This window comes from Nelumbo lutea, chromosome 7 (genome assembly GCF_056320005.1).
Source record: "Nelumbo lutea isolate HS-2025 chromosome 7, American lotus-T2T, whole genome shotgun sequence".
Lineage (NCBI taxonomy): Eukaryota > Viridiplantae > Streptophyta > Magnoliopsida > Proteales > Nelumbonaceae > Nelumbo > Nelumbo lutea.
This window is the reverse complement of record NC_142690.1, coordinates 11,323,809-11,395,897: the sequence shown is the minus strand read 5'-3', so window position 1 is coordinate 11,395,897 and position 72,089 is coordinate 11,323,809. Positions and strand designations below refer to the sequence as shown.

At 36.4% G+C, this 72,089-nt stretch overlaps 2 protein-coding genes, 1 long non-coding RNA gene and 4 pseudogenes across 6 annotated transcripts; 4 read left to right on the top strand and 3 right to left on the bottom strand.

Annotated features, from left to right (window-relative positions):
- Window positions 1-108: 108 nt before the first annotated feature.
- Window positions 109-762, top strand: LOC148845091 (wall-associated receptor kinase-like 1 pseudogene; annotated as a pseudogene).
- Window positions 763-23,935: 23,173 nt separating this feature from the next.
- LOC148845090 (wall-associated receptor kinase 5 pseudogene) lies at window positions 23,936-25,573 on the bottom strand (annotated as a pseudogene).
- Window positions 25,574-28,767: 3,194 nt separating this feature from the next.
- Window positions 28,768-29,958, bottom strand: LOC148845089 (wall-associated receptor kinase 3 pseudogene; annotated as a pseudogene).
- Window positions 29,959-35,649: 5,691 nt separating this feature from the next.
- LOC148845088 (putative wall-associated receptor kinase-like 16) lies at window positions 35,650-41,316 on the top strand. Of its 2 annotated transcripts, XM_088953755.1 has the most exons (3): window positions 35,650-36,650; window positions 36,753-36,935; window positions 39,900-41,316. In XM_088953755.1, exons 1-3 carry the CDS (start codon window positions 35,738-35,740, stop codon window positions 41,075-41,077), a joined length of 2,274 nt encoding a protein of 757 aa, XP_088809881.1. In that variant the 5' UTR covers window positions 35,650-35,737; the 3' UTR covers window positions 41,078-41,316. The 2 variants fall into 2 exon arrangements, with proteins under 2 accessions (XP_088809881.1, XP_088809882.1); XM_088953756.1 differs by lacking the exon at window positions 36,753-36,935.
- Window positions 41,317-47,130: 5,814 nt separating this feature from the next.
- On the bottom strand, window positions 47,131-52,141 carry LOC148845087 (uncharacterized). Its single transcript, XR_016102009.1, has 4 exons — window positions 51,947-52,141; window positions 47,997-51,838; window positions 47,796-47,863; window positions 47,131-47,668 (listed from the first exon to the last, which is right to left on the bottom strand). It is a non-coding gene; the product is annotated as an uncharacterized LOC148845087 (long non-coding RNA).
- A 3,183-nt stretch (window positions 52,142-55,324) lies between these two features.
- Window positions 55,325-68,371, top strand: LOC148845085 (geranylgeranyl transferase type-2 subunit beta 1-like). 3 transcript variants are annotated; one of them, XM_088953752.1, is made up of 11 exons: window positions 55,327-55,460; window positions 57,417-57,514; window positions 60,283-60,348; window positions 60,449-60,599; window positions 61,108-61,224; window positions 61,449-61,515; window positions 62,444-62,592; window positions 66,599-66,732; window positions 66,807-66,905; window positions 67,058-67,133; window positions 67,854-68,371. In XM_088953752.1, the coding sequence occupies exons 2-11, from the start codon at window positions 57,455-57,457 to the stop codon at window positions 67,946-67,948; spliced, it is 1,014 nt and encodes a 337-aa protein (XP_088809878.1). In that variant the 5' UTR covers window positions 55,327-55,460; window positions 57,417-57,454; the 3' UTR covers window positions 67,949-68,371. The 3 variants fall into 3 exon arrangements, with proteins under 3 accessions (XP_088809880.1, XP_088809878.1, XP_088809879.1); XM_088953753.1 differs by lacking the exon at window positions 55,327-55,460 and adding an exon at window positions 57,169-57,306; XM_088953754.1 differs by lacking the exon at window positions 57,417-57,514 and having other exon boundaries at window positions 55,325-55,460.
- Window positions 55,780-57,241, top strand: LOC148845086 (pentatricopeptide repeat-containing protein At1g77405 pseudogene; annotated as a pseudogene).
- Window positions 68,372-72,089: the final 3,718 nt, after the last annotated feature.

The window sequence follows — 72,089 nt, the reverse complement described above, 5'->3', positions numbered from 1 at the left end:
TGGTGGTTAGTGGTTTGGGTCAAATGATATCATAGACAAAAAAAAAAAAATTAAGTGTAGTTAAGGATTAAAGTATCGGTATCGGGTATCGTATCGGACCACTCAGATATGGATATGGATATGAATACGCTTTTGAGACGCATGGATATGGATGAAAAATATACAGCTAAGGTTTCAGACTTCGGGATTTCAAGATTGGTTGAAAATGATAAAACTCACTTAACTACATCGGTACAAGGGACCTTTGGATACTTTGACCCAGAGTACTTTCAGTCATACCAATTTAGTGAGAAGAGTGATGTCTTCAGTTTTGGGGTAGTTCTTCTAGAGCTCTTAACAGGAGAAAAACCAATTTCTTCCAGTAGATCATCAGAAGATAGATGTTTAGTCACATATTTTGCTTCGTCAGTGAGGGAAGACCGCTTCTTTGAGATTCTTGATCCCCAAATTAAGCAGGAGGGTAAAACAGAGGAGCTCCGGGCAGTTGCTAACCTTGCAATGAGATGCTTGAATACGAGGGGAAGGGAAAGGCCAACAATGATGGAAGTTGCATCAGAACTCGGAAGATTAAGAAGGTTGGATGAGCCTTCGGTAGTCCCCGATAATGGCCAAGAGGTGGAGATCTTCATCAATGAAACTTGGGGCTTATGGCCCACAAGTTCAACTACTTCAACTTCAACCAGCAAGTTTACAAATTTGGAGAATAGCATCATTTTGCAACAACAGGAACATCCACTAATGTTACCATCTCACACATTTTAACAAAGATGAATGTATTGCAGAGTGGTGTCTTCTTAATAGTAAAATAATGTTATCTGTACACAAGACGAGTAATTTTTCCACAAAATAAATTATTAAATTTATGGATCTCTCACGCGGCATGGAGTGAAGTTCAAGACTCTAATTAATACTGGTGTTTAATATATATATATATATATATATATATATATATATATATATATATATATATATAATTTTAAAAAACATGAATGGCCTCAATAATGTTTCTAGAATTTTTTGAGGACAAAATTTATCTCTCTATATTTAAAGTTATTGATGGAAAATAAGGGCAAACAAGGTAATCAGTTATTGATATTAAATGAGTTAAAAAGTGGTAATTTTAAGATATTAAAGCATTCAATTCCCTCTCATTAAATCCAACATTTAAGTTATTAACTTGCATTCATGTTCATTGAATCATATATTTAAGTCATTTTTGTTTCTTCTCATCATTTATGTTCAATTAATTAAATCCATAGTTAATAAATTAATAATTCCATTAACATAAAAGCTTATACTTTTAAAATCTACCTAAAAAATAGTGTTTTCATTTAGGTAGTGGTAAGAAATTAAACCATTTTGGGTCAAATGGGTCAATCCATGTTTAAAACCAATTAGAAATGTTTAACATACACATTAAACATTTTGTGTCAAATGGGTCAATCCATGTTTAAACAATAATAAGTATGATAAATAAGAAATGTTTTTATTAATGATGGAATTTGGTGAGAGCAGATTTGGCCCTCCAGTGAAATTGCAACATGTGGCACCTCGTGACAACTAGGCAAGCACCCAGGCAACAACTTACCAAGTTGGTGTTCCCCCCGGGCACCAGTCTGGCTGGCCTGGTGCGACCTGCGCGCGACCTGGCGCGGCCTGCGCACGACCTGCGCGCGACCTGGCGCGACCTGCACGTGGCCTGCGCGACTTGGCCGGATCAGCCTGCCACAGGCGCCGACCTGGCAAGCTGGCTCGGACACAGGCACCGACCTGGCAATCTGGCCCGGACACAGGCGCCGACCTGACAACCTGACCCGGACACAGGCGCCGACCTAGCAACCTGGCCCGGACACAGGCGCCGACCTGGCAACTTGGCCCGGACACAGGCGCTGACCTGGCAATCTGGCCTGGACACAGGCGCCGACCTGGCAACCTGGCCCGGACACATGCGCCGACCTGACAACCTGACCCGGACACAGGCGCCGACCTGACAACCTAACCCGGACACAGGCGCCGGCCTGGCAACCTGGCGTGGACACCAACCCGCTGACTGACACAGGCGCCGACCTGACAACCTGGCCCGGACACAGGCGCCGACCTGGCAACCTGGCCCGGACACTTACCCGCCGACAAACACAGGCGTCGGCCTGGCAACCTGGCCCGGACATTGACCCGCCGACTGACATAGGCGCCGACCTGAAAACCTGGCCCAAGCGCCGACCTGGTCGCCTGGCACAAGCGCCAGCCTGACAACCTCGAGGAGTTCATCACCGTACCCCGGTTCTGACAGGATATGACGTCTTACCATTTGAAGGCTTTTCACCCACCTAACCCGCGAGGGCACCACTATATAAGGACTCCGACGCCCAAAGCCAGAGGGGGGAAAAAAGGATGGTAACCCCCGCTCTCTAGCTCTCTCATTTCTCTCCAAGCCCTCTATAATCAGAATGCTAACTTAGGCATCGGAGAGTCCCCGTCGGGAAAATACCCCCGGGTCCTCTGATTCAGTTCTCGTAGATCCCTCAGCTCCCGCGGTCTACAAAGGAGAGAAAATCTCCTCACGCGGAGGGTAGTCGGGTTGCGCTGCACCAGGGAGCTCCACCATCCTCTGAGTTGTAGACCGCCTAGGAGTAAGTCAAATGACGAGTTCGCCACCAGGGAGTTCACCACCAGGCAGTTCGCCACTAGGCAGTTCACCACCAGGGAGCACTACCAGGCAGTTCACCACTAGGCAATTCACCCCCAGGCAGTTCGCCACCAGGTAGCTCACCACCAGGCAGTTCGCCACCAGGCAATTCGCCACCAGGGAGCACTACCAGGCAGTTCGCCATCAGGTAGTTCGCCACCAGGCAGTTCGGCCCTAGGCAGTTCGCCCCCAGGCAGTTCGCCACCAGGCAGTTCGCCATTAGGCAGTTCGCCACCAAGCAGTTCGCCACCATGCAGTTCGCCACCAAGCAGCTCGCCACCGGGCAGTTCGCCACCAGGGAGTTCACCACTAGGCAATTCGCCACCAGGCAGTTCGCCACCAGGCAGTTCGCCCCCAGGCAGTTCGCCACCAGGTAGCTCGCCACCAAGCAGTTCGTCACCAGGCAGTTCGCCACTAGGGAGCACTACCAGGCAGTTCACCACCTGGCAGTTCGTCCCCAGGCAGTTCGCCACCAGGGAGCACTACCAGGCAGTTCGCCACCAGGCAGTTTGCCACCAGGGAGCACTACTAGGCAGTTTGCCATCAGGTAGTTCGCCACCAGGCAGTTCGCCACCAGGGAGCACTACCAGGCAGTTCGCCACCAGGCAGCTCGCCACCGGGCAGTTCGCCATCAGGCAGTTCACCACTAGGCAGTTCGCCACTAGGCAGTTCGCCACGAGGGAGCACCACCAGGCAGTTCGCCCAAGGGAGTTCGCCACCAAGTAGCTCATCACCAAGGCACGTCACCACCGGGTCAAACAACGAGGTACTTAGTCAAAAATTTATACATCACAAAAAATGGTATGTGACCAAAAACGGTTACATCATAAATGAAATATAAAATTTAAAACCAATTAGAAATAAAAATATTTTCCTATTCTCTCTCATTAAATCCTATATTTATGATATATTATTCTCATCATTAAATTCTTGTAATTAAATCCACAATATTAATTTTAATAGTATAAAAAAATATTTTGAAAAGTAATTTGAAAATAAAAACATTTTCTTCCCTTCCGGTGATGGGCAAGCAATTTTATAATAAATAAGTATGAAATGTAAGAAGTATTTTTATTAATGATGAAAATGGAATGCCAAATTTAAAATCTACCTAGAAATGAAATAATGTCATAGTCAAATAATAAAATTTTTAAAAATAGAAAATGCAAAGATTCACAAAAATAAAAAAAGCAAGGAAAAATCCGGGTGCATATCTAATGTTATATACTTTTAAAAAATTAAATGTTAGGTACATCTCTAATATTATGCATTCATTATATTGAACAAAAATAAATATTATACATAAGAAATAATTTTATCAATGATGGAAATGTAATACAAAATTTAATGTCTACCGAGAAATCAAATTATTTTTCTTTTTAGGTGGTGGTTAGTGGTTTGGGTCAAATGATATCATAGACAAAAAAAAAAAAATTAAGTGTAGTTAAGGATTAAAGTATCGGTATCGGGTATCGTATCGGACCACTCAGATATGGATATGGATATGAATACGCTTTTGAGACGCATGGATATGGATGAAAAAATATGGATACGCCAAAAAATGCATATAAATTCCATAAACATATCAATAACAATATTTTTAAGATAAAAATAACCATAATTAGTGTATAGATACAGAGAAAATGTATATTCCAAAGGTATATGTGAAGAAATGATGCATAGAAATCATAAAATTTTATTGATATTGCATCAATATCAAAGTTGAGAGAGAGGGAGAGACAAAGGGCATGGATTGGTGTTTTCTGCGCGCGCGTTTATTATAAAAAAGGTGCACCTGGCATGATTCGAACACAAACCACCCGACGCCAAACCTTAAACGCACGCATAAACAATTAAGCCACTTTTAATCTTGTGTAATCCGATAGAAATAAAATAAATTCTTTATATTCTAGTGTCCAAATGTAATACAAAAAAATTACATTTATGTTTAACAATTCCAGAAAAATAAAAAAATAATATTCAAAATTACATTGATGAATTTAAATTCAATTTATTTTTATTGTAAAATAAAGGTAACATATTTTATAAATTACCCTCGTATTATCAATTATCTATTTATTATTAAATACTAAAAACGTTTAAGGAGATGAAGAGGGATCGAATGAGAAAGGCAGGTTCTCCATGTGCCAATGTTCTCATGCACTTTGTCACTAACTCATTGACTAGTCGACAAGAATAAATAAATAAATCTTTTTCTTCTTAAAGGGCTTCATGTGTTCCCTGGCAAGCAATTCTGGCCCATAGCAAGCTGGCTGAAATGCCATTAGAGCTAGGGGTCTATTTACCGTTTTCTATATATATATTGTCCATGTAGGTGTTGGCTTGGGCATCTTGTTTCTCGTCCACCCATCTGACTCGAATAACAGTTTTGACTGTTTTTTTCTTAAATATTTGTTTAATTTTTAAATTAGAATAGGCCATTCATTTACCATTGCAATAAAAAATAATGAATAGCAACAATGTTGAACTAAGGATTGACGTACACAAGACCCTAAAATTGTGCTATGAAGGTTTTGATAGAGATCGATTAAATTCCCACTCTATTTCATCATCCATGACGATGGCATGAAATTACAAGGTGAGAACGACTCACAAGAATGATCAAAATTCTTCTAATATCATGCCTTTCTCATCATAGATTTTCCCTTTTTCAACAATCTACAACCGGGTCCTGACTAACTGATCCATACCTAACGTAGGCCATAGCCCAGCCCTAACCTTAAGTTCCATTGAATAAGTAGAAAAAAAAAAAACAAATTAAAGTGTGACATAAACGTTAATTATTATTTATTTAAAAAATGAAATATTATGCAGTGCTCAGCAAGGCCATTGAACTTTCCCAAGTCCAGACTAGCATTATTCATAACTGAATAGTTCCTGCATGCTTAGTAAACTTTTTTTTTTATTCGTTTCAATGAAACACTTCTTATTTTTGAAAATCATAAAAATTTTGCTTGTTTTCAATGTTTAATTACTTTGAAAATAAATTCATCATTTTTAAATCAGATGATTTTGATTCATTTTTCGAATTCACGATAAGAAAAACAATTCTCACCTTCTTAGTATTCCATATTCACAATAGGGGCAATTGATTTGCAAGTATAATTGATATGAAAAAATATACACATGTATGCATGCATGTAAAAGCATGCGTCATGTGCACATAGAATCTGTTGACCCTGAATAATTTGGATTAGGTCCGATTTAAATACGAAGATCGAATTTGAATATATACCGATCTGATCCGCTATAACCTGATCGAATTTGGATTAGGGTTTGGGCCCATTAATATATTCCTAATCCAATTCGACGAAAGTTGAACCCTATAGTAGCCACTTCTTTGAGATGGTATGTTTTTTAATATGCAAGAGGAAATTTGGCATGGTGGATATTTAGGTTGTGTTTGAAAATAATGTAAATAGAGTGTAAATCCCGATTTAGGGTAAATATACACTTTGATTCACTTTTACTTGTGTTTAACAACATGACATTTATGTATTGATAAATGATAGAGTAATGCATATTTATATTAATACTAAGATGTAAAAGTACATCAATAAAAAAGAAGTAAATTTACATTCAAGTGGACTTTTGATAGAAAAAAGCATATACTTTATTAAAATTCATGTTTCCAATGCATGTTCAGATGTGTATATAGATGCATCGTGTGGGGTACAAATGTAAATTCCAACAAGATGCATCTAATTTCACTAATTGATGTAATGGCCTAGTGGGTGTTCTCCTAACAATCGAAACTAAAACAAAAGGAAGAGGAGAAGGTGCTTCTTCAATCTAATACGATGGTGCTAATTACATCATCGTGTGGCACAGAGGAATTGTCCAATAGAAGCTTTGCTTTGGTTGATTCATTGTCTGCTTCAACAACAATTGAAAACATCAAGTCTCGGATCTCCTACCCACAAGAACTCTGCCCGTGTTTATTGCAGTTATACAAGGAGAACATTTCATCCTTTGCATAGTATTGTGCAGGGGGAGATGTTCCCAATTCACCGGAGGTAGTGTATTGTGAATAGGCATGGTAAGAGTTCTTGTGGGCAGAAGATCCGGAGTTGAAAACATCTCTCCTTTATTTGCAGGTTATTATTAATGGAAAGATGCTCGCGATGTACAGCTGTAATTTCGTGGGTAGGAGATCTAGTTTGTGTAATAATGCATGGGCTTCAGCTTCCAGTCTTCCATCGGTTAGCATGAGAGTAGAGCCGTAGAGGCACATCATCATCAACATTTATTTCACCAAATTATGGTGCAGTTTTGATCAATGAGATTATTTATCCACCTAATACCCAAGAAAATAAATTTTCCCTTATCCCCACATAAATCTGAAAAAAAGAACATGAAATTTTTGATCAATGGGAATCAAAATCCTATTGACCAACTTTCCCTCCTCTCAAAATAAAAAAAAAGAACACCCCCATAATATAAGCTTAAAAAACAAACAAAACATAAATAAAAACATATAAGGAACAATAAGTGCCACTAGCCAGTAGCCACGGACCCATAGTAGAAAGATTTGAGCATTAGAAAGGTGCCACAGAGAGTCGAACTTCCAATTAACTAGACAATGGAACCTTGGGGATTGACACATAGACCAATACCAGTTGGAAGGAATGTCTTAGTAGTGGACAGAAAAAAAGGCGTCCTCTATACACACTTGGGGTTGCGCTTGGTTAATTAGTCAGGTTCATCAGCCCAATGTATTGAAAAATGCCCTAATAAACTTATTTATTTTTTCACAAAATGCTTGCTTTCGAACATAAACACTTTTATAGGAATTGCCATGTGTCTGATCAAAAGATTTTCAAATGTCCTAAAAAAAGTCAATTTTTTCAAATTTTAATATATCACATCCTCTTACCATTCAGTATCAACAAGTTTATTCAAGCAATTTAACATTTCAAAAAATCCCTCCGAATCCCAGAACTAATCAAATGTAATTTTGTTGCCAATTCCAATTAATTGCTGATATAATATGAATATCTCATCAATAGAAACTGGCCGTTTGTGAAACACTCGCGTGCCAAACACTCAAGTTAAAGTCAAATCGATCACCCTACACGGGAAACTAAAAAGGCTGGTCAATTGGACTTTAACTTATTTGTTAAATTATTTTGGCTTCATGCAAAGTGAATTCCGTTGGTACGCTCGGCAATCAATTTTCTTTCTTAATTGTTTTCTTTCACCGTGGAAAAGACTAGTTCAATTTATTGGTAGAATTAATGGTAGAAAACTAAGGTGGTATTTGGTAGTATGTTTATTTGTGGATGGATTGAAAACAGTTTACGCCACTGGTGAATTATCGTTCCATTGGTCGTGCATGGGGTTAATCCACAATGTATCATGCACCGAGTGGATGGGGTTGGTCCACAATGTATCATGGACCGTCCTCGTTTACCACCCAAAATCTTGGTCACATTTATATCTTGTGAATGTGGTTGATCCACAATATTTCTATATTGTATTTTGATACAATATAATTTTTTTTATATTTTTCTTTTTTTTAATTATTATATTTTAAAATAATATTTTTTTAATATTTTATCAATAAAATAATATTTTTAATGTTAATTCTAACACAGTCCCGATGGAGTTCCTTTTTCACTCTTTTTTTAATTTATTTTAAAGTTTTTATCAACAATATAATATTTTCAAATATTTAAATTATTTTTATGATTTTGCTATCATTTTATTAATATTAATATTTATTGATTAGTATTAATTTATCAATGCCTTTTTTTTAATATATTTATCATATAAAATGCAAAAATGAGACATTTTATGATTGACTGTGTAGATTATTCAAAAAAAGTGTACATGAAATACATAAAATTAAAAAGTGTGGTGTGGGCCACTCCACACCACACCTACAAAACGCTACTATGGACGTGGACTAGTCCAATTCACATAGTTTATTTTCAGTTCAGAACAACTGTGGATTATGGTGTGATGTGGATTGATCCTTACCATAGGGTGTGATGTAGATTAATCCTCTATACCCACCAATTTTTTATCCACACTACAAAACACTCTTAAAAGAGTGACTTATGCTCAATAGACAATATCGACTCTAACCATCAAAACAACATCTCAGTAATTTACATATGAGTCGCAACTTGTTGACCTCTATATAGGCCGTATCCCCAAGGTTACCTTATTTTGAAAAATGAGAGAAAAGAAAGGTGTAACTCGATTATTAATTATTTGATTTTGACATTTGAACAATAGAGCAATGCTTTGCAAGGCCATCAACCAGCTTCCCTGGACTTGCATTGTTTGAAAAGGTAGTGGTCCCTGCACGCTTTGTCTACTTTGTGAAGTTCCCTTTGTTTATAATTTTTACTCAAAAATAGTCTCATTATTCTTCTTGCCACCATTTTATTCATAAAAAAATAAAGAAAGAAAATTTCTCTCACAAAAAAATTATTTCTTTGGCTGATATTCAGAAGAAAGCCCTTTTCATAGGGCTTCAAACGTTATTCAATTGGATGATTTTTAATTTAGTTCCATAAGCCATAAGGGTGATTCATTCGATCCATTTAATATGGATCCACCCTTAATTACTTCATCCGGTTCATGATATGATGCTGGAAAGACATCATATCAGAAGAACTTATAGCAAATCAATTGGCATCATAAAAGTAGTAACTAATTAGGTGGATAGTTTTGATTAATTAAAGCCTTTCTGTTATTATGATTTGAATTTTATAGTTTTACTAAATTTTCACTGATTCAAGTTTCATCAATTAATTTTGTTCATAAAATATAATATTAAAATAATTTTTAGTTTGATTCATTAATATATTATATGATGTAGGGTGATTTGGCCCGACCTAGTAATAGGGGGACACGTGAAAATGACCCAATTGACAGGCCGACAGTTCATCTGCAACGGACCGAGCTTGGATAATCGAACCATCTCGGGGCTAGTCCGTCTCGAAACAAGTTCATTTCGGAATACGATCGCATCAGGATCACCCCGGTTCCAAGGCACTCTGACATTTTCCGAAAATGTAGGAAAAACTTTAGTTATTGTAGCAAGGGTGGTACGGGTCATTTGAGCAGACATTTGTTCACACATGAGCAAGAGGAAGATGAAGAGAGAGAAACAACCCAAACACATATTGGGAAGGGAATTAGTTTTAGTACTTTTAGATATTCACAAGAACAAATGAAACAAGAACTTGCTAAGTATATTGTACATGCAGAACAACCATTTATGTGAATTTAAGATCCGAAGCTAGAAAAATGGTTGCGTAGTTCTCTACACCCACAATATAAAAAAGTTTATAGGAATACTATAAGAACTGATGCTTTAAAAAATTTTTTTGTTCATATAAACAAAATTTAATTTATTTGTTAGCAAATCTTAATTCTAAAGTTGCAATTACTTTGGATGTTTAAACATCCAAAATTAATATTAGTTATATTTGTGTTATCGACCATTCCATTGATAAAAATTAGCTTTTGAATAAAATAATTTTAAGTTTTACTAGGATTGAATGGCCACATAGTGGCCCAACTATTGCTGCAAGTATTTTAAATACTTTTCATGCTTATGGAATAGAAAACAAATAATGATTCTGTAATAAATATTTTAAAATCTCAATTAAAACCATGCTTAAATGGTAAATTATTTCATATTAGTTGTGCATGTCACATCTTAAATTTATGTATTCAAGATGCCTTGAATATTATTTCAAATTATATTTCAAAAATTAGAAATTGTATTATATATATAAAAAGTTCAAGGGCAAGAAAACAAGAATTTAAAAATTTATGCCAAAATTATGATTTAAAATATAAGTATTTTATATTAGATGTAAAGCATAGGTGGAATTCTACCTATGCTATGTTAGAAAGTTGTATATCTCATAAACGAATTCTTTTCGATTTTTATAATTTAAAAATGCCTAATGATATGATATTTGAGGAAGACTGGGAAATGGCAATCTGTATAAGAGATTTTTTAAAACATTTTTATGATGCAACAAAAGAATTATCTAGAATTTTTTATCCAACTAGTTGTAATTTACCATATCAAGTGATGGTAATTAGTGATTATTTTTCCAAATATAGAAATAATCCACAATTTCAATGTATTGTTGAAATTATGAAAAATAAATTTAAAAAATATTAGGAGAACATTTCTCCCTTTATTATTTATCTACAATATTAGACCCTAGGATTAGGAAAGATGGTTTAGATATTTTACTTGAAACATATTATGAAAATATGAATATTGGTATAGGAAATAAAAAAGAAGAAATTAATAATTTATTATTTGAAATGTATAGTTTGTATGATTTTGAAGTTGTAGGAAATATTCTTACAACTTGTTCATCATCTTCTTCTTCTCCTTTTACTTTGAGCCCAGTAGTAGAAGAGAAAAGCTTTTTTATTTAATAAGTAGAGTGCTAAAATCTGCTAATTCTACAACAAGTTCATTTACTAAACTTAATTTTTATTTGCAAGTAAACTTTTTTAATTTAGGTGAAGTATCAAATAATTTTGATATTTTTTCCTAGTGAAGTGAATACTCAAAAACTTATCCGCTTCTTGATGCCATGGCATGTGATCTACTAATCTCTCTGGTGTCTATAGTTCCATCAGATTCTTGTTTTAGTGAAGGTACCAAGGTGCTGGATGACAAAAGAAGCTGCATGAACTATGAGAGTATGGAGATGTGCATCTGCTTCAAGGATTGACCAGATACAGAAGATATATTACAAGATAAGGGAGGGCATGATACAACACCGAACATTTCACTTGAAGCAGATGATGAAAGTCATGAATGATGATTCTTGAATTTGACTACTTGTAGAATTTTTCATTTTTCAAATTATTGTAAAATTTTTAAGTTTTATTTAATTTATTTAATATATATATTTTAATTTTTTAACAATGTAATTTTGTATTTTCAATTTGTAACCATATTTCATTCATCCAAGTATGCAATGATTCAATCATTGTATTTGTAATTCACTAATTTGTACCATCCAGATTTAAATGAAACAGAATTCCTATTTTTCTTCCAATTTGTTATTCCATCATTCTTATTTCAATTTGCTTAAGTATTTTTTTTATTTATGTATTAAATAACTTAGATTTCTCATTTCTTAATTTTTTAAATAGTTCAAAATTCCCAAAGTTCATAAGAAAGTTAAATATTTTAGTTTTACAATTTACTTAGAAAAGAAATCAAAATTTAAAAAAAAAATACAAAATAAAAAACGTGCAACCCGGTTTAGCCTTGGCCCAAGGCCTGCTCTGTGGCCCAGCCCAACAAGGTCCAAGCCCATGGCACAGCCTGTAGCCCTGCCTAGCCCAGGCCCGCATGCCGGCATGGCACAGCATGGGCCCACTTGGGCCTAGGCCATGCAGGCTAACCCCCAAATTTTCCACTTGGGAGGATGGCATGGCCCATGGCAGCCTGCGGGCCTCCCACAAGCCATGTCGTGCAGGCTCAGCATGGCCCACTTTAGACCTTCAAGTGCCAACTTGGAATTGATGTCAATTCATAGGCAGGTATTGGTGTATAGTATGGAGGTTTTTGACATTTTGAATATTTATAGCTTTGCAGTAAAAATAAAAAATCTACATTGGACCTGTCCGTACTTCTCCGTTGTTTCTACCATTTGTCAGCTCTTGGCAATATTGGGGAATCCAAAAGAAAAAGCATAACAAATGAAAAAAAAAAAGGTTCTTCCAGCAAAATGGAATTCTTCTGTTGAGACAACAACTCTCTTTACATGATGGGAATCCAGAAATAACAAAAAGATTTATCGAAGAAGAGCTCCAAAAAGGCAACCAACAATCATAATGAGAGTCGAGTCCTAACTCGTTGTGGCTATGGAATAGTATGCAGAGGAACTTTACCAAACGACAAGGTAATTGCCATTAAGAAGTCCAAAATAATGATGAAAATCAAGTTGATTAATTCATCATTGAGGTGGTTACTCTCTCTCAAATTAACTATAAAAATATAGTGAAGTTCTTGGGGAACCTGAATTTCTGTTGTTAGTATACGAGTTCATCAACAATGGAACTTTATTCCATCATATTCAGGATGAGGGGTATAACTCTTCAATTTATTGGGATGATTTAAGTTTGAACGAAAGCAGGTTTAGGTTTAATTTGTTTCAATCAGTTTGAGTGATTCTATAATTAGTTACATATGTACAAATGATGGAGTCTTTATGAAGAGGAACTCTCTCTTAGATAAGATACAGTAAATAATTAGGATAAGAAGAAATAAGGATAAATATAAATTGAAATTTAAACTTGAAGTGGATGCGGCCATGTATCATGTGATAGGATGCTCAACACCCCCTTTCAAGCTGATTGTGGGGGCGACCACTGGAAGCTTGGAATGAAGAGTAGAAAATTGAGGAGAGCTCAAGGCCTTGATGAAGATATCTGTTACTTGATTAGTGGTGGAAATATAATGAACATATAAGTTCTTTGAAGCAACAAGGTCATGCACAAAATGGAAGTCAATTTCAATGTGCTTGGTGCATGCATGAAAGACCGGGTTAGTAGCAAGATAAGTAACACCGATGTTGTCACACCATAATGTGCGTGGAGTGGCTTGAGGAATGCCAAGCTTGTGGAGGAGAGAGCGAAGCAAAATAACTTCAGAGGTAGCAATGGCTAAACTACAGTATTCCACCTCTGTGCTGGAGTGAGAGACGGTGGAATGCTTCTTAGAAAACCAAGAAACAATGTTGTCACCAAGGTAAACACAATAACCACCTTGGGAGCATCAGCCATCCGGGCAGCCAGCCCAATCTGAGTAAGAGAAAACATGTAAGTGAGTAGACTGTGAAGCGGTAATTGTGAGTCCAAAGTCAACTATGGCCTTAAGGAAGCGAAGAATACTCTTGACAAAGGCTCAATGAGAAGTGGTTGGTGCATGCATGAACTGACAGGCTTTGTTGACCACAAAGGATAGGTCGGGGTGTGTTATCAGTAAATATTGAAGAGCATTGACTACCTTTCTGTAAGATGAAGGATCAGGTAGTGCATCACCATCGGTTTTGGAGATAACAATTGTTGTGGACAATGGAGTCTTGATCAGTTTGGCACCATCAAGAGAAAGATCCCACAGCAGATTAGTAATGTACTTCCATTAGGATAAAAACAATCCAGAACTGGTGCGAATGACTTCAATACCAAGGAAGTAGTGGAGAGGCCCAAGTTCTTTGATAGCAAAGGGGGAATTTATGTTTTGTAAGAAATTAGAAATATGAGTTTCTGGATCTGGTGACAAGAATATCGTCAACATAAACAAAGATGTAAGTCACAAAGTCATCCTTAGTGTAGATAAAGAGTGACGAGTCTGATTTGGAGCTATGGAAACCCGTAGAGAGAAGAAATTGATGAAGTTTGGAGTACCAGGCCCCAGCCCATATAGGGATTTATATGGATGACAGACGTGAGTTGGGTGTAGAGAGTCAACAAACCCCGGGGGGCTGTGCCATGAATGAAAACAGGTTTAGGTTTAATTTGTTTCACACAGTTTGATTGATTCTTAGATTTGTATTTATAATTAGTTACATATGTACAAATGATGGAGAGTCTTCATGAAGAGGAAATCTCTCTTGGACAAGATACAGTAAATGATTAAGATATAAAGAGATAAGGATAAACATAAATTGAAATTTAAACTTGAAGTATATGTTGCCGTGTATCATGTGATAGGATGCTCAACAAAATTTAAGGATAGCAGCAGAAACTACATCTACATTAGCATACTTGCATTCTTCAGCCTCTCCTCCAATTATTCATAGCATGGTTTTTGAACCACCGTTGACTCGGATGGTCGGACTGTCGGAGCAGAAACCGGTGGCCAAAATGGTTCCATTTTTGGATCATTTTTCAAAACCATGATTCATAGAGATGTTAAATCTGCCAGCATACTTTTGGGTGATAACTAAATGGCAAAGGTGTCAGATTTTGGAGTTTCAAGATTGGTTCCTCTGGATCAAATTCAACTATGTATGTGTTTGGAGCCGTGGACATTATTGATTAAATGTTTTGTACTTTATTTGTTTGGAAAACCAAGAAAATCAATGATGGACCCATTTATTGGCATTTAGGTACCACATCAGCAAAACATTGATTAAATGCATATCCACCGGGGGAAGCACTGAAATGAAGCTTTCCTCAATGGTAGGCGTGCACATAAACTGAAGTCTACTTTTGCAAGTTCTTATGCGTACAGATTCATATAATAGGGAAAATGGTAAAATGGTGCCTATGTGGCATATAAACGCCCACAGATCCAAACACTCTATATTGTTATAGGGAACATTGGGTTATTTGGACCTAGAATATTTTCATACAAGTCAATTGACAGAGAAGAGTGATGTTTATAGCTTTGGTATTTTTCTTGTGGAACTACTGACGGGAAGAAAAGCACTTGAATTTGACAGGCCTGAAAAGGAGAAGAATCTAGCTATCCATTTTATTACTTCAATGAAAGAAGAAAATATTTTAGAGATTTTAGAGGATAAAGTGCTACAAGAAACTAGTAAGGATCATCTTCAAGAAGTCACTAAGCTTGCAAAGAAATGTCTAAGTGTGGAGGGAGAAGAGAGGCCCATAATGATGGAAGTGGCAATGGAGCTAGAGGGTTTAGGAGATACATCAAACACCCATGGGTAGAACATAATCATGAAGAAGCTAAGTATTTGCTTGGTGAGCCATGACATTTACAAAGTTGCAAAACTGGTGAATATGATAGTTTAAGGAATCATGTTTTGATACCATTAGGCAGTGGGCGCTGAATGCTTCACATGCATATCAACTTCATATAATCTTCTTTCTTGTTCAGCTTTCCCAAACAATTTCTGCTCTGTTGTATTGTGTATTCTAGTTATATATATGTTCTTCTCTGTTCAAATTTCTAAAATGTCAAATTGTTAATTTGAGAGAAAGAAGAGAAATGATGCTTCTAATTTAATAATGTATGCTCCATTTAATCACTATATCGAGTAGCACATATATTTGTATTAGTATTTCTTCATATACTGTATCAATGAGATGGAACAAGAAAGGGTAGTGAATACCAGACTAATAAAAGAAGTTTACCATGAACAATAAAAGAATCTCTGTCAATACTTTGTCAATTGGCTGATTCCAAGAGAAAGATTGATGAATGCCAAATTAAGAAAGGAAGCTCAATGTAAACAAGAAAAATAGTCCCCGTGAAACTGTGGATCCAGTTTCACGTTCATTTCTGCTCAAACCTTCATACAAGAATATTTCTTGCTCACGGTTAAATTTTTCTTTTAATTTAATGTAGACCACCCTTTGATGTAAAAGTGTTTTCGTAAAATTTAAAAGAAATGAAGGACAAAATAGTCACAAATGTTTATTTAAGTACCTATTAAAGAAAAAAAGATTATAAAAAATAAGCACTTAAAAATGTTGGATGCTAAATGTAAAGTACTTATTAATATAAGCACTTGTTTTTAAGTACTTGTTCAATAAAGACTTATTGAATGGCCTAAAAAACACACAAACAATGTTCTCAAACCTGGATGGTTTAACTAGAGAATCATTAGGCTTTTCAGAATTCAGATTATGGTTTATTTGACAATTCTCATAGGTTAACCAATCAAACTAACTAGTCATTTACATAGATATTAAATCTGCTCATATATTCTTGCTGGATAGTTGGATGAGACTTACGTGGAAAAAGTGGCAGATTATGGGGTCTTCAAGATTGGTTCCATTAAATCAGACTCGGTGAACTACATTAGTGCAGGGGGCATTGGGTTACATGGACTATAAATATTTTCGACAAGAAATTAAAAGTGATGTTTATATTGGTATAGTTCTATTAGAAGAATTAACTAGAAGAAAAGTACTGGAAATTCATAAACCCAAAAAAAAAAATGAAAAAGAAAAAGAAAAAAGAATGAGACAATGTCTCAGAAATTTTGGGGGATAGAGCTAAATGTAGCAAAGATCAACTCTATGGTAAGACATCAACTTTTCATTATTACAACACTATTGGCTATGATAATTTGGAACATGTTAACACAAACCTTTTAGGCAAGCCAAACCCAATCCCCAACACACGAAATATACAACCTTAACCTTAGGCACTAATGTAGTTCACCGAGTCTGATTTAATGGAACCAATAAATTCTACACCTTATAATCCACCCAACATCATCTTATAAAACGAAAACAGAGCACATCACCCTGCTACACAACTCCATTCCTTCCTTGGTTCCCCCTCGTCCGGCCTCTAGAGAGACCAATCTTCCCCTTGGTTTCCACATCAATACCGTATCTCATGTCTACCAAAAAATGAAAAAGTAAAGAAAAACAAACAAAATACTGTATAGTGCCGATAGTTTGCTTCTTGGGATTTCTTTGTCAGACTGGGCTGCAAGGGTCAGGTCCATGCCCACTAAGTTGTATATATATTGGTGTTATCTTTTATTTATAAATAAAATGAGGTAAGAGGATATGGGCTTCATTAAAATATTCTAAAGAGGCCAACTGAGTCTAAACCTTCCACACGTCATCACTCATCACATGTGGGTTTGTATCACTGTATCTATTATACTGGACACCGATTTTGTCCATTCGTGATTGGTTACAGAAGCTGTTATACACGTCTGTATTTGCAGATCAGATTTCCAGCCCACTATTCTCTGCTAACATAAAATACGCCTTGAATTGTAATCACACATTGCCATCTTGTATTATGAGATATATAATGTACTGTGGGTAAAGTGCAGATATAGAGAAAATGAGTAGCAAACTGTATTTGTAGTAAATTCCAACTTTTTTTTTTTTCATTTGAAAGAAGCCTGTAAGCAATACATTCAATGGCTCAGAAAGAATCAGCTACAGTATACAGAAGATTCAAGGAAATCAGGAACTTGGGACCATGTGTGAAGACGGTTTAATGTAATATCAGATTTGACAAGTGTATATGCCACAAAATTCGCTGATCATTCTCATTCCTGCGCATTCTCCAATTTGATGGAATGACCATTCCCTGCCCTTCCTTTGGAAATGATATCCCATTCCTACTTACTCCCATTTCTATTAATTCCTATTCCTGTTTGAACCAAACAGATTATGGGAATGGACCAATCCAATTCCGATTTCAAAAGATTTTAATCTCGATTCCATCTGTAAACCAAACGGGCCTTAAATATTTTCTAAATAACATGATGGGCAAGCTACTCTGGACAGGGGGTCTATCCACCGATTGCCAATTTTGCTAGAGGTGACTGGTTTAGTAGAAGCTCGTGCATATAGAGATGTTCAGGTGGCAGGGTCTTTGGGTTACATTTATGGGGCATGAAAGCTTTCATAAGAGAAGCTTTTCCAAGGATTGAAGCAGAAGCTGAAGGGGCGCGAGCCAAAGGAGGGGATGTTAGTGTCGTGCAAGATGATCTAGAAAGTAATGATTGGTTGAAGCCGATAAGGTCTTTAAATATGGGGGTGTCCCGGGGAGTATATATTTAGAAGACTCGTTGAATTTTATCTGGATGTTGTCGTTAAACTGATAGAGGAGGAAGAAAGGCAACTAGGGGTAGAGGAGGTAGAGCAAAATTGTCATTTGTCAGGGTGGTAGTGCTTCGGAGATTTTAGATTTTGGAATTGCTAGGAGCAAAGTTTTGGGTCCTAAGTTTTCTTCGAATTTGTTTTTTTCTTTTGTTTGTTGAGTTCTCCTTTTGGTGTGGTTATTTTTGTTGTGCTAGTGTGCCGTTTCTTGGAGTGCTTCTTTGGGTGCTTGTCTTAGCTTTAGCTAGCTTATATTTCTCTCTTCTCTTCTATTTCTCTTTTTTTCTTTTTTAATAACATTTTTCCCATTTACTCTTAAAAAAAAGTGGTCCTGACCCAAATAAGTACTTATTTTTAACATTTTCATTAAGCTATTAAGTTTATATTTGATGAATAAGTGGTTTGAGAATTAAGTACTTATTTCAATAAGTACTTATTGCTATTTGATGGGTCCTTTTCCTAATCATTTATTTTAAATATTTATTCAAATAAGTACAAGTGGTGAGACGACACAATAATTAACAAATAAGTACTTATTTATGTTTTGTAAACAAAAGTTAAGAATAAATACTTATTTTGAAAATAAATACTATGTCAAAGTACAACAAAATGATACTTTCATCACTTGTTACATCAGTTAATTAAGGTCGGCGTAATTTCATTTTCATTGACTTTTGGCTGATTTTGTCACATTTTGAGTGTGTCCAACGCATTCTTCCGTTGACTTTTTAGTTATGTTATCGGCCAATTACTTACACAGTTATTTATTCATTTTATTTATCTTATAAGCACTTTTCATATGAAGTTATACAACCTGCGAGTAAATTGGACTATACATTCAAAACGAGGCGGAGCCGAACATATCGGTGGGGTCACTGCACCCCCCCCCCCCCCCCCACTCTTTGGGGGCATTCTATTTTTAGATTTTGAGAGAGAGAAGTTGGTCAAGATTTTGGTTCTCATGACAAAAAATTTTATATTCTTTTTTTAGATTAATATGAGAATTAGGAAAATTTTATTTTTCTGGGTATCACATCTCCTAATCACCTAGATGAAAAATTGCCAACACTTGAATTAGACAAAAATGTCCATTTTAATAATGGATTTTTATGGATAAAATGATCATTGCCTTAATTACATTAGAAATAAAAGAACATGAATAATACACTTACCCAGATAAAAATCCTTGTCACATTCCCAAAATTCAATTTTAAAATTAGAATTGTTCGTATGGATATTGTAATGAGCAAAATCTCAACAACAGATGGGGCCTGGGGATATAAGGGTGATGTCAACTGCGAATGCAGACTAAGCAAATTGTTGATCTAAAGAGTCCATAGGTGGGTTCATATAATATAATTCAAGCTTTCTTGATCCAGTTTGAATATCGGTTCATATAATATAATTCAAGCTTTCTTGATCCAGTTTGAATATCGGTTCATATAATATAATTCAAGCTTTCTTGGTCCAGTTCGAATATCTTTCATCTTAATAATAATAACAACAATAAGATAACAAATTTGAAAACGGAAAGCAAATATATATAAATTTTATTTCTCAAACAACTAAAATACTGCAAATATTATTGATATTATAGTAAGTCCCAATTGAAATGTATATCTCAATTTGAGGTAATTAAGTTAAGTTTTTGTTGCAGTTATGGGCAGTGTTTTACTGATTTTATATATTTCTCTTATCCATTTACTTTTATATCCTGTTGACCCCGTATTGTTTATGTATCGATTACATTGAAGCTCCTATTGTTACAAGCAACTTAAAGCCGTTGTCTATTAAGTGATGACAAAACTGCCTTTTAACTCAGCTAAAATCTTAAAACAAACAAACTTTTTCTTTTATTTTAGTTTAAAATTTTTAATTTTCTTTTTTTCCAATTTAGATCACAAAGTGTGCTTCTTATATAGAAACAGATGAATGAAAAAAAAAAGGAAATTATATTATTAAATTTAAAGTAAAATTACAATAATTACCAAAAAATTAAATTTATAACGAATTTACTCCATATTAGATTTTAAGAAAGGGTTACTTTGTCACTTAATAGCTTGAACTAACAGCTTTTGTAGGAATAAGCATTCAGCTTATTTGGTTAAAAGTTGTACTGAATAAATCAATGGGTTAAACTATCCCAATGATTTAACAAATAAATAAGAACTTATCCGAATGTTTGCATAATAACTTAAAGTACTTACAGTTTTTGACAGTGGACACTATTCACCCCTTACTGTCTATTCTTTGTTTCTCTTTGAGGTGGAAAGAAGGAGAAGAAGAAAATAACGGGCTTTGGAGGAGCAAAGGCCTATTGTTGTTTTATTTATTTTTTATGAATTTATCCACTTCAGACACTGGTTTACCTCTTCAATCTCCATGAATTCTCAGATCTATGGTGTCCCTAAGCTCTTCTATGGGCTTCTTTTCCCCCTCTTCCTTACCAAAACTCGCCGAGCTCATGAAAGCCCTCCTCTTGCAAACCCTAGAGGATGCGGTTGGCAAGCACAATATCACCATTTTTGCACTGTTGAGAAAACTTTCCTTCATTTGGTACTCCAGGATGAGGTGGTAGTACATGATCTACTCCGGTGCACTCGGTTCATTCAATTGGTCCTGTTGGGTTTCCCTCTTATGTGGAGGATCGCCCAAGAAACCCATGTGGTATTTTTGAGCCCATGGATGAGGGGTTTTTTGTTCAAATGAAAATAATCAAAGGAAATTACTTTTTAGTGGTGTTGGCTACTAAAAGATTGGAAGAAGAAAAGAAAAAGAAGTGAATTCCGTGTAAAAACAGAGCGAAAAGGAGTAGCCTTTTCAAATTCCAGTCTACGCAGTTTTCATCTTGTGCTTCGATCAAAGGTCTTTTGTGGTCCGATTGAGCTGAAATTTTTCAAGTATGTTCGCGACTTAAGGCGTCTTTAATCTGAATGGTGAAGATCTAGTTTGGCTCACTGGTTTGTGAGATCTGAGTCCGTGAACAGTACCTCTGTTTTGGGTGAGATTTCTCTATTATCTTGAGATATTTGTTAGTTTCCAAGAAATGTATTTTCTTGATGATTTGTTGATTGTATGCCTCTAGTTTTATCTAGAGAGAACCCTTGTACAATTACTTTCTTGATAGTGGAAGTTTTTGGGTGATCGTGGTTTTTTTTCCTTCCCACACTAGGAAGGTTTTTCCACGTAAATTTGGTTGTGTTCTTGTATGCTTGTTCTTTGGTTTTAAGCTCCACTAAATTGTTTCCTAACAGAATCACACAAATAGGGAGAAAAGTTTTATTTCTTCTATTTTTGAAAATTGGTTAGAGTTTGCTTGATTTCATGATTCTCCCAACAGGTTCGTCATCAGTTTCGCCATGGCCTTGTCATTTGGGTCCAAAACGGTCAGTGCGTATCCCTCTAACATCAAGTCTCCCCATCTGATCAGTTGCTAACAAGCTGAGGTTCACGAAAATAGTAGTCATTTTGTTGCATCCACCATCAAGCAACAGAGTCTGGATGAAGTCCTTTACTTGGCTCTTACCATCGAACCAATGGTGTAGTCCTCCCTGCCCTAGAGTAGGCGCTGGTGCAATAGATGGACCTGGAGCCATGGCGTAACAAATTGATAGTGCGGGGGCGAACTGGCGGGGGACGGCGGTGTGGGTTTCTTCAATTGGTGGGCCATAGGATAGACCTCTAGTGTTCCCTCAAGTACCAAGGTCAAGATGGAGCAAAGGCTCCAACGATAGTTGAAGTCTAATCCAGATCTCCTGCATAGATCGTTGAACAAACAACTGTTCAATCCCATGGATCACACCGTCGAGGCGGACCATGGTGTCGGGGTGGATGATGGTTGCGAGATCAACAATTTTCTTTTGTCGGAATGCTTGCAAGTCAAATGGAGGTGATCATTGGAATGCGTCTAATGATAAATGATCTTAGGAGATACTTTAGGTGTTGGGTAAGTTACACTATAGCAAAAGAAATGAGTATAAAACCAATCTCAGGACAATAAGAACTTTTCCCCTAAGTTTGTGTGTGAAAAATAGGTAGCCAACAACAATGATAACAAGTAAACAATTCAGCCAAGTAATAGAAAAATATATAACAATCACTGTACAACATCACACCAGAATTTTTACGTGGAAAACCCTAAAATCGGGGAAAAAAACATAGAACCTCTGGTTCGTAAAAATCTTCCATTAATTCAGAAATTAATGGGTAGAATAGTCTTCTCTAGTTGCAACTAGAGGATTACAAACATCAAGGAAATAATCCTTGGCTCACAAGAACTGCATTAATATCACCAAATGCAAGGTCGATACAATACAAACAAAGGTTTAGATTTCACAAAGTTGCTATAAATCTAAACTGAGAAGTAGAGAAAGGAAAAATCACCAAATCTGAATTGGAGTGGGATTCTTAACTCCAACACTTAATATCATCAAGAACGGGCTTGAAAGACACCTCCAAACTTGATCTTGAATGGAATAAGAGCCAACTTTTCTTATCTTCTTCACAAAACTCAAAGAAACAGAAAAAACCCTCGGTTCTATGTTTTTTTCTTGTTTTTCTCAGGTTAGGTGGTTACGAACATGATGCCCAAAAAACTGAAAAGGTGGAAACCTTTTTCTTCCACTATATGACTCCTTTTAGGAGCAAACAAAGGTGGGGTGGGCCCCTCATATGGGCTGGACCCGCACCCAACATTAGGCCACTCCCCTGATCCGATTCGTTTTAGGTTACCAGGCTCCCGGAAGAGTTGCTTGAATTCAGGGTCAAGCGATCACCATCCTTCGGAGGGAAAAAAATGAAAATGCATTCTTCCCTACCTGTGGTCGGCTGGATTTGTAGTGGTCATCGGAGATCTCGCTGGGATTTATAACGGTCATTTTCTCCTGTGTGTTTTTCTCTTCCAATGTATTTATAATCTTTACCTCTTTCCTTAATTGAAGGGTAACGGGTAACATGACCACTTTTTTAATGGATTTTTCCATTGTCAAAAACTATTGAGATACTTCAATGCAAAAAACAAGTGATAGTGCAAACAATAAGACAAACAATAAGTGATAATGCAAAAATTATGAAAATCTATACAAAGTCTGTAAAGCTTCCCTTGCCTTTCCCTTCTTTTCCTTATTTTTTCCTTCAAACCAAATATAACACAAGTGATAAGACAAATTCTTGTCTATTTGCGAAACCATAAAGGTATTTTAAGTATTTAACCCTAAATCAAAACAATAGAACTGAATTTTATTATATAACCGAAATATCCTAAAACCAAAATAACCAAAATTTAAATATTTAATTCGGTTTTTGATTTCAACTGGAATACTGAAATATGCTCACCCGTAAGTATTAATTTTTTTTTAACAGTGGGAGCGCGGATTAAAAACGAATATTTTTATTAAAACGAAAGGAAATGGATTCGGATCGGATTGGATTTGTATAGTTTATATTAGATTCTTATTAGATCTGATCGGATTAAATTGATAGGCATATGTAATGGTGATAGGTAGCAAACATAGTTCAACTTCAAAGTTCTCTATTCACAAATAGGAAATTTACATCATATTATTATAATCTCTTATGCAACCTAGAACTTACAGTAAATAACGCAGCAAGAATTCTTCTGGAAATCTAAACAAAGAAAATGACCATGAAATTGAAATGTGAAATACTTATACATCATCGCCCACTGTCTAATGATATAACAACATGGTTCCTCAAACTATCGTATTCTGTGGTGTTGCAATTATGTGGATTTGATGGCTCAGCAAGCAAATACTCTGCATCTTCATGGTTGGGTTCTACCCATGGATGTTGAACAATGCTCCTGATCAGCCCCTCTAGTTCCATTGCTACTTCCTTCATTGTGGGTCTTTCCTCTCCCTTCACGCTTAGGCATCTCTTTACAAGGTTTGTGACTTCTTGGAGTTGACCCTTGCTGGCTTCATGCAACACTCTATCTTCCAAAAGCTCTAAAACGTTGTCTTCTTTCAGTGAAGTAATAAAATGGATAGCGAGGTTCCTCTCTTTTTCAGGTCTATCAAATTCGAGTGCTTTTCTTCCAGTTAGTAATTCCACAAGAACTATACCAAAGCTATAAACATCACTCTTCTCTGTCAATTGGCTTGTATGAAAATATTCTGGGTCTAGGTACCCCAATGTCCCCTGTACTAACGTTGTGAATTGAGTTTGGTCCAATGGTACTAACCTTGAAGCTCCAAAATCTGATATCTTTGCCATGTAATTATCATCCAAAAGTATATTAGCAGATTTAATATCTCTATGAATGATAGGAGGAGAGGCCGCAGAGTGCAGATAGGCAAGTGCTGTTGCAGTTTCTGTAGCTATCCTCAGACGATTGTCCCATGAAATTGAAGATTTGTGTTCCTCATCATGAATATGTTGGAATAAGGTTCCATTTGTAATAAATTCATAAACCAATAATGGAACTTCAGACTCTAAGCAACAACCCAAAAGCTTCACCACATTTTTATGGTTAATTTGAGAAAGGGTGATCACCTCATTGATGAATTGCTCAACTTGGCTTTCATCCATTATATTGGACTTCTTAATGGCAACTGTCTTATTACTGGGTAAAATTCCTTTGTAAACTGTACCGTAACCACCGCGTCCTAGGATTCGACTCTCATCAAAATTGTTGGTTTCCCTTTTGAGATCTTCCTCGCTAAATATCTTTGCAGCATCTACACCTCCATTACGTGAAGAAAGTTGTTGCCTCAGCAGAAAACCACCATTTTGCTCAAAGAATTTCTCTTTGCATTTGTTCTGCTTTCTCTTCTGGATTCCCCAGTATAACCAGGAGCTAAGAAATAATAGAAGCAAGATCCCAAAACCAGTTCCTACATGTAAAATGTCCACTTAGCTAATGTATGAGGATTCATTGTAATACATAATTCAAAAAATTATACATCCATGCCCCACGCTGAAGGACCTAGGCTATTATGGAATGGCCTAGAATCACAACACTAATGCTTACGAATCTATCCTAAATAAGGGATAATATCCACTTGCCTAATTCACATCAATTGACTTCAGAAACATTAATAACAACTAATTAGAAAAATGCAGGGAAAAGGCTTTATTTTGGTTATGTGATTGGGGCTACAGGATGAAAATTGTGACAGATAGCTAGAGGGTTATAAGCTGAGAATGCACAAATTTACATATTTCACAACTATATATTTATATTAATAAAACAGTGGATACTTGGTTTGGGCATTATGCCAGTCATAAAATTTAAATCCAAACACCATATCTCCTATATCTCCTATTTGGTTAATAGTTACTTGTGCCCATGTTGTTATAAATAAATTATTCCAGTGGATTGCAATTTGATATTAAATAGTATAAATAAATTAAACTAAAAAATGATAAAAAATATATACTATTAATAAAATGAATTAAAATTAACTTTGGTATTATATTTTATAGAATGAAATTAGTTAAAAATTACTTATATGAAACTTTAACCTGTGGAAACTAAGTAAAACTATAAAATTTATATCAACTTTACTAATATTTAGAGAAAGAAAAAAGAAATTATGATGCCAAGAAGTGGTGATACTAGAAGGGATTTAGCAAATAAAAAATCTATGAATTTGGATAAAAACCCAACTAACTGATTACCACTTTTATGATGTGACTATAAGTTTTTCCCGTATATATACATTATTTTTTTTGAGCATGCATCATAGTCAAACTCAACAGCTAGGTACAATATATTGGCAAATGTTTTCAAGTCCAGTTGAACCAAATTATATTGGATCAAGTAAAAATGGATTCATATTCGATCCAATTATCAACGGATAGATTTCAAAATTCGAATTCGGCCATTCAGATAGACTTAGTAGGAGCCCTACGATAAAGGGCTTTGCTCCTTTTGTATTTGCCGAAGAAATAGTTTCTTGTAAGAGAGCTTTTTCATATGAATAAAAAAGTGCGAAGAAGAACACAGAGACTGTTTTTGAGTAAAATTATAAGCAAAGCGAATTTCACAGAGTGGAGAAGATGGCTTTGCAAAGCATTGCTTGATTGTTCAAATTTGAAAAATCAGACAATTTAGTTATTGATGTTACACCTTTGTTATTCATTCATTTTTCAAAGGAACGTAACCTTGGGGCTACGGCCTACATAGAGGTCGGCAAGTTGGGACCCAGATGTAGATTATTGAGAGGGTAAGGGTAATAAATCCGCCATTGAGCACAAACCACTCCTTTTGCACCAGCTGCGTAGTAAAGTTGAACCAGTCTTTTCCATGATCAAAGAATTAAAAGATAATCAAGAAAGAAAATTGATAGCCGAGCATACCAATAGAATCACTTTGCATGAAGCTAGAATGGTTTAATCAGTGAAAGTCCGATTGAATCTTTTTGGCCTCATGCAAAGTGACCCCTGCTGGACGTCAACTGGACTCTAACATATATACGTATTAAATCATTTTGGTTTTGATTTAAAGTGACTGGAGTTCACTTTAAATCTGCGCCCCACAATGGACACCTCACGTATACATCTCCGTCATATATTAGGAATATCTCTCAATAATGTATCATAAATAATGATATTATAATTGAGAAATATTTTTAATGTGGGACGTTGTGGCTCAAGTGACCCCTGTTAGATTGAGTAAGAAAAGTCGTGTGTTGAAATCGTAGGCCATGTAAATACTAAATACCACCGGTCCTACAGGGAAATTAACACCCTCTTGAGTAACACGCACGTCGGGAGTTCATATTCGCGCCCCCACAGCACATCCCAATTCCCAATGATAATATCTTTCCATGCACGCTGACATGTACATGTAAAACACCTGTAAGGCGCAGATGTGATCTCATACGTCAATTCATCATATAGTGAATGACTCTTTATTTACAACGATTCTCTTCTCTCTGCTAATTAATGGATGAAAGGACGCCATTTATTTTTAATATTTTACTAGAGAAGGGCCCTGTTTCGCAGGGGCTGGAATGAAATTTTACAAAGTAGAGAAAGTATAGACTAGGGAAAGCTGGTCGGTAGTGCTTAATTGTTCAAATTTGAAAAATCCGACAATTTAACTAACTATTGATGTTACACCTTTGTTTTCATTCAGTTTTCAAAGGAACGTAACCTTGGGGCTACGGCCTAAAGTTGGGACCCGGATGTAGATTATTGATCAGAGGGGTGTCGTTATATATAAGGGTAATAATCAAGACAACGTAGATCCGCCATTTAGCACAAACCACTCCTTTTGCACCAAGTATTCTACAAAGTTGAACCCGTCTTTTCCATGATCCAAAAATAAAAAAAAGAAATCAAGAAAGAAAATTGATAGGCGAGCATACCAATAGCGTCACTTTGCTTGAAGCTAAAATGATTTAATCAGTGAAAGTCCGAAAGAATCTTTTGGGCCTCATGCAAAGTGACTCCTGTTAGACGTTAATTGGACTCTAACATATATACGTATTAAATCATTTTGGCTTTTATGCAAAGTGCCCCGAGTTTACATCTGCACCCCACAACGTCTTATAGCATAGGGAGATGTTTATAATATATGGCGAAAATGTGTTGTGGGATGTGGCCGTTGTTTTTTGTTCTCTATAATAAAACCAACCATTCGTGTTATGGAACACCCCATTAGACTTAATTCATTCATGCAGCTACAGGTGCAAGGAGTTGTGCCCACTTGCAAGTTACTTGGGCTCATCTCGTTAAATAACTAAAAGATTATTAAGTTGACTTGAGCTTGACTCAAGTTGAGTAGTTAATTAACCCAAGTTCGAGCTCCATAATACCCTGTTCGAGTAGTTTGTAAGTCTAATCAAGCTTCTAATAAAATATTAATTTTCTATATTTTTCTATATATATTATAAATACATATTAAATTTTAATATCAATGATCAAGTTTCATAATATGTTTTTATTTATAACATTTTAAATATTAATTTATTTATAATTTTTAATAACAATTTATTTATAACTGGCTCAAGCCTAGCGAGTATCGGTTCAAGTTCAAGTGTAAAGCACAAAACTCAGTCTAGCTTGAGTCGAGTTTTGAGAATGAGCTTGAGCCCCCCAAAAGTCAATTCAATTCGGCTCGATTACACCCCTAATCCAATGGATATCCATAACTTGACCCGACCAACTCTACCCATTTAACCAATGGGTGATTCAACCCCTATCCTTTTTTCAAGCTTTTGTCATTTTTCTTTTTTCCGTTTCATAACATAATTTATTAATCAAAGCAAGTGAAAAATAGCTTCCATGGAGAGTTCTCCCAAGACATGGGGAAAGAAAAAATCAGAAGACAAAGCAGCATGAATATAAGCAATAGTGTTATGAGAACTATGAATGAACAAGAAACTAAAATGCAAGCCAAAACGAGTAAATGTGCATCCTCAATGACAACTGGTAGGTAGAAACATACCTTTTATTACATAAGGAAACACACATAATGGAGAGAAATAATTCTTTAGAGGAATTGAACTAGTAAGATGGGCTTTGAAGTTGAAATATCATCGCCCACCATCCAGTGGTAATACCACATTATTCTTTAAACTGTCAAACCCAATAGTGTTAGAGCTATGAAAATCTGAAGTTCCACCAAGTAAATTCTCTACCTCTTCAGAATTATGTTCTACCCATGGATGCTTATCAGACCTCCTCAAACCCTCTAACTCTATTGCCACTTCCTTCATTGTAGGTCTTTCCTCCCCGTTCAGTTTTAAACATCTTTTGGCAAGCATGGTTACTTCCCTAAGTTGATCTCTACTGCATTCATTCACCACTCTATCCTCCAAAATCTCATCAACTTTGTCCTCTTTCATTAGAGTAACAAAATGGATAGCCAAATTTCTCTCTTGTTCAGGTCTATCAAAGGATAGTGCCTGCCTTCCGGTTAATAGCTCCACAAGAACTACACCAAAGCTATAAACATCACTCTTCTCTGTCAATTGACTTGTATGAAAATATTCTGGGTCTAAGTATCCCATAGTCCCTTGTACTAATGTTGTAAATTGAGTTTGGTTTAAAGGAACCAACCTTGAAGCTCCAAAGTCTGAGACTTTCGCCATGTAATTATCATCCAAGAGTATATTAGTAGACTTAATATCTCTATGAATAATTGGTGGAGAGGCAGCAGAGTGCAAGTAGGCAAGCGCTGATGCAGTTTGTGCAGCTATAGTTAAACGCTTTTCCCATGAAAGTGATGATTTACTCCCCTCCTCATTGTGGATGTGTTGGAACAAAGTTCCATTTGCAACAAATTCATACACTAACAAAGGAACTTCAGTCTCTAGGCAACAACCCAAGAGCTTCACCACGTTTCTATGGTTAACTTGAGAGAGAATAATCACCTCATTGATGAATTGCTCAATTTGACTTTCATCAATAATTTTCGATTTCTTAATGGCAACTAATCTATTATCTGGTAAAATTCCTTTATAAACTGTACCATACCCTCCCCGACCAAGGATACGGTTCACATCATAGTTATTAGTTGCCTTCTCAAGCTCTTCTGCAGTAAAGATTTTAGCAGTTTCCATAGAAGCATCGCGTGAAGAGAGTTGTTGCTTTAACAACATACCTCCATTCTGTCGAAAAAAATTTTCTCGAAGTTTATGAAGTCGTCTTTTCTGGAATCCCCAATAAATCCAAGAGGCACCAATAAGTAGAAACAAGATGCCCGAGCCAATACCTACATGCATTTGAGAAAATTCATAATTGATAAAACATTATAGTAGCCAAAGAAAGAACATTTGGAGAGAGGTTTTTTTTTTTGTTTTTCTCCATCGGATAACAATAATTTCCTATGACCATTTTTGGTTCAACTTTTATTTTTGTTCAATCCTTCCAATAATAAAACTCTAGGATAAATAAAGATAGGTAGAATGAGAAAATGTTACTATGAATCAAATACGTTTTTCTAAAGGGGGAGTTCCTTTTGTGTCAAGAATGACAATAAATTTTGAATATTTTGATTACAATTATACAATAAAACATCATATATTTGTCCCCCATGTTTCTCATTTTCAATTTTCAAAGAAGATCTATTCCAACAGTTATAAACTACCAATCTAGATCTATTCCAACTGATAGATGGCTAGCAGTCAATGTCTACTGAGAGACATTTGGCATGATTATTTTTCATGTTGTGAGTAATTTTAATTTTTGTGCCATGCACTCATTTTGTCATTCTAATAGGACGGAGGCTCATGGCAAGAGTTTTGTAGCCAAATACTTTTATGTTATCCATTCTTCTTCATTCTTGCTCAAAATTGAACAGGAAGGTCCATTTGGTTAGCAGATGGAATTGAAATCAAAATTGGAATGGTCTATCCCCCCACCTGTTCGGTACATAAAGGAATTGGAATTGGCTGGAATGGGATTCTCATTCCCAAAGGAAGGGAAGGGGAATGACCATTCCCTCGAAAAATGTCTTTCCACCAGAATGAAAATGAGATTCCAATTTCATCCAACCAAATGGATGGTCCAATTCTGACTCCAAACCCCTATTCCTTTAAACCAAATGGACCCTTAGTAAATTTTATTTAAGAAATTTGGACTGATTATTCATTGTAAGGTGAGGATGGAAGGATGAAGGGGGAGAATGAAATATGGTACTTCTGTAGTCTTCTTGTGGTACAAGAGAAAAGAAGTTGGAAGCTAGGCTAGCTAGCCCAGAGAATTAGTACATTATCCTTTCATTTCTATCATTTCACTAATCCTTCATCTCCGAAAGGTGTTCGACTTGGGTGGGCACAATACAAACCTTAGCAGCTTGGGATTGACGCCATTGCTGGCCGCAACAAAATGAGTTGAATCATCAGCATAACCAAAGCCATCATCGTTCCTGATGAGTGATGATAGCGTTGGTTTGGTGTCTTAGAACGTCTGGTCGATATGGGTATCTCATTAATAGAGCAGGCTTGATAGACCTGTATTATTAGTTTATTCTTCGTCTTGACTTTTGTATCATTTGATTCTTTCAAAGAAAATAACATTTCATTTGTAATTAATTCTTGATTCTGACCTTGACCATTTCTGCAGCATCACCGTTTCCTTTAAAATTTACCTGTAACTGGTAAGGGGGAGGGAGTGGTTTGTGCAGGATAGTTTCTTAGTTTTGAGAAAACTGGTTTACATATTTCTTTTTTAAAAAACTGTATTTTTTTTTCTCAAGAGAAAATCTAAATGGTTAGCTTTTCCAATCTTGTGCATCTAAATTTACTACATCGGCATCCCGATAGATAAAATCATGGGTCATGGCTTCGCTTTTGAAAGTTCATTTTTCTACTTTCTAGAGAAAAGGATACGTATATAAAAATGTGTCATTCAAATATGTTTTTAGAACTAAATAAAGTGTTTATTGCTTCTTTTTGCAACAGAAATAAGCCACTCTACAACCAGATAGAGATTTTATCAGATAGCTAGTTGGTACCGTCAGTACTAAAAAAATATGGTTTACCCAATAACTTTCACTTCTTCAGCTTTCTAATTGTTAATGTTACTATTTTCTATTTTCAAAACTGAAACTAAAAACATAGTTTCTTGATTTGATATTTAGAATTATGTTTCAGGATACATACAATATTCAGCTAGAGATTCTAATTAATAAAATGGATATAATTAAGTTTACCAATTCTTATTATTTTATTTTTTTATATACTTGAGAAAAGTCTATTCAGATGTGGACTGATATGGTCTACACAGCCTTAATACCATACTGGAAAGAGAATGTATGGGTGTCAGTGGACCCGTTTTGGGTTGAATTCCATCTAATTAAAAATTAATTTGGACAAATTGGATGAATCAATAATTAGACATATTGAATTAATTGAACCTGTCTAGACTTAATGGTCCAGCCGTCCAGCAAAGTAATTATTAGATTGGATTTAATCTGATTCATCTGTGATGCATTTATATTGGATTGGATTTGATTGAACCAATATCTGGTCCATTGATAGAAGATAAGAATCAGATGTCAATTAACCAGGTTTGAATTGGAATCAATCTAAGAGTATATTACTAATCTTCTGTTGGTGGTTACAATTCCACCCAACCAAATAATTGGAATCGGAATAACCCATTCTGATTCCATTCCAAACTTTTATTCCCACAAACCAAATGGAGCCTGATAATATTATCTCTATTTAAAATAAGTTCTTTTTCACAAAACACTAAGCACTTATTAAAATAACCACTTATTTTAAAACTCTTATTTTTCAAATAAACACTCACAAACTTGGCTTAGTCAAACAGAGAACATTAATAGTGGTAGAGTTCATGAATCTGAATCTGCTACTCACATAGCACACCTATCATGGACCTCATAGTTGCATCACACCCACCGTGTATTGTAAACATCAAATAAACACTCACAAACTTGGCGTAGTCAAACAGAGAACATTAATAGTGGTAGAATTCATGAATCTGAATCTGCTACTCACATAGCACACCTATCATGGACCTCATAGTCGCATCACACCGTGTATTGTAAACATCAAATAAACACTCACAAACTTGGCGTAGTCAAACAGAGAACATTAATAGTGGTAGAGTTCATGAATCTGAATCAGATAATCACATAGCACACCTCTCATGGACCTCATAGTCGCATCACACTGTGTATTGAAAACATCTCTCCTTTTATATTATTATTCATGAGATGTTTACAATACATGGTGAGATGGGGCTGTGAGGTCCGCATAAGAATAACATATGTATGTAAGATTGAGATCTTGTGCAACTAAGACAATCCTCTCTAATATATTATTAGTATCTTTAATTATTATAATATGTAATTATATAGCATTCGAAAATTATAGGAGTGACATATATAATTATTTATGATTATGTCATCTTATAAAATAAAATGTCATCCCTTTTTTCTCTCGCCTAATTCTTTCTCTTCTATTTTCTATCTTAACTTTTGTTTCATCTAATCATTTATTTATTTAATAAATGTAAATAAATTATTTATAAATCAATAAAATAAAATGAGATTTGACATTGAGATAATGATTTTAATAAACCTTTATTTATTTATTTAGAAATAATTTACTAACAAAATATTCTCTCCCCTTGAGCCCAATAAACTTTTATTTAGGGCTGTCAATAGATTAGGTCTGATTCAAGATAGCCTATACTAGTCACATCCCAATAAACTTTTATTTACTCATTTATTTTTTTTATTCAATTCAATAAATTATTATATCAAAATTAATTTATATAAGAAAAACTAGGGCTAGACCAATGGGTTGGGTCTATCCAATGGAGCTAAATTGATTGGACATGATTATAATGGTTATAGTTTCATGATTTTGTTTCAATTAATAATTAGGTTTGTTTTTGTTCTTACCTGTCCAAAACTAATTCAGATCTGGAACCGATTATTTTATAGAAATATATAACTTTTTTAACTTTCTTGCAATTTTTATCATGTTTTATGTTTGAAATAGTAAATTTGATAGATAATAAATAAGATAACTTATTAACATAAAATTAATTTAGTATTATTTTAATTTATTATTTGAATATAATTAGGTCTATGATTTTATCATAATTAAATAATTGGTTTAAGACTGATTCTACCTAGACCTAACCCGTTGACAAGCCTAAACCAAATTGGGGTTATTATACTTATTTATTATTTATAGTAATACAGTTATAGTTATTTTGTTTAACAAAAATGTAATCTAATTTATTATTGCATCTCCAAATGTCATTTTTCTATTTCACCGCTGCAAAGTAGGGACTTCCCTGCTAGTAAGAATAACATGTGTATGTAAGATCGAAATCTTGTGCAACTGAGGCAATCTTCTCTATTATATTAATAGTATCTTTAATTATTGTAGTAATACAAGCTTAACTAACCCATTACATCACTACTTCAATATGAGTTGGAACTGTTTAGTTGGGAGCAGGTCCAATATCTTCAAATATATACAAACACAAATCAAACATGAATTAAATGAATGTTTTTTAAAACTCCTCTCTTTAATGATGTTATCAATTCAAATTTGGAGGGTTGAGTTCAGGCTTCATTATCCCTGGTTCCTTTGATCTTTTTGCCACTGCCACTGACCACCTCAAACCCTACCCAAGGCAAGCACTGGCTTTCAGGTTTCTTATTCTTTTTTTTTTTTTTAAGTTTTTTAAAGGGAAAATGTGGGTTTTTGAAAAAATTATAAGATACATATGACGTCAAGTCAAACGGAATATTAAAAATAATTAAGAGAGGTGTATTATTTGTCATTTTGTCTAGTGAAATCATCTCACATATGGAAGGTTTAAGTCCATTCAAAATTGAAAATTAGGAAGGTTAGGAGAAACATTAGGGGAGGTTTAAGTCTTTTCACCAATACATTATTGTCGCCCAAAAACTGGAATATTAGTTTTATTGATGTTCTGGGTTAATGGATCGAATAATAGCGTCCATTTGTTACACTGCTGCCTTTGCTACGACATGAATGTAGATTTGTTGAAATAGAAGGATGTAAACAAGATTTTGCACTAATAATTTACAGTGTCTTCAAATATAACGCTGGAACCAACTTATTTTATATTTATTTTTATTTTGAGTGCATCCCATTTTTATAAAAATGCTAAATTTATTTTCATTTTAAGTAGGAAAACACATTGTACGGTTTATACCCGCACCCGCAAAACTACGTACACCAGAGTGCAATTTCATTTTCTCTACATGATTTGTCAAGGTTTTCTACCTTTTTCTTATTTTTTCTACTTTTTCCTTCAAACCAAACGCAACCTTAGGGTCTTACCTGCGAAACTGAAATGATTAATGATCTAGACTGTAGAGTGCTGCTAATCTGAAAAATAAGTTTTACTTTTTGACCATCGTGATCTAGCAGCCTTAGAGTACTGCTGCTAGCGGAGACTTCTGCGTTGGGTTGGTGGATGGACTAAAGATATCAAGAAAAAAAAAAACTTGCAGTGGAATTTCCCCTAAAATTTAAACCCTCCAAGTTCCAATAGCAACACTCCAAATGTTATATTCTTTGACAAAACAAACCAAAGCAGTTCCTGCGAGCCCCCGGCCCTACCCAATTAAACGTGAACACGTGTTTTGTTTTTTATTCAAGTACTAGCGTGTCGTAAGCAGAAACTCCTGCACTCCACCTATCATGTGTCGGACACTGACGTTGATGCTGACGTCCGATAAACTCAAACTGCATTTTACACGTTGAGTTTAGTGATTAACATTTGGGTTTTAACTGTTCAGTTCACCTGTAGAAATCTTAAATCTTAGCTCACGTTAATCCTGACCGTGGATTGACTGCTGTTTATCTCCGAGGGGAGTACAGTCTATTTATCTCAAAATTTAATTTTTTAATGGACGTCAGACGCTTTCATTCAAACACGATAGGAGCAAATTAAGTCAAAAGCAGTAAAGCCCTGGATCCAGCCTGCAAATGAATGATGTACCATGTAAATAAATGAAGTAATGAACGATCAGTATATCCCATGAAACAAAAGCAGAGAGGTTCAGTACAAATGGCTATGATTGTGCTACTGCTTCAGCTCCTTTTTTGGTGGCCGGCGACGGCGATGTCATCAACCCTGCCGACAGCAAAGCCCTGTTGCCAAGACAGATGTGGAGACGTCACCGTTCCCTACCCGTTCGGCTTGGACGACAACCCAAGCTGTTACAGAGAAGGATTTAACTTACACTGCGACAGAACTTCCGACCGTCCCAAACTACTGTACGATAAATGGGAAGTTTTAGAAATATCGGTACTAGGCGATCTGCGCATCCTAAACCCTTTGGGCTATGTTTGCTACAATAAATCAGGGTATTCAGATGGGTCACTACCCGACCTCAACGTAGCAGATAGACCCTTCACGTTCTCCGACACCAAGAATAGATTCACGGCGATCGGTTGCGACACTGATGCCTATGCCTATATCAACGGCTCTGCGGGCCGCGAATTCACCAGCGGATGCTCCATGACTTGCTCCGACCCACAGAGCCTTACCGGTTTCGGTGGGAACTGTACTGGCATGGGATGCTGCAAGACTTTCATCCCAAAGGGGTTCAAAAGGTTGTGGCTGAACCTCGATAGCTTCGATAACCACAGTAATGTCTTGGGTTTCAATCCATGCAGCTATTGTTTCGTTGTTGACTACAGCTGGTATAACTTCTCGGTGTCCGATCTCTTTGGCTATATGAATTTCTCCAATAGAAACTCAGCATTGGTTCCAGTCGTCCTCGACTGGGCAATAGAGAAGTATACGTGTGAAAATGTTTCGAGAAGCGACCCCTCTTATGCTTGCCGGAATAACAGCGAATGCTTCAACTCTCCCAATGGCCTCGGATATCTCTGCAAATGTTCTCCTGGCTATCACGGCAATCCTTATCTGGATGACGGATGCCAAGGTATGCATTAATCTTCTTCCTCCTCACTCACTCTGAGTACAAAAGGCGTAGAAATTTGATTTTCATTATTCAATATATTACAATTAATTGGACGGGTTGCAGATGTAAATGAATGCGCCGATGAAGCTAAGAATGAGTGCAAGGCTCCTTTAGCGATTTGCACTAATATGCCTGGGAGTTATACCTGCTCCTGCCCACCAGGTTGGGAGGGAGACGGAACAAAAAATGGAACTGGTTGCACTACCCTTCAAAATAAGCGATCTTCGGTGATGCAAATTGCCTTAGGTAATAAAATCTAGACTAAGCCTTGTATTAATGAAGAATCAAATCTTCTCCAATTGTTTATTGTAAGTGGAGAATTGTAAATTTCTCCCCTACAAGTTTAGAGGATTCCATTTAGGGCCTGCTTGGTTTGTGGGAATAGAGGGCTGAATCGGAATCTCATTACCATTCCTGGTGAAATAGCATTCCCCCATTTGAGGGAATGGTCATTCCCACCCCATCTCTTTGGAATGAAATCTCATTCCAGCTTATTCTAATTTTCAGTCTTATTTCTGTCTGAAACAAATAGATTATGGGAATAGATCATTCTAATTTTGATTCTGATTTTGATTGTGAGTCAAATGGACCTTTAATTCTTTTTTATTAGTACTCTGAAAAATGTAAGGGTGCAAATTGATCAAATCCAATTTGGATAAGGGTATATTTGAATTCAATCCGGTAAGGAAATGATGATATATATCAAAACTCGATATGAATCCAAAGAATATATTACTTCTCCTATTCGAATTCAATTCATTTAGATTAATAGATGTTAATTGAATTTGATTTTTGACTTAATTTGAATCTTAATTTAAAAGATTATCAGAAGAGTTTCTACAAAAAGAAAATGAGGCCATGGACCATGCCCATAAATAAACTTTGAAAAAAAAAACAAGTAGCAAAAAATGTTATGCAAGTTGAAGATATATCTGTCTAAAGAAACCAACAAAAAATCTTCATAATTGAAGTCCCTATTTCCTACCAACAAATTATACATGTTGGGTATCAGTCTTATAGAGATGTGTGGTGCCGGATCATGTTGGTAGGGTATTGGAACATGTTTTGTTGTCAACAAGAGATCCCAATTCCTTTAGAGTTGGGATCTTTTGCCAACAAAATACGTTCCAACCACCTACCAACATGATTTGACACCACACATTTCATCGTGAGTCTGGGACCCGCCATGTATGAGATGTGCAACTTCAGATTGTGTGGGGAGGATTTTGTAAATTCTAGACCAAATTTGCCTCCTTAGACCTCCCAATTCATACCCTCTTCAAAAACCATAGTGGGTTGGATTTTTAGAATTCAAATCTTCTCCACACATGAAAATGCAAATCCCTCCCCAAGACTCTCTCCGCATTTAAGGGTGAGATAGGTCTGATTAATGGCAGGTTGTTGGATCTAGAACCCACATCTAATTTCCTATTATCATGAACAAACATCAAAACTTTCAATTATTTGATTAAACATATAAAGAACACATAAGCTATCAATTATCTAGGTGTAAAATTCAAGTTATTATTACATTCAACACTTAGTGCATAAGTTCATATGCTTTGCAATAATATGCAGATCGGGGATGGTTGGTTAACCTAATACGAGTACCCTATCCATACCCATATAGGTTGTGAAATCCCAAAACTCATCTCCACCCAAAAATCCTTTTTTTAAGGGAAAAATCCGCCCCATTTCCCATTGGGGAAGGTAGGGGTGGGTATCCACTGGGTAAGATAGAAATTGCCATCCCTAAGCATATCATAAACCAAATCATAACAGATTGAATAGGGGAATATTCAATTTCCAGGTTTGTTAGTGCTCATTGATTATCTGAATATGATATAAACGGATTGGATTTGAATAGGATATCCAATCCATTTTCTTGCCAACTGAAATCCAACAAGGGAATCACCTACTACCAAGGATCAATTCGGCCCATTCTCAGTCGAGCTGTCAAAGGGCGTGATGTGAACCGGTCTAATTTCACCAATTTGAATTTCTCATCCAGTTACAGTCTTACAGAACACCCATAAAAAGTAAAAATCATTGAAGAAGCTCGGAGTAAAACGAGTTGGTTGTAGGCATGTAGCAACTCTAAGGAGTAAAAATCCTTTAATTTTTTTCATTCGTCTGTTTCTGTATAAGAAGCACACTTTGTGCTCTAAATTGGAAAAAAGAAAATAAAAAATTTAAAACTAAAATAAAGAAAAAGTTTGTTTGTTTTAAGATTTTAGCTGAGTTAAAAGGCAGTTTTGTCATCACTTAATAGACAACGGCTTTAAGTTGCTTGTAACAATAGGAGCTTCAATGTAATCGATACATAAACAATACGGGGTCAACAGGATATAAAAGTAAAAGGATAAGAGAAATATATAAAATCAGTAAAACACTGCCCATAACTGCAACAAAAACTTAACTTAATTACCTCAAATTGAGATATACATTTCAATTGGGACTTACTATAATATCAATAATATTTGCAGTATTTTAGTTGTTTGAGATTTGCTTTCCGTTTTCAAATTTGTTATCTTATTGTTATTATTTTGCTTTCTCTTTTGATTGACAAAATGTCCCTTCCTTTGGACACATTGGATCTGCTCGTCATGCTGTATATAAGGCTCAGTTTGGAAGGAGTACAAATACAAATATATAAAAATACAATATTTTGCAGTCTATAAATTTGTGTTTGTACTCCTTCCAAACTGAGCCTAAATATATAACCAATCATGAAGTAGAACATGCTCCGGATGGGCTAGACACAAAGTGAGCTACTCAAGCTATCAAGAATGATAGTGTCAGCGTTCCATACGCACAAAGGAACACTGGCAAGGGTCCTATATTGGAAACATTTGCATGCTCAGGCTGGCATCCAAGGCCCAAGCAGCAGATCTGGGCTGGGCTCGAGAGAGAATACATTCTTCTCCCATCTGCACTCCACAGAGGGTGCCCCACAAACCTATCGAATGGATGGACCAAATGTCACCTATGTGATGGAGATCAAGACCGGTAACTGGATATTTTTATAAGAAAAAACATAACCAAGAAAAAAAAGAAAAAGAAAAGTAAAAAGAAGAAGCTCAAAAGGTTAAGAAACGAGTAAAGTTTTCTATTCCTTTTTCTCCTACTTTTGTACTAAGAATAAAGTTTCATTTTCAAGCCAACTGGATATTTTCATAGGCATGAATGACATTTCTTATGTCCATGTAGGAACTAGCTTTGGCATCTTGGTCATACTATTTATTGCCTCTTGGATATACTGGGGAATTCAAAAGAGAAATCAGAGCAAACGCAAAGAAATGTTCTTTCAACAAAATGGAGGTCTTTTATTGAAGCAACAGCTCTCTTCACGTGATGGAAATGCAGAAGTTGCAAAGGTATTTACTGAAGAGGAACTCCAAAAGGCAACCAACAATTATGATGAGAATAGAATTCTAGGTCGTGGTGGTTATGGCATTGTATACCAAGGTTTTTTACCCAACAATAAGACAGTCGCCATCAAAAAGTCCAGAATAATGGATGAAAATCAAGTGGAGCAATTCATCAATGAGGTAGTTATTCTTTCTCAAATTAACCATAAAAATGTAGTGAAGTTGTTGGGTTGCTGCTTGGAATCCGAAGTTCCATTGTTAGTATATGAATTCATAAACAATGGCACCTTATTCCATCACATTCATGATGAGGGGCACAAATCCTCAATTTCATGGGAAGATCGTTTAAGGATAGCTTCAGAAGCTGCAACAGCACTAGCCTATTTGCACTCTGCAGCCTCTCCTCCAATTATTCACAGAGATGTTAAATCTGCAAACATACTTTTGGATGATAATTACATGGCAAAGGTGTCAGATTTTGGAGCTTCACGATTAATTCCATTGGATCAGACTCAAGTTACCACATTAGTACAAGGAACATTGGGGTATTTGGACCCAGAATATTTTCAAACGAGTCAATTAACAGAGAAGAGTGATGTTTATAGCTTTGGTATAGTTCTTGTGGAATTATTAACTGGAAGAAAAGCTTTGGAATATAACAGACCAGAAAATGAGAAGAACCTAGCTATCTATTTTATTACTTCCATGAAAGAAGAAAATGCTTTGGAGATCTTGGAAGACAGAGTCCTACAAGAAGCTAGCGAGGATCAACTCAAAGAAGTAACTAACCTTGCGAAAAGATGTCTAAGCTTGAAGGGAGAGGAAAGACCCACAATGAAGGAAGTAGCAATGGAGTTGGAAGGATTGAGAAGATACAGAAAACATCCATGGATAGAACACAACCACGAAGAAGTTGAGTATTTGCTGAGTGAGTCATCAAACTTACATAGTTGCAGAGCTGATGAATATGATAGCTTAAAGGATCGTGTTATAATATCATTAGATAATGGGAGATGATTGCTTTACATTTGAATTTCATGGTCATCTTCTTTGTTTTATAAGAACTTTGCTCTGTTGTATTGTTTGTTCAAGTTACGTCTATGATAGCTGATAATAGAACTCTATTGTATATCATCTTTCATATGATTTGTTGCCATATATTATTGCTTGTTTAGGTTATGGAATGATACCCTAAGACTCTATTGTATTGGTTTTCTATAAGAACTGCTGCTTTATTATTTGTTCAGGCTAGAAAATTCGGCCTTCTTTGTGTGTTTCTATTTCTCCTTTGATTTACTATAACTTCTCGTTATTGGTTATGATCTAAACTCAGGTCGGGCTTGAGTTGAGGGCTTCAATAGCCAAAGTTCAATTGGATCCGGCTTCATTTAGGTTATGTTTGGCAAAAATGTGCTTATTTCATAAGTATTTATTAGTATTTGGAAGGTCATTTCTCAAACCACTTATATTTATTTGACCTACTTATTTGTGTTGCAGTGTTTGGTGAATCAGTTATTATAAGTACTTATATTTGCAGAAATGACAATAATAACCTTAAAATAATTATATTTTAGACAAAGACGAAGATAGATAAATAAGTACTTATCCCATAACTGAATCTGTTTCCATGTTCACTGTAGCAGTGATGTGAGGAAGAAAGGAGAGAAGGAGAGAAAGGGAGAAAATATTAAAAAGGTGGGTGTGCAAAAATAATTTAAAAAAATATATATATATATCCTTTTAAACCTGATCAACCTACCTAGCCCAACCAAGCCCATTAAGCCCGAACTTGGCTTAAGTTGTGTTGTGTTAAACTTAAATTGGACTTGGATTGCTTTAACCTCAGCTTGGGCTAGGCCCATGCCTAAGTTTTATGTCCTTAAGGTTTTGGAGTGACAAGTAACCCGACCCACCTCATCCGATTGATTGCACTTCAAATGAACAAAGCCTTAAGAAGCTCCTACTAATAGGGGTTTCCTACATCAGAATTTAGAATTTGATGATGGCGGTGGCGGTCACCTACATGGCATAAAACTTTTAACAGACAAGGCATCAAAGCCCAAAGCAACGAAAGAATCATCATATTGCATAAAACTTAAATCTCAATGGCGTCTAAGGTGGACGGATTGAGATACAGCTTATTGAGAAGTCCATCCAAAGCCACTGGCAGTCCAATGAGTTGTCCAATGACCAAACCTCAGAACCCAAGTGGCTTCGGATTTCATTTCTCAAGAAGCTGTTTCTCAAACACTCAACGTTTAGACCTCATTGCCATCATTGAAAGTTTGAACAAGACCCATTGATGAACTGACTATATAATGCACAAATCCATTCTTAAAACATTATTGATCAATGTTTTTATGGCCTCCTTCCCCCGATAAGTTCCGAACCGATTATCTCATTATCCAAAATCAAGTGATGAATGCTTTGAACGCGTCTAATACATTTTTCAGGCTAAAGGCTGTGCACATGCTATTTCTATAATATACATGATAGGCTTGGATGTTCCTAGTTGCATATATAGTTTTAGAAATGGAATGTATATTAGTCAACAGTGTTAATCAGTTCAAACAGTGGAACACGAACTCCCATACAAGGTTCAAAATATTAATACAGCGCGATACGCTCTGTATTAGTATAGGTTTTTGTTTTTTTCTTTTTTCTGAATCTGATTAAAGGGGCCGATTTAAAGCCGGTCTACCCTTGAACCATTCGCTGACCCAAAACAAGTCACCAACCTTGCAAAGAGATGTCTAAGCATGAAGGGAGAGGAAAGACCCACAATGAAGGAAGTGGCAATGGAACTAGAGGAGCTGAGGATGCACAAAGAACATCTATCGTCTGAAAATAATTATGAAGAAGCTATCCATTTGCTTATGGGTGAGCCATCAAATTTGCATAGTTACAAAACTAGTGAACACCATAGTATAAGGGATCATGTGGTAATTTCATTAAACAGTGGACGATGATTGTTTAACTTTTCAAACTCCATGGTCATCTTCCTTGTTTATATTTTCATAAGAATTTCTGCTCTTTGTATTATTATCCTAGCTAGATATATAATTTTCTAATAATAAAATTAGAATTCCTATTTTTTTGATAAAAATGGGTAGAAATTGGCATAATGAGAAAATATTGTTATATATATAAACCAAACGGTTTTCTTCAAAAAAAAAATGAATTCTTTTTGTGACAAGAAGAAAAAAAATTGAACCCATTTGATTAAAAATATAATAAAACATCATATAATTGTGCCATATTGCTCATTTTTATTCTTTAAAGAAGCTTTGTGCCAGCAGTCTAGGTCTCCAGAACCATCAGCATAGATTTTTACTGGCAGATGCCTTGGCATATGATGATGACAGTAGTAGCCAATGGACAGTTGACCGCTGACCAATGGCCAATAAAATATTCATGCTGGTGGTTAATGGCAAGATCAAATCAGCCCCTCCACAAGATTGTTCTTCACAATGTCCCACAGCACATCCTCCCTATGTATTGGGAATATCTCCCAATGATAATACTAGAATGATAATGTCATTATGGAGAGATATTCTCAATACACGAAGGGAATGTGCTATGAAACATTGTGGGGGGGGGGGGGCAATCTTGTGGGGGGCTGATTTGAACTCGTTTATGATGAGACTCATAACAGCGAACCAAACATAATCGACCGAAATGGTCCCATACTTAGCCCAGTAGCTTCGAGTTGTCATCATTTGCTCTATGAGGGTTGCCAAATTGCCAATAATGGTTCAAAGGAGATGGGTGGAGTATCGATGCGCTCAATGAACCATGGCTCCCTCGGCATTGCAACAATGTGATATCAACGCATGCTCATTGATGATATCTCTAGTACTGGAACCGATGAGAACTGATGAGCAGTTTCTTTGATCAGAACACATATAGGATCAGTAAATATCTAAAACTCCCCAACACTTTTCTCCAATTCTTTAAACATACCCTGTTTGTCTCTACATTTTGATATGGCATCACCTAAGCTGACACATGTCTCCATTGCATCTTTGGTGAAACAACTGACCTTCTCTATCTCTGCTTTCTTCAGAAACAGTCCTTTGTTTACTCCTTCAGGCAAAATCATTTCATTGCTCAGATGATATCAGCATATATACAAAACCCCTAAGAGGAATTTAGGAGGAGTAGACTATGTAATTACATGAGCTAGAGAAGTAGAGATAGACAAGCCATACCTAGCAATACAATGAGCTACATAATTACATGATTTAGGAACAAAGGAGAGACCGAGTAATTGAAGATTTCTGAAACAAAATCTTGTAATCAGCAATAGTATTGATATATCTTCCTCCAACAAGAAATAAATTAAACAATCACTTTGGCATCCCCTTCAATAAAGACATCATGAAGTTCAAGAGACTCTACCAGCTTAAGAGCTTTCAAGAGAGCACAAGCTTCAACTTCAAAAGGAGAACAAGCAGAAAACTTAACTCCAGGAGCCACCAAGATGGAATAATCCAGCATCATTCCTTAATAACTATAACCGCTGCAGCAGCATCAGCATGGTTATTACTTATTACAACAAGTGTCAAAATTGACTTTGACACAATTAATAGGTAGATTTGTTTATGGGCCGGATTTAGATTTGGCTTTTGCAAAAATTTGAACGAATCTGCCTGAAGATCAATATAGTGTAATGTCAGGCCTGAGTCCTGTTAGCCCACGAACAAGTCTATTATTAATAGATGGCAAATCCAGCCCTGTGTGGCACCCTCAGAATGATGAGGCAAAACATTTTTGTTGCTACCTTCAGAAGAGATAGAACAAGAAAATGCTAGGCCCTTGAGCTGGGCATAAATAGGAGCAATAACCCTACGAGGGTCGATGGAAACCTTCGCAAAAACCAACTTGCATCTGACTTTCCACGTCTGCCAAAGAACCACTGAACACTCGAGGAAAATAGAAATGTTGTGTTTCTTGGTTGCATCCTCCATCTTGAACCGGAAGGACTTCGGTAACTCTACTCACGAAGGCATATAACTTCTTCAAAACAGTAGTCCCCCCCCCCCCCCCCACACACCCAGCACCCAACTCTTCTAACAACTTTGGTAGTTTGGGTTCTATCCATAGTTTTCAAAACCAGACTGGACCGGACAGTTGGACCGGAAAAACCGGGAAACGGTCACCTGACCGATTCCATTTTCCCCAAAAATCGGATTTTCCCCCAAAACCATTGATTTTGGTCAGTGAATCACTGAACTGGACAGTTAACCATTTGAATGATTTTGACCATTTTTTATTTTTTAAAATTTTTTTATTTTTCTGTCAAAACAAGCCAAATATTCAGTTTGAACGATCAAACCATTCAAACCGATAATCAGACACCTGACCTATTCGGTCACCGGATCGATTTTAAAAACCATGGTCCTATCTGCATTCTTTCTGCATTCTTGATTCGTGAATATTACTTTCCTAGTAGACAAAATTAGCAAGGAAAGGGATTCCATAAAACAGCACCGGGTTTAGCTTCTTCTAAGGTAATATTCCGTGAACAAAACTGCGGAAATCAACGAAATCAGTCATATCTGATGGTCCTTACTCCCTAGTCCCTAAGTCCCTGTACCAGCCGTTATTATTGTCCCATAATTCATATTACAACAAATTAACATGTCAGAGGTTTTTCACTCCTTTATGGCCTATGCTAAGCTTTTAAACCAAATAAGTGTCAGCTCTCTAATCTCCTCCTTAATGGGTTAACAGAACAAAAACATGGGGGCATTTTGATAGCTTCAACATCTCTTCTATCCAAGGGAGGTTTTTATAATTCTCCCTTTAAAATTCATTTGCTGGCTTAGGTTGCAAACGGATTCTATTCAATTTGGATATATTTGCATGCAATTACTAATGAATCTGGTTTTTACATAAAAAAATAATATAAATTTTATAATAAAACAAAAAAAAAATAGAATTTAAAATTGCAGTTTTACCTTTAAGTGATTTAAAAAATAAATCAATTTTAGAAAAAAAAAAAAAAAAGAAAGGTTTGAGGCAGTGATTGATATGAAGAAAAATTTTGAAAAATAAATATTTTAGTCAAAAGTAAGTGCATAGATATTCTAACAGGGAGTGTACTTGCAACAAGAGCTGTACATGGGCCACGGTTGAACTTGGCTTATGCCAAAAATCTAATAGGCCCAGCCCAAAGTCTGAAACAATGTAAAACTGAGCCCAAAGTTTAGTCAGTGAATAGGTGATTGAAATTCGGGCCCAAACCATTAAATGGGGGGCTAGAAGAGGGCTCGGATCTAGGGGTGCAAGCCAGGCGGGTTGGGCTGGATTTATGGTCATCCTAGCCCAGCCCTAAAATTTGGGCTTAAGGCCCGAGCCCGAGGTCAAGCTTGATTTTCCCAATCCGCCTGTAATTTGATGCATTCGGATTGGGCTCGGGCCCGGGCCAGGCTCAGGTTGGTCAATAAACCCAGTCTAAAATTATACATGTATAAATATATATACATATATTTATATATGTATGTAAATATATATGTAAAATATCTATACAAATATTATATATATAAATATTATGTATGCAACATTTACATATACACATATATATGTATAAATATATATAATTGGGCCGAACTCGGACTACCTAAGGGCTAGGTCTGAACCCGAACCGGCTCGCAGTACAATTACATAGTGCATAAACGTTTTCTCAAAAATTACAAAGAAAAACCAAAAGTTGAAAAAATGCAATGAAACCAAACACTTTCATTATCGTTCAGTCAAATCCTTTTATTGTGTGAAAATAAAAAGCATGGCAAGATATTACATTGAACATGCGGTAAGAGGGTATTAAAAGAAAACAGCAAACTATGTAATTGCATTTTGGCGTTTGGGTGCGCTTTTTGGCAATTTGGCCTATGTGTTTTGAAAAATCCATTTTTATCAGGCTTTAAAAAAATACATTTTTTATTGATACTGGTCACCAATATTTTTCTTTATAATAGCCTCTTGCAAACATGAAAAGTCAAATGTAGTTTTTTTCTGATTTTTCAAACTGGATATCTTGAATTTAGTATTGTGAAGACAGAAAATGTAAATTAAACCACTATATGGACATTAATAGATTACAGAGGTGTTTTCCATTTTCAAACTCCACCCAAATTTCCAAAGAAGGGAGACTCTTACCATAAGGTGAAGCACAAGCTTTAGATCGACTCTGAACAAGATCACTTTTGTTTTGCACTCCTAATTGAATTGCTACAATTTGTCCAAACAACATCAACATTTAATCTCTCACAATTGTATCCCCTACTCCAGCATACACCATGCAGTGGATCTCAAATCCTTTTGATGCCAATTCACCACGGTGATGTGGAATTCCAGCTCCCCCAGAACAAACTTGGACCATTTTTGTACTTCAATGAGAAACCAGAGTCTCCAAAAAATGCAGTCCATCAAATTCCAGTGCAAAGCGGGTTCTGTTACTCTGCAACTTAGAAGGTTCATCAAGCGGCGAGATTTTCTCTTTTTCCTTCTCCTCTGAATATGTCGCATTCTTAAAGAGATTCTTCCCTCTGTTGTGATCTCTGTTTGTGAAATCTCCTCCATCGCCCATCCCTTGCTCCTACTCTGCAAGTTCACAGGTTCATTCAGTCAAACTAAAATTTATAAATGAAAAGAGAGAAAGGAAGGAAGAAACCAAGAAAGATAGGAGAAAACAAAATAAGAAGAAACCAAGAGAAGCAGGATAATGTACCTCACTGACATAGATAGCCAAAGCAGCGATGGTACAGAGCGACATTTGCAGTGGAGATCGATTGAAACCTATAAAAGCTCACAAGAAAAGAAGAACAATTCTTTCGCTAACTGTGAGGAATGGTTCTGAATATTCAATTTATAGTTGAGAGATTACATGGAGTAATAATACAAAAAAGGTTCGAAGGTATGGGCAATTTACTTCTATTCACAGTGGGACTCAACTCGGAACTCCTTGTTGTGGGTATGAACTCTGTCTTATGAGTGCAACGTAACTGGGATTCTGCCGTAGCCCGTTCTCTAACAAAACCAAGCGCCGAATGGTTGACGGAAAGGAATATCTAGATAAGATAAAGCTCAGATGCTGAGATGGATTGGTGTTAGCAGTTTTTATGGGGAGAGAAGAAGAGAAGCGTGTCAAAGTCTCAAAGGACCACGTCTGTCTCTCTTTCTCTCTGTGTTGGCCCACAGAACAACGTGATCCAACCATATCTAAGGTTCTTCAATCTTCATGAGGTCGGAATTCCTGCACGAGGAAAATGTGGGTCGGTTGACCTTAAATAACGACAGTTCTGTTAGATGATGCACCGAGTTACCGACACCTGCACGTCTTTATGTAGGGGATCCACGCCAAAGATGCTTCCATAGGCTCTACAGAGAGATTTGATGGGCCATATCTACATGATTTCCTGGGCTGAATTCATATTGTTCCCATCATTTCCTCATATATTTTGGGCTCATGGTTTAGTTATTGATCTCCTACAAGCAAGACAAGTAAATTTGTTCGTGGATATATGATCCTTCACATCTTTTGTATAAATACTTGAAATGGTCATAGCTCATTGCTATGCTTGTGCCTTGAATTCATTGTTGCGATCAGCTTCTTGACCCCCTCTGAATTAAGTTGAGAAAAAACCCGAAAGCAAAATTTCATAGTGATTTGTGGTGAAAGCATAGGACAGGACAGTTCGGACCTGATTCATATTCAGCTTATGGGTCTAATCTGAATACGAAGAGTTATATATTTGGGGGTTTTCTCTTGTTTACCGTCTTTGGATTGAATGAGAGGTTGAGTGACTTGGTATATTTGGGGTTTAGGGTTTTCTTTGAGAGAGGGTGTGTATAATTGTGAACCCTTCATCATTGTTGATTCTATAGTAGATTTCTGCTCCTCCTTCGCCCATGGACCTAAGCTATAATGAACCACATAAATCTTGTGTCATCTACTTCTCTTTATTTCTATTTTTCATTTATTTTTAGGTGTCAATCGAATCTGTATTTCTGGGTTTTGTGCAACACTCATGGTTCTTGATTCCAAGTTATTTTGATGGGTCACTTAATCAACAACCTTCAAAAAAACAAATAAAAAAAGAACAAGGTGATGATGCAGAAAATATACCACAGTACTGATTGAATGGCTAAGAATGTAAACTGAGCTGGCTGTGGTTGGTCTATCCACCATTAAATAATGCTATGACCCATGAATCCAACTGCAACTTTGGGATCATGAAACCCACCTGAAGAACTGTGTAAAACAAAACTTATTTCTTGGGCTTGTTTTAGCTCCAATTGAACTATTACTTAAACCACCAAAAAAAAGACAACAAATTATATGTTTCAGATTATATTCAATGGTTAATCCATGCCCTCTATAGACTGAGAGTGTTCTAGACATCCTGAGACCCAATATCCAAGATGTTGCCAAGTTAAACCCATGAATAATCTCAGATGGATTCAACTCATTCACACCTGTACACAATAATATTGGATGAAAACCCTAGAGAAATGAACAAAGGCTCTAGATGAAAGCAAAATATGTCTAGAAAGAAGTATATTTTTTTCCCAATGCAGTTGGCCTAAAGGTTTGAAGTTGGTTTTTGTAATCAGTTCAAATTAATAACTCACATTTAGGTTCTGTTAAATGCCAGTATCTTGAAATTTAGTCCCTTGTCAACTCTGCTCGGACTTTTATCTTTAAGACTTCATACCTTTAATAAGATGCTAAAATTAATAAAAAATCAAAAGTACAAAACCCCTAAATGAAATCATCGGGTGAACGGGAAAAGATTAAGAATTCTAATGTTGAATGGATAGTTGATTATTACTACACATTCTGAGGACATGCTGAATTAAAAAAAAAAAAGGGATAAAAGAGGCAGTCTGAAGTGGAACTGATTTTAGTAGCAATCAGTTAATCACAATTATACCAGGTAGTTTTGGAGCCCTATTCTCCTAATTCCCACGCATGTTGGGAAGAAATACATCTTTAAAAGGGTAATAATAGTTTTAATTTTGAGAAAAGGGGAGGTGACACAATTTTTCTAACTTGAGGATCTCAGCAGGCAATTCAGTTTGGTTGGTTTGCTTAAGATTCAAATCTTCTAGGTTGTCAAGCTTCCAAATGGACCTTGGAACGATCTTAACTTTTCCATCTCTTAAATAGTTTGACTGTAAGAGACGATGGAATTCTTTTGAAGAGTTTTCCAGTGGGTTCAAATTGAAACCCCAACACTTTCAATAACTGTAAACCCAAGCATATACGTTCATCTTCCAAATTGTACTGAGATTCTTCTATTTCTCCATCAATTTCCTGGCTGCAACATTGCCGTCTTGTATTTTATGGACTAAAAGAGACTCTTCCTCTATGCACCTATTTCCTTGGGATATTTAAAGAAAGTTTTCATGTTGGGAACAGATCAGGGCCTACCAATATGATGGAGTAGATCAAGAATATACAAGCCTTGTTCAAGTCACTGGAATAAAATCTTTGTATTAAGGAGTGATAGAAAAGGCTCTGCTATGGACAGAGTGGAAATACTCCAAAGGAATTGATTATAATACAAAAGTTCAGAAATTCAATAGCTCGTCATTATCTATTACTCCTGTCGTTTATTCTAAACTCTGAAACCAAAGATTCCAATTTAGAGGATTCCTTTCATGGAAGTTGTATATACCATATCATTCTTTATCTTTAGAATGTAAGCTACCTTCTTGAGCTGTTGTCAAACTTTGGAGTCTGAAATGTTTCCTTTCTTCTATTTATTTGGATCTGTTGTATGTTCTGCTCTTATAGAAAGAAAGTCTCTTCCTCTTATGCGAAAGCAACAAAAGACAGCCCCTCCAACCTTATCATATTTTGTTTAGTCATGACAGCTTCCTTATTTCACCATGAAGATTTTTTGTTTCTTTTCTCCCATTCTTTTTGGTGCATGCGGCTATGATATTGTTCACCCGATAGTGTGTCCTACTCAGCTATGGATGTCAATGGTCATGTCCACGACCCTCTATCAGTCCATGGTCCTGGGAGGAAGTCTGATAGGTTTAACAGAAACAACTTGCAATTCTAATCCCAAGTCAATTACACATATAAGAGGAATAGATCCGGTTTTGGGTTGAGCATGAATGACATCTTTCACAAATTATTTTAAATTTTCAACATTTAGGGCCACCCCTTCTCCAAAATCTGGCCAAGAAATAAAAATAAAAGATACAGTCCTCAGGCCTAAAGACAAGAACCTACTGGGCTTTGAACAAAAGCCTTTCTGGTAATTATATTCAATTAGGCTGTGTTTGATTTGATACAAAATAAAAGAGAAACAGAAAGTTGAGAGAATGTTTTAAGGAATTTCACGAAAATATTTAGGAATTTTACCTCAACCCTCTGTTTCTCTCCTCCTTTTCTATCAAACCAAACACAGCCTTCTAGTTCTGGTGAACAACAATTATATGGCTACCTTGGTTCTTTTTCTTTTCCCTTGTAAAATTCCCACCACTGATGATAAAAAATCCGGGCTATGGGTCCAACTCCAAACCAACAAACAGGAATTTTCAACGAGGGACTAGTGTCTCAAAGAAATGCAGTCCATCAAATTCCGGTGCAAAACGAGCTTCACTTTTCTGCAAATTCCCAACAGGCGCAGAAGGTGATGATCTCTCTTTTTGCTTCTCTTTCACTAAAAATGTTATCATTTTTAACAATGCCTCTTCCTTTGATTTGCTCTCTGTCATATTATTCTCCTCTGTGCCCCATGCCTTCTCCCAACTCTGCCAGGATCCAGACCCAGTAAACCGAATTAAATAAAGAAAAGAGAAAAAAATGCAGAGAAGAAAGAGGAAACCAAAAGAAAAACAAAAGCCAAAGCAAATGAGTACCTCCATGGCATAGGCTGCAAAGGCAGAGAAACTAGTAGATAACAACATCTGCAACAAAAATTGAATGACCACAAAGCCTTCACTGCTCAGTGATCGACAAGAGGAAACATCTGGATGGACTCCGACAAATGTGAAGATTGAAGGGCAGAGGGTTTTATAATTTATAGGGAGAAGCAGGATCTCTCTCTCTCTCCCAACAACGCCATACAAATGTGAGTCAACCGTTACAAGATTTTTCTTAAATTTATGAGGTGGAGTTTCCTGCACGAGGAAAATGTGGGACGACCTTAAACTTAATGACAGTTTTGTTAGTTAAGATTGAGAAATGATAATCTACACCATCATGTACAATCTTGATATGCAAGGGCCCATGCCTGGGATGGGCAGACAGGCTTGTGGGGGCCCATCTGAATGCAGATCACAATCAGATCTCTTGTTTTTGTATGGGCCAAGATATATTGTTACTCTTTTTCTTTTCCCAATCAACGTTTTGTCTGAAGCTTGGGTTTCTCAAAGAAAGAGATCATTAAATCAAATCTTATTTTAAGGGTAAAAAGGCATCAACTCCTCATAACAAGGAGGATAGCCTTCTGAGCTACCATGTACAAGGCATCATCAGAACCAACCACTGAACAGGTCCCACTTTAAGATTGTCTACACCAAAAATTAGCCTGATCAGATGATCACAACTGTAGACTTTGAATTTCAAAACCAAACCCCACTGAACCATGAAAAGCATTCCCTTACTTGGAGCTTAAAAATTATCCACAATGTGGGTCTCAAATGAGTCCCGTTGATCAAGATTATTGTCATCAGATGTTGAGAATCATTAGCAAATCTTGGGTCTGGGAGGCTCGGATCTGCTACCCACAAGTTGTTTTCACATCCCTATTCGCTACCCACAGAACACCACCACCCTGTATTAGGAGCATCTCTTCTCATGAATGACAAAGGGGATATTCCCAGTGCACATTTGTAATGTCAGGTGGGTAGGGATGTGGGAACAGCTTGTGGATAACAGATCTGAGCCTCTCCTTGGATTTGTATTTACACAAGAGTTCACTTCTGCTACAACATTTGTCATAGCGCATGGCTAAAACTGAAAATCTAAGCCTTTGATTTATTGTTGTGGCCCCACCAAGATATCAATTTATCTAACTCAAGGTGAGGCCATATAGGGCTGGAAATGGATTGAATTGAATTTAATAAGGGGTATATTTCATCCAATTCGATAAGAAAGAAATCCAACTGATCTGAAATCGATAAAAATCTGTCACATTTCTAAAATTATGATTTGCATTCAAATTAGAATATCTTATTGGATATCCAATTTGATTTGGATTGTAGTAAAAAAAAAAAACTTGATGATATAATATAAATAATAAGAAAACTCTTAGGTTCCATTTGTTTTCGATACAAACGCCGAACCGGGGTATTTATGTATCCCGGTTCGTTTTTGTGAGTATTTGTTTGATATGTAAAAACGTAATGATTTATCAGAGCAAAAATATATTTTCTGACACTTTTGTATTCTGAGAAGAGAGCATTACCGTACCTGGTTTTTGGATACAATTTTGTGTTTAACTTTTAGACTAAAGTTAAGGCATTGGAGCATAAGATAGTTGGAACATTTAATGATGGACCCACACTTTGCACCGATTTCAAACAAACAAGACGAATGCAAAAACGATTTAAAACGTGAACCGTATTTGCATTCATGAACCGAAAAATGGGTAAATATATAATGTACATATTTGCGTTTGCTTTGCAACCAAACGCAGCCTTAAATTCAATGACTACTGCACTTGGCACTCATCCCTTCTATTGATGCTTGATAGTCCTCCATGGTCCACTCCATGATTTTAAACTTTGACAAATAAAAAAAAAAATCACAGACGTCTTGATCTAGAATTAGGTTGCCTGATCAAAATATTTTTAAATTTCAACTGGAATCGGTTCATGCTTTTGAGAGATTCTTCCACTGCCTGCAGAAACAAACCAAAAAAGGAGTGAAAGGACAAAAAAAAATAAAAAAGATTTGGAGAATCACTTGTCAAGCTATAGGAACAGCTTACTGCAATAGAACAAGTGTCTTTTATGATAGTCCAACCAACCTCGAATTTTCTGCCTATCAGATATTATTGAATAGAATAGAACAGTTCCTGCACCCAAGATTAAATAGAATAGAATAGAATAGAACAGTTCCTGCACCCAAGATTAAATAGAATAGAATAGAACAGATTTGTTTGCCTTTGTTACTCAAATTCCTTTGGTTGAGTAAGCCATCTCAATTACTTTGGTGTAGGATAAGCTGTCATCAAAGTGCTTCCACATGTTACTAGGGACACTCCTCTGTTTTATAGTCAGTGGTGCTTCTTATCTCTCTTGGCTTTGTCAATGAACACATGTAGAGCTAGCAGGCTTTAATGCCCTGTAAGCCATGCAATGATAAAGCTATAATGGTTTTATAACCTTGATACATCCAGAATGTTTTAACAAGGCTTTAAGAACATATATTCAATTGTTTCTACAACTTGAAAACAGCATTTCTGTATGTACAGAGGTAAGGTTGCGTAAATCTGTCGCTCTCCAGACTCCGCATTGGCAGGAGCCTCCTGCACTGGGCTGCCCTATATTCAATTGCTTCTACAACAATATACTTTGGATTTTCACTAATGAGATGCCCCACCCCAGAGCATGGTTCACAGCTTTTTCATCCATTGCATCTCCAAAAGATTAATTAGATCCTGTCAACCAGTGTTAAGGCCATTTAACATTTCAGCATACAAGTATTCTATTTATTCCTTGCAAGTGATTCTTAATCTCTGCATGAAGACGCATCAATTTGCATTATGCAGCCTATTTCTTTTTTATTTTTTATTTTTTCAGTCCTAGTGGTTATCTTGTGACTAGGTCTCCTTCAGAACCTTTTCCATAACTGGTGCCCTTCGAGCCAGGAGAAGGGATGGCACACAAGAAACTCTTGCCAGATATAATTCTTCTTCCTTGGATCTTGAAGCTGCAAAAGCTGAAGCCTCTGAATTGGTCTCCATGGTGGACAGTAGATGCTTGAGCTCTTCATTCTTAGGACTAATAGAAGCTAGAGGATTTAGCTTACAAGAAGTAGGGAAACGATCAATAGAAGCATGGATTGTTCCATGGACAACTCTTTTAACACCTCTGATATCTCAAGGAGAAAAGATCAAAATTCACAAAACTGGAGTTTGGACACTCTCATGGATCATTCCAATTTCCACCTTGATCAATTTGTCAATTGTCATATAGGGGGTATCTTATCAATATGTTGAGAAGGGTATTTTTGTCAAATTATTTTTTTAGGATCCGCAATTATGATATAGAGAAAAAATGGTTTTTCCCGTTTCCTGTTCGGCTCGTGAGTCGTGAAAGCCACAACTGAAACTTACGTTCTATTCGGTCTTTCCGATACGTCTGGCAAAAATTAGATCGAAACCCACTTCATTTCCACTGTCGACTGAGAGAAGCATCGATACAGGTATGTTCTTTCTTCATCCTTCAATCTTCCATTATTTTCATAGTTATACGCATTTTTCTTCTTCTTTTTCTTCACAAGTAATAATCGAGACTTGCCGTTCATCGTCTTCTACTTTTTCATCGATACTCAATAGTTCCGTAGGGTCAGGGTTTAACATTTGTTAATGTTCCACATATTTCTCCACGTCCAATGCATCGATTTCGGAGTCCGCCCAACTAGTTTTCTGTAACTAGATCTCAACTGTATTTGCTTTCCCTTCCAAAAACTCTCTTTTCTTTCGTTTTCACAGTGAGGACTGACCAATCTCTGTGACAGTGAAATGCTGGTGTCATCCTCATTTCTGAGAATATCAAGAGCTGTTGGTTTTCTACTGCTGTTACTCCTCCCAAAGCGACAACCTCTTACATTCCCTGCTCAAAGACGTCGATACGCTTCTTCCCCTTCAATTCCCTGGTCAAAATCTCCCCTTTCTCGTACTTCCTGTGTGAGCCAAGTGATGGTTGTTATGCTCCAAGACAGACCTTTTGATGCTCAAACCGCCGCCTCAATTACTACGCTCAATTTCAATCCATGGACTGTTGAGATTGTCTGTGAGCTTTTGAGATCCATTCCCAGATTCTTTTTCCAATCTGCTAGATCAATTGGACGCCAAAAAGGTTTTAGACACTGGACACCTCTTAGACAGAGAAATCTACGACTAGAATCTGATAATCTTCGTGATGGTTTGCGTTTTTTGGCCCTGCTGCATACAGAGATCCTGAGAAGGTCAACTTAGGATTAGAAAAGGCGTTACAATTTAATTATTGGGTTGAATCCCAATTTGGATTTTCTCATAATGAGAGTACTTGTAGGGAGATGGCCTGTGTATTGTCCAAAGGGAATAGGCTGAAAATGCTGTGGAATTTTCTTAAAGAAATGGCTGGAAAAGGGAACAGGCAACTTGTGACAACGGCTACTATCACTTGTTTGATAAAAGTTCTTGGAGAGGAGGGCTTAGCTAATGAAGCATTGATAGCATTTTATCGGATGAAGCGGCTGCATTGTAAACCTGATGTTTATGCCTATAATACAGTCATATGTGCTCTTTGTAAGCAGGCAAAATTTTTATTGGAACAAATGGTATTGCCAGGTTTTAGATGCCCTCCTAATATATTTACATACACAACTTTGATTAGCTCTTATTGTTAAGCATAGCATGCAGACTGGGTGCCGCAAGGCCACCAGGAAGAGGTTGTGGGAGGCAAACCACTTGTTTCGGACTATGTTGCCTAAAGGTTTCGCTCCTGATGTTGTTACTTATAATTGTTTAATTGATGGCTGTTGCAAGACCTATAGGATTGGCAGGGCATTAGAGCTTTTTGATGATATGATTCAGAGAGGATGTAGCCCTAACCGGGTTACCTACAATTCATTTATTAGGTAGTATGGAAAAACTAATGAGATTGACAAAGCCATTGAAATTTTAAACAGGATGAAATTGATGAACCATGGGATACCCACTACAAGCTCATATGCCCCTATCATACATGCATTATGTGAAGCAGGAAGAGTTCTGGAAGCACGGGATTTTCTTGTTGAGATAGTTAGGCGGGTCAATTCCTAGAGAATATACATATAGATTGGTCTGTGATGCACTGAGTTCAGCAGGTGATGATGGATTTTCTGATGAAATTTGGAGATGGATTGATAATGGGATCAAGAATAGATATAAGCAAGTGATACGGGTGAAACCAATAATGAAAGGTAGTTCTGTTACAGCAATGGTTAAATCTAGTGTTTGAGTGTTTGGAAATGCTCAACCATGCTGAAATATGAGAAAATTATCTACTTGTGTAGTTTTCATCAAGTAAGCATTGCCATCATGATTTTCTAGATCCTAATCAATTATTCTAAGCATAGACTCCTAATTATTTATTTTTCACTAAAATGGAATGCACATTTCCCCATTGTCTACAGGTTGGTCAGTCATAAATTATAAGCTTGAACTCTGATTTATGCACTTCAATGGAGAACAACAGAGGCAGAGCATTATTTGCTTCCTGGTTTGTAGCTTGGTAAGTCCAGTTTAGGTGAATGGTGGGATATCAACTAATTAGGTGTGGTTTTCTAATTTGTTAAAGTGTGAAGTTCCTCCTTAGGTATCATGCGAGAATGATTCTCAGAGAAATAGAAGGTTTGCTAAACCGAAAAACCTAGAAGTTTCAATGTCTTAGGTATCAATGCAAGAATATTTTGACTGAATTTATGGTTGTGGTTCTCTAATTTGGTAAAGTGTGAAGTTCCTCCTTAGGTATCTTGCGAGAATGATTCTTTTGTCCAGGGAACTGTTGTACTTAGTTGTTTCTTTGAAATAAAATCTTGCCTTACTTTTTCCAAAAGAGTGCAAGAATATTATATATTTGGCTGATGTTGGCCAATTTACTACCTGTCATGTTTTACCTTTGGGTTGTGGGAATAGCTTGGCCTAGATCTGGAGTTTGCTTACTATCCACTAAATATGACATCGAGAATTGTTGAAAATGCTTTGCCACCATCAGTATCCCTATGCCTGACAAGGATGCCGGCATACCAGAGAACTAATACCCAACAACAAAACATCAGGCCATATATGGATCCAATACCTACTCCCTTTACAATTCCACTTTTTTCCCCAAATTGACAGCTTTTGTGAGTGACCTGGAATATTCTTCAATTGCTTTGTCCTCCCCCACAAAAGAATACATTGTACGGACCTGTGAAATAATATGATCCATGGAAAGAGAAAATTATATCAGTTTAATGTGAAACAAGATTGGAAGACTAAAAAGTTTAGTTAACTTCATGGGCCACAAATTTGAACTTAATTGATGCCATTTCGCTTTCACATATGCTAAAATAATCTTCTCAACTATATGCAACAGGATTTGTATTCTTGTCATAACCCTCCAACACAGACTAAAAGGGAAGCAAGTAATATCCTAGAAAGGGTTTATATACTAAAGAGTTCTGTTTACCAGGCTTGATCAACTCTAATACTTGAGTGAGGGTAGTGTCACCATGCAATCAAGCTTTTAAACTCTGAGGGCAATATCTATCAGATTTATTTTGAAACAGTACATACACTTGCATTCTCCATATTACAAGGTTCAATGCCCAAACTATTATTGTAGGTGTCAACTTGCATGGAAAATGATACATGATCCTCTGAATTACAATCAACCCCTTGAACTCCCAAACCATCATAATCATCATCCCTATCTTCAGTTGTTTGTTTTTCATGGATTATATTAGTTGGTTGGTCCAATAACTATGAAGTCCATGAACATAATATATGGATTTCAGTGTTTTGAGATGTGTTTTAATGGACTTGGTTTCAGTGTTAGTGGACTTGAAATGTGGGCTCTTGTCCCCTAATGTATGGAACTATGTGAAGTCCACATTGATTTTTTGTATAGGCGAATGCATAAGTGTGACCATAGGTGATAACCACATATGTCAATGTGTATATGGGGGCTACATTGATATCTTGTATAGGGAAATACATGAGTGGGGTCCACTTTAATATTTTGTGTAGGTAAATGTATAAGTGGGACTCACAAGTACCATTTGCATGTTTGATTGTGTTACCAGGTCCCACACATAACATTTCACACGTGTGTAAGTGCAACCCACAAGTATGCTTGGCAAACAATCTTTTGGTCTTTCTTTCTTTTGAGAAGATCTTTGAAAAAAATTGCAACCAAACAGTCTTTGGTCTTTAAAGATCTACCTGTGAAAGCTCACCAGTCTTTTGAGGTCTTGAGCTTTTGGAAGATCATCCTAAAAAGACTTGCCAAACGCTTCCTCAGTCGAAAGACCATTACCCAATGTTGCTCCCTGCTATCTCATTCAGGAGGGCTCTTTTACAAGAGGGATTTTTGGCACAATTTGACAAGTATCAAATACAATACCCGTACACTAGGCATATTATACAGGTATCCAAGCATCATAGTGATGGAGTAGTGAGACGATTGTTGTATTGGGGGATGAGTACTAGAGATGGTCATAGACTCATAATTAGGTTATTTTTGTCTAGAATTTGCTTCTTTCTCCTTGTAAGTGTTACTTTCCTATATGATTTTAACTGAAGGGCAAAGGCTGATATTGAGTATGCAAGGTTAATTTTCAGAACCTTTTCTTTTCTTTTTTTTTTTTTTTTACTTTTGGTGTTACTAAGAAAGCAGGAGAGGTTCCTGCATCATGTATGACAAACATTTGACTAGGAAAGAGAAAAAAATAAAAAGAAGAAAAAGAAAAGCAAGGGAATGTGATTTGAGTGGGGCTGAAAATTTTCTTTGCTGGGTTAGAAATGACAGTAGTGTCCATACTAATTCAGTATCTTGTGATGAGGAACTTGTTGCAGTAGCTCTAGATTTCATTGAAAACTATGGTTTAGTGTGGAAATTGATTTATTTTTATCTTAATTTATTTTCTATCTTGATGCATTTTTTTTATTTTTGTGAAATTTCTAATGTAATTTTGTTTTTTTTTTTTTTTGTATTTTTGGGTTTATTCATGTAAGTTTTTATGTTTCATTCTGTGTGGATTGGGTTGGACCCAATCCGGCTCAATTGCATTTTAATTGGACCGGTTTGGACTCGATTTGTATGGGTTCAGATCAGATTGGGTCTGGTCCATTTGTAAATGGACCTTTGTTCGGTCGGATTGGATTGGTCAAATCCTGTCCAATCAACACCCCTAGCTGGACGTTATTTTATCTTCCCAAATAGTATTTTATTTATCTATTTGAGGCTTTGAAAATAGGTGTGAATTTTTATTCTACTTTATTTATTTATTCTTGCAGAAAGGTTTTACAATGGGGGAGCTTGAAGTGGAGAAACATGCTCGATACATTTTATCAGTTGAGAAGGTTGGTTTTCTTAATGTTTCCATGATTCTTACCTTGAAAAGTTTTGGTATGATCATAACTTTTATACAGCCTTTTTAACCTTTGGCAATCTTGTTCTTAGAGAAAGGATGATTTTGAATCTGTGGTGATGGAACATCTAAGGATGAATGGTGCATATTGGGGATTGACCACTCTGGATCTCCTGGGAAAGCTTGAAACTGTGGATAAAGATGAAATTGTTTCTTGGGTCATGAGCTGCCAACATGAATCTGGTCTGTTACTAATTCTGCTCACTTCATCAGTCAGATTAATGTCTAATCAGATATTATCATACTTGCCTTTTTGTCTACCTTGTATGCTTTAGTCATAAATGCGATGCCTTGTTATTTGATGGGTCCACCTTGGATTCCATGTGCATTAAGATCCATAACATGTGAATGATAATAACTTTTTCCAGTAGTTTCTGTAATTAATCTAAATGTTGTTGACAGATTGCCAGTAAAGTAGTGGCTAAGTAATAATGTTGCCCAGCCAAGTCCTTCACCAAAGTCATCATGTTATAGGCCATTTGTGGCTATTAAGCAGTTATCCACAATAATCTTAAGGCCTTGTTTTGATATAACCATTAAGTATATTATATTATATGCAATGACACTATTATTCTCATATTCCTTTGCTTGGGGTGGAGTGACTTTTTTCGTATGTGATAGTAAAGGGAAAATTTTATTAAATGTGAAAAAAAAAACATAATGACAAGGGTTGTATATTTTGTATATGCAGGAGGCTTTGGTGGTAATGTTGGGCATGATCCACACATACTGTATACCCTTAGTGCTGTGCAAGTTTTGGCTCTTCTTGACAAATTAGATGTTCTTGATATTGATAAGTTGGCAAATTGTATCCTTTTACCTCCAATTTTGTGTGGTTTGAGATTTCCTCTCAAGATATCTTCTCTTTCTTAATAGATGATTATCCTGTTGGGAAATTGGGAATGGAAACAGTCAGACTTTGGAGAGCCACTAACCCTGAATTGCTAAATGATTTCATTTTGTATAATGCCAATCCTCAAGTGATAGGTTGCACCTTCATTCTTTTCTTGTTTCACTTGATTTTACTTTCAGATATTGCTAGTCTGCAGAATGAAGATGGATCATTTTCAGGGGACATGTGGGGTGAAGTTGATACAAGGTTCTTTGTTTTTGCTTTTGTGCCCTTTATCTTCCTCAGTTTATTTAACATTATGTCATTTCTTTGCATTTTTATTGGGTAAACTATTACCCCCTAAGGATTCTAGCAATTATCCTGAGAATTCATTAATCACTCTCCTCACCACTTGGGGATAGATTGTGTCTGCAAGGGGTTGCAGCCTTCTTTAATGGTGTAACTGTTTTATGTTTATCACTGTCAGTGGGGAATGAATCATAAGAAACCTTATAGGTCAAGGCAAGAATTACCCTCTTTTTATTGTAGTCAAGACATAGAAGCTTAGGGTCTTTCTAGGTGATGCATGGCCTTGGAAATGTCAACATAGCATTAAACTTCATCCTGAGTTCATGTGAACTCTATATTTTACATGGTAATGAATTTTTTCCCAGCCATATTAGGCATCCAAGATTTCTGTTTTATTTCTTTTTAATTTAGAAGATTTCTATAAAAAAGTCTTGCTTTGAATGTGTGGCAAGGATACTTAGGCTGAAACTTGCCAAAGCCTAATGACTAGAGGATGAAAAGAGGAATCCATGGGGCTATTTTCATCTCCACACCATGTTGCCATTAAGAAAATACCTGGGTTGTTTGGACTCCTCTAAGTGAGTCAACTGGCACCCAGAAAAAAGGCGAGTCAACTGGCAAATCCATTCCATATTGAAGGGCAATTCCTCTTCCCACTTAAAAGAAAAGCCTTTTAATGTAAATGGGACCCTGCAGATGTTATGCCAACCCTTGACTAGTTGGAAAGATCTGTATTACAGAATATTACTTTTTAACTGGTGATCTTGTGTCCTAAGTGTCTGAGGGGTGGCCTGGCAAAGTGGTCACCTGGTAGTTGGTTTGACTTCATTTATTGAAGTACTTTTCTATCAATGAGTTCTCTAACCAACTTTGTCTATGTTTGTAGATTCTCTTATATTGCAATATGTTGTCTCTCATTATTACATCGTATAGATAAAATCAATGTGGAAAAAGCTGTGAATTATGTTGTGAGCTGCAAAAATTTGGATGGTGGATTTGGAAGCATACCCGGTGGGGAGTCTCATGCAGGGCAAAGTATGTATGAGAAATGTAGTCTGCACTTTGTATTGCAGTTTGGATTTCTTATTAGTATATTATTATCCAAGTATATGCTTTACTTGTAGTAATTTAATCATCCTGTTCCTAGTAACCATGTAGAAAATTACCAATTTAAAACAAGTATACTCTTTCTTTACCCAGGAGTTGATATCTTATCATTGTATAACTCATGTGCATCTTGACAGTAGGGAATTTGTTGTTCCTCTTAATATTGTGGTAATTCTTTATATTGCAATAGAGAATTATGCTTCTTTAACTTATCTTAGTGTGGGAACATTGGAACTTTCTTCATTGCACTCATATGGTTGTTTCAGTGTTTTCAACCCATTATTGCCCCAACCAGTCAAACTGATTACCCATTCAAAATTCCAGTTCCAATTTACCTTTAACCTGCCATATTACAGAAAACTGTTGATTCAATTAACAAACTTTCAACCTTGGTCATTGGACTGCTGACCTGTTTAGCCTGTTCACAGGGTTACTAGGTTTGTCTTTTTTTTGAAAATTTTAAATTGTTATGACATTATGAGTTGACCTGTTGACATGGACAGAGGAACCAGTGAACTGTCCACCTGGAGGGAAAAATGGTTCAGCCTCTTTGCCGGGTTTTAATATATTGGGTTATTTAGTCTGTCCTTAATTTTCATAACGTTCTAGGGTAGTGATTATTTGATAATTTAAGCATTAAGAATCCCATGCATTTTGATGATACCACAATGATTTGCCTTTTTTATCAGAAAGAAGGATTTTTATTAATTTAATAACAGATTACAGTACTTTCCTGAGTATAACAAAAATTGAAAGTTCCATAAAACAAGGATCTTTAACCCTCCTTTTTAGTACAGCCAGCTACAGTTTTGCCCAAAAGAGAGAATGCCTATCAACTCCCTATTTTTCTAGGATATATGCCAATCCATTTGCTGTCCTTTTAGTCCACCCAAAAGTAGAGTTGAAACTCCTAGCTAGTGAGTCAATCTCCCTGAAAGCAAATCTATACTTCCATGGTGCTGAGTTTACTTTCTTTGCCCAAGAGATGACCAAAAGTGAGTCCCCTTCCACTTCCAGTTCTCTAGCTTCTAACTTCACTGCTAATCTCAATCCTTGCAGGAGTGCCAATATCTCTGCCTGAACCGAGTCTACATACCCAATTGGTCCTGAGAACAGTGCCATGATTTCTCCGTGATGGTTTCTGAATACTCCCCCTATTCCAGCCCTCCCTGGGTTCCCAAAGGCACTACCATCAAAGTTCAGCTTCAATTTGTTTGGCTCTGGTGGTTTCCTATCTATTTTGATAATTTGTTTATGCAAATCCATTTGTGCCACTTCCTTCCATTTCCTTATTATATCATTTGTTGAAACATCTTTGAAGAAATCTACTGTTTTTACCTAGTGAGCAGATCTGATTTTTATTGTTTCAATTACTTCCTCTTTAGATCTGCATTTTTCAGTGAAAATCCTTTGATTTCTTTCTTCCCAAATGGTCCAAACTACAGCTGCTCTTGTTACCCTTCATAAACATTTTTCCTTTTTTTTTTCTATTGCCACAGAAAATTGGAACTAAATAGGCTGACCACATTTTGTGGGGAATCCCATTTGCATCCAAAGAGCGAGGAAAAGTATTCCCAAACGCAAGGCACAATAAAGCAAGAAATTAGTAAATGAGGGTGGGTCTCACCATTAGTCAAACAGAGGATGCAAACATGAGGAGAGAAGCACTTGGCTGACCTTCTTTTCTATAGTAAATCACAAGTGTTAATCTTTCCAAGGAACACTTTCCATAAAGAGCCTGCACTTTGGGAGGGATTGGCTTACACCAAATTTCTTTCCCATGACTTATTTGTTACTTTTTCATGTTACCACTTCTTCCCAGCAATGTTGTTAAAATCTTACAATTTACTATATGATTTACGATTTGAATATTGAATCCCGAGGGTTTTGATTCGAATCTTATGTTTGAATCCTCTTCTGCAAAAATCTTACAGTTTTTGCTTGAACCTTAAGATTTGATTCATATATCTTACGATTTATATGATTCATTGTGATTCAAATCAATTCAATTAAGAATTAGTTCTTTACTTTGTCGTTTTGTTTTGGTTATATTAGTTTTGTCAAGGGTGACTTGTTTTAAAGACTTTACTAGAAATTGATTTATTTACGTTATTTAAATCCATATATTGAGTTTATTTTCTATCATATGTTGAATAAAGAGCAATTGTATGTGGGTTATTTGACTTTAAAGTTAAACTTGATTATATTATCTTAGACTTCTGTTGCATAAGTGGTAAATTCTACTGTTTTAGGTACATATATGGTAGATACAACTTAAAAATAGGGTGGAACACTTTATATCTATCTATCTATCTATCTCTCTCTCTCTCTCTTTATATATATATATATATATATATAGTTTTTTGACAAATTTGTAAAAAATATAAATAATCTTACTATTTACGATATGATTTGATTCACTTTCTGTATGATTCATGATATGATTACGATGTTCAGAAAATTGCTTCCTAGAGACTTGATTTTTATCTTTGATTAGGCTTTGTTGGTACTCATTAATGGAGATGATTAGATGCTGTGTTGCAATAATAATAACATTATCATGCATGTTTCTTTGAGATGAAAAAAAAATAATAAAGAATAAAAAACCACAGTTTTCTAAATAGTTGTCTTGATTATGTAGTATGATGAAGGCTGAAGGCATGTTGTTAGTGGAAAAACTTTTGGTAGAATTTCTTGTATAACATAATTTACCCAATTAGACTGGAGCTGGGTTTTTTAGTCTTTTGGTAAGCCCTATTCAGGATATCACGTAGATATTCCCTTAATTGCATCTTTGCTAGGGGCAAAGAAAACCTTTTGATTCTGATTTAAAGGTAAATGAACAGAGTATTGGTAAAATTCTGGTGCATTTCTTCCATGGTTTAAGATAAACTAGGAGAAAGAAACAAATGGATAACCTTTTTTCTTTAAAAAATATTTAAGTAGGGACCTAGGACCATAATCAGCCAAATTTCATAAACAAGGCTGAAGGTGGTTTTTCTTTCTACTTAGAATCAAAATTTTATGAAATAGAGAACCATAAACCACTAAGTTTCATGAACAGGGCTGTAGATGGTTTGTTTCCCTGTACAAGGTCTAGCTTCTGTAGAACTTTATGAACTAATGAGGCATAGGGAACCATAACTAGCCAAATTTCATGAACAAAGCTGTTTTTGGTTTCATTCCCTGTGTAGAATTAAGATTTTATAGAAGTTAATTAATGAGATGTAGGGAAGGGATTAAGAAAATCTTATGGTTTCTGAGGGGAATAACAGTAGTGTATCAATGGGTCCTGAGGGAGGAAAATGGGCTAGCAGATTCTCTAGCTAGACAAGGGGTTGAAGGAATTTTCTGCTTCCAAATACACACCCAAGGGGGGATTCTGCATTCACCCACATCAAGTTTTGGATCATGGAGCTGACTGTAAGTGGGCCTTTATTAATTAAGACAAACTTAACTCTTTTAGAGCCTGTTGCCCATTTAAATGGACTCTACTACAGGCTCATTAAGTGTTAATGACATGCTATTAGGGACCAAATCCCTTTTAAATCAATTTAAGGCCTCCTGCCTACTTGAAAAGGCTTTACTGCAGGCCCCTCTCTTTTTTTTAAATAAAATATTCCAACCGACCTATAGAATTGGGCCTAGAAGATTGGTCTGGAAAGAAAGGTTTTACAGCTCTGGGAGTAGCCTAATAGTCTGCTCCCAGTCCAGAAAAATTTGAGGCTTTAACACATACCTACAATTTGCTCTAGAGCATTGGCATGACTACCGGTTTCAGTACATTTATATGTGCATGGGTTCCCATTCTTGCTACATAATTGGCTTGGGCCACTTGGCATCTGTTACTATATGCCCATTTTCTTTTTTGCATCAAGTTCAAATTAGGCTTGAAAGTTAAAACTAACTTCTGTGTCTTGCAATGTCATTGCAGTATTCTGCTGTGTGGGTGCCCTTGCTATAACAGGGTCTCTACACCATGTTGACAAGGACCTTCTTGGGTGGTGGTTATGTGAGCGGCAAGTTAAATCTGGAGGGCTAAACGGGCGTCCTGAGAAGCTTCCTGATGTGGGTGCACTTTAACTGAGTATCTTAATAAACGCCAATGCCTACAGTAGATTTATCCATCTTCATTTCTTCAGGTTTGCTACTCCTGGTGGGTTCTTTCTAGCTTGATCATGATTGACAGAGTACATTGGATTAACAAGGAAAAGGTTGCAAGATTTATACTGGACTGTCAGGTTGTTGATGAACTCAGTGACCTATTTTCTTTTCAAGTTATTCAGTGGGAAGTCTTAAATGTTGAACTTGTTATCTTCTTGGAACTTTCTATCTTTAAAAATCTGATCTTGACATGCACCTTGGCATTGACTTTCTATCATTAAAAATCCAGGACAAGGAAAATGGGGGAATTTCAGATCGGCCAGATGATGCTGTTGATGTTTTCCATACATATTTTGGAGTTGCTGGTATGAAAAGTTGAATTTCTGCTGTTTTTCTCTCCTAATTATGTTAGGGTTGTAAGCAACCAAGCTCATGAGCTCAGCTTACATGGGACTGTGTTTAATTAAACAGAGTTTGGATGGGCTTAGCTAAGCTCAATTCTCTTGGATGCTGTAAGATATATGATGTATAACTAGTGTGTTGAATGAGATAAATACAAATATTATATGTATTTTTTGTTTTGTTTTCTTTTAATATATATTATTTATGACTATGAGGCTCGGAATATGGGCCCATTAGCCTTGGTGTTTACAGCCCTAACTATTGGTTTTGGTTATTATTTTGTTTCTTATTGTCAATTTGGTAGTGCTGATGTCACATGATAAAGTGCAAAAAAGTTTTTCCTAATGCTCCCCTATCATGCGTCCATTGTTACTGGAGACACTATTTAATGGGTCTAAGGACTCCAACTATTAAGATTTCAAGATTTAAAACATTGAATTGACATGGTCTTACTGATCAAAATTTTGCTAGTATCTGATAATGACTTCAGTGACTCGTGTACTCCTCTTGAAGGGATCCATTGCATGGTCATGGTGGATCCCAAACCTCCAGTTCTGTTTTATATAGTGATGGAATTGGTAGGTTGACCCCGTTAAAATGTTAGCAATTCCAAGAATGCAGGGCCAGGCTTCACTCTTCCAGATTCCTAATATCTTTGTATCCCTTTTTTTCTGTTAATGCAGGACTTTCACTTCTTGAATATCCGGGATTAAAAGCCATAGATCCAGCCTATGCTTTGCCCGTTCATGTTGTAAATAGAATTTTCTTTGGCAGATGAAAACTTGTCCAGCGCAGCAGTCAATTCCTCACAGCATTTGAGTTGTCATACATATCATTTGTTCAGTTTGAACTGAGGGAAAGCCATAACTGAGCACATTGGCTAAACAATTTGGCAATGGATTCATCGAGCTTACATGACACTAAAATGGCTTTAGCTCATATTTCCCAAGTTGAACAGGGATATTAGAAGTTGAGTTAAATTATGCTTGGGGATGGGCCTTAATCCCATGTATTTTTTGGTCCTTCAGCAGTTATCTACTTTCTCTAGCATTGGTTCTTGTATTTGGCTTGTGTTACTGTTTGATTTACCCCCTATAAGGCATAGGAGTTAGATTTAAAACCACTGTAAGTTTATGGTTAATTATGATTCATCAAAAAAGTTTATGGTTAATTATGATGGTATAGGATGGATGATTCGAAACGGTAGTCTTTCTTTTTTAGCTTTTTTTTATACAAGGGAAACAGTTGTTTACATTTTTTTTTTTTGTTTCTCCATGTCGCGCCATAAGGGAATCAGATTATTAATTCCCCTTGTTTCATAAACGTCAACAATTGGGGCCCTGCCCCTGCAACTACAAGAGAATCTATGGTACACCATTGCAATACAGTCGTAACCAACTATGATCTTTTGCCCTTTTATGCTGGTCAGGCTATCAAATTTATTTATCTCAGTTCTTTAAATACAAAGAATACCAAATCTATGATACGGGCCCGAATCAATACGATACGCATAAAAAATACAGTATGCACGATTTTTATGTGTTTCCTATATTGATTTAAAAGATATCGATATATCGGGCATATCGTATCAAAATTTTGAACCTTCTGGACCACAAGATCCTTGTTTGCACTTTAGTTACCAGAGTTGGTTTTACTACCGAAGAATAAAGTTCTCTGCCTTCTCAATTAACTGTGCTGGGTGAAGTAACCGATTCTCGTATATTTTCTCATTCCTCACATCTCAAATCAACCAGAACAAAATGAAAAACTTAGCAATGTTCCTTATTTTTTTACTAATTTAGTAGGCACCCAATCAGTAACAAACTGAGATAGATGGAGATTTTTTAATAGCCTCTGGGTTAATGCCAATTTGGGCAAGTAACCAAACACTGCTTTGACATAGTGTCAAGAAAAGAAAAGGTGTTGCCAAGATTCTATATCAAATTGGCATATCCCATACAATTGATCTTGCTAGTTCAGAAATACCAACTTGTCTTTTGTCTTGATACCATTCGACCAAGCTTTCCACATGAATATCTGGAATCTCATAGGAACTTTTGCCTTTCAGATAATATTCCAACGGCCATTAACAGAGGATGCTGAAGGCAAATAAGATGTGAAGAGTGTCCTCTGAATCTACTGCTTCCCCAGGAATTTGTACTATATCGCTCACTGGATTTGTCTTATCTCTCCCCATTACATTTTCCTCATTTACAACCCAGAACAAAGTTTCTCTCCCCACCCCTTGTTTAGCTAACATATCACTTGATCCAATTGAAAGAAACTTTCGTATCTTTTTCAATCATTTGAATTTCTTCTTTTTCATTGTTTCATATTCCACATCTTTGACTCCTCGCTAAGTAACTACCTCATTATCAATTTCCAATTACCCTCAATAATCAACTTTCTAGCATTCAATTCTTTCACCCTTTGTACACAGTACACAGTACACCTTCCATTAAAGTCAATACTTCTGCTGTAAGGGAATCTCCCTCTCGGGCTGATCTTGAGTATAAAGCAATTATATTGCCTTCTCGTCTCATACCGCCGCCAATACCTAATATTCCTGGGTTTCCCGTATTGTTGCCATCAAAGTTGAGTTTAAAGAAATCTCTTCGTAGTAAAGAATATTGATAATTAGATACAACATTAGTAGAACAAGATTCAGTTACGCCAAAACGGTGGGAAATATTTGATACCTACCCCATTGGAGGACATGCATCCTACCAAAGCATTTTATTTAGTAAATTTAAGATTTAGCATTAGAGTTGAAGGGTTTAGACTTTTGTTTTTAAAAGTTTAGAATTTAAGTTTTAGGGTTTAAGGTGATTTTGTAATTTTAAGGGCTTAAACTTTAAATTATAGGGTTTAAAGTTTAAGATTAAGAATTTAGGGTTTAAGGATTTAGGCCCTGTTTGGTTTGAAGGAATAAGGGTCCAAAATCGGAATCAGAATGATTCCAGGCGTTTGGTTGGGTGGAATCGAAATCTGATTCCCCTTCCAGGCGGAATGGCAATCCCCCATTTGAGGGAATGGCCATTCCCAACCCACCCCCAGGAATCGGAGCCCATTCCTGTTTCTTCAAATAAAATAAAAAAATAACATAAAAGCCCTCAAACTCTTCTCACTACCCGATTCCAACTTTTTAACCCTCTCTCCTTGGAGCTGAAGTTTGAAGAACGGATTTGGACCGAAGCTCCGGCGATGGCAAGGTAAGTCATCGTCGATTTCTCTCTCTCTCTCTCCTCTTCTTCTTCTTCTTCTTCCTCTCTCTCTCTCTCTCTCACTCTCAATCTTTTTCATTCCTCCCCTGTCTTTCTATTGCAGACCAAACGGTGAATTGAATCAATGAGCCCCGCAAAGGCTATTTTGCATCTAATCGGAAATGATCGACTTCTAAGTTGTCGATCGAGATGTCAAGGTTGATGATGCAGGCGATTGGAGGGTAAAGTGGGTTGTTTTGGTACTGGTCCTATAGAAATAGGACTTGGGAGACTTCGAGGATGAGCACGGTGAAGGATAGGAGGGGAGAGAGAGGGAGGGAGGGAGGGAGGGAGATGGTGATGGCAGAGACTCTGCTTCTGCCTTCGACCATCATTGATGACAGTGATGCAGTGGGAGTGATCGTCCCCTCTTCCCAAGCCAGGATGACTCAACCTTGCATGGGGTTTGTTTTAGACTTTGGCACCTTGTCCGATTGGTGGTGGTGATGATGGTCCAATGAACATCACCACTGCTTCTCCTTGCTGTTCATGGGGGTCGTTCCCTACTTCACCACGTCATTCACTCTGATGTTTTACCCTTAAGTGCTTATTAATAAGGGCAAATTTCTTAAACTACCCCAAATGACAAACTATACTCATATTGTTTCAGTATTGTATTAAAGTACTCCTACTAGTTATGACAATTGCCCTCCACTATTTCTCAAATTTTCAAAATAAAACCCAACTGCTGAAAAATTTCACCACTGTCATGGTTGCTACATCCATCGTTTGCAACTGCCGTCACTACATCCATCAAGGAATTTGCTTATAGCTTTCTTCTTTACATGGCATTTCTGGTTGATCAAAGTTGTTGATCGCGAGAAGAGATTCGGTCTCTTAAGGGTACTTTGGTTTTATCTAATCTACTTTGCTAGAACATAAAAGCTACTTTTAAAAAGTTGCCTTTGAGCCATGTCATTACCTCAAATGTTTCAACATGCAATGGTTAGTTAAAGGAAACCAAGAAACAAGATAAATCGTACATTAAAAAGGAGGAAGGTTTTACTTGAACGATTTCCTCCGACATGGATACACACCGAGGTAGATTGTGATTCCTTGGAAGGAATCTAATTTGAGTCTTAGTATCCACCCTCATTTGCTCAATGATCACCCTACCCTTCCCCAACAAACACCCCACATGCATCCTCGCCACAACAAGCTTGGTCGCCGGCGGACAACGGTATTTCGTTTGAAGCTTCGAATGAACTCCAGCCGTATTTCCCTTTCTCCGGAAATCTTCCTATTTCCCTCTCACTTTCTCCAATGACAGAGCTTCTTCTTCTCTCAGTGCCCTCTCATTTTCTCTATTGACAGTAGTACAACACTCTCTTCTCTCAATGCCCTCTCACTTTCTCTAGTGACAGCAGTACAACACTCTCTCTTCTCTCGATGCCTCTCACTTTCTCCTGCGGCGACAACACTCCCTCTTCACTCAGGCAATCATATTTTGGTGATTTTTTTCTCTTGCATCTTGCTCTCAAGTGATAGTCTCCTCTGACCTCTGCAATTTGTTCATTCAGGTATCCTCTGTCATTAGAACCTAGCATAGAGTTTGGTAGATACTCTCTTAATTTTAATTGTAAACAGCAATACATGGTTCTGTTTGAATATTTGTTTGCTACAGTCTGAATGTTTCTTGGAATATCTTGAATATTT

Excerpts from the sequence above, each read along its gene's own strand:
- LOC148845088 (XM_088953755.1), top strand. The coding sequence starts at position 35,738 with ATGAAACAAAAGCAGAGAGGTTCAGTACAAATGGCTATGATTGTGCTA. Across the intron at positions 36,651-36,752 it reads TCTGGATGACGGATGCCAAG|ATGTAAATGAATGCGCCGAT; the intron begins GTATGCATTAAT and ends GACGGGTTGCAG. Across the intron at positions 36,936-39,899 it reads GGTGATGCAAATTGCCTTAG|GAACTAGCTTTGGCATCTTG; the intron begins GTAATAAAATCT and ends ATGTCCATGTAG.
- LOC148845085 (XM_088953752.1), top strand. The coding sequence starts at position 57,455 with ATGCACTTCAATGGAGAACAACAGAGGCAGAGCATTATTTGCTTCCTG. Across the intron at positions 60,600-61,107 it reads GAGCTGCCAACATGAATCTG|GAGGCTTTGGTGGTAATGTT; the intron begins GTCTGTTACTAA and ends TTGTATATGCAG. Across the intron at positions 66,733-66,806 it reads GTCCTGAGAAGCTTCCTGAT|GTTTGCTACTCCTGGTGGGT; the intron begins GTGGGTGCACTT and ends TCATTTCTTCAG.